Source organism: Chiloscyllium punctatum, chromosome 14, assembly GCF_047496795.1.
Source record: "Chiloscyllium punctatum isolate Juve2018m chromosome 14, sChiPun1.3, whole genome shotgun sequence".
Classification (NCBI taxonomy): Eukaryota; Metazoa; Chordata; class Chondrichthyes; order Orectolobiformes; family Hemiscylliidae; genus Chiloscyllium; species Chiloscyllium punctatum.
In genome coordinates, this window is record NC_092752.1 from 95,585,958 (window position 1) to 95,658,046 (window position 72,089).

Sequence of the window (72,089 nt, forward strand, 5' to 3'; positions counted from 1 at the left end):
ACGTGATGTCTCTGATCGTGTTTTCCGGGTCCTTAAGGGGGAGGGGGAGCAGCCTGAAGTCGTGGTCCATATTGGCACCAATGACATAGGTAGGAGGAGTGCTAAGGATGTTAGACAGGCTTTTAGGGAGCTAGGTTGGAAGCTCAGAGTTAGAACGAACAGAGTTGTTGTCTCTGGTTTGTTACCCGTGCCACGTGATAGAGAGTCGAGGAATAGGGAGAGAGAAGAGTTAAATGCGTGGCTACAGGGATGGTGCAGGAGGGAGGGATTTCGGTACTTGGATAACTGGGGTTCTTTCTGGGGAAGGTGGGACCTCTATAAACAGGATGGTCTGCACCTGAACCTGAGGGGCACCAGTATCCTTGGGGGGAGGTTTGCTAGTGCTCTTGGGGGGGGGGGGTTAAACTAACTCTGCAGGGGCATGGGAACCCAGACTGTAGCTTTAGGGTGCAGGACCTGGAGTGTAGGGAGGTTAGGAATATGGCATCAATCTTAAAGGAGGGTGCCTGTAAACAGAAGAGTGGCTTGAAGTGTGTGTACTTTAATGCCAGAAGTATACGAAATAAGGTAGGTGAACTCGCAGCGTGGGTTGGTACCTGGGACTTCGATGTTGTGGCTATTACGGAGACATGGCTAGATCAGGGACAGGATTGGCTGTTGCAGGTTCCAGGGTTTAAATGTTTTAGTAGGGTCAGAGGTGGGGGCAAAAGAGGGGGGTGTGTGGCTTTGCTTGTCAAAGATAGTATTACAGCGGTGGAAAGGAAGATGGACGAAGATTTGCCATCTGAGGTAGTTTGGGTTGAGGTTAGGAATAGGAGAGGTGAGGTCACCCTGTTAGGAGTCTTTTACAGGTCTCCGAATAGTCCTAGAATCGTTGAAGAAAGGATTGCGAAGATGATTCAGGAGAAGAGTGACAGTAATAGGGTGATTGTTATGGGAGACTTTAACTTTCCTGATATTGATTGGGAAAGCTATAGCTCAAGTTCGTTAGATGGGTCAGTGTTTGTGCAATGTGTGCAGGAGAGTTTCCTGACACAATATGTAGATAAGCCAACAAGAGGTGAGGCCATACTGGATTTGGTTCTGGGTAACGAACCAGGCCAGGTATTAGAACTAGAGGTAGGTGAGCACTTTGGGGACAGTGACCACAATTCGGTGATTTTTACTTTAGTGATGGAGAGGGATAAGTGTGTACTACAGGGCAAGAGTTATAGCTGGGGGCAGGGAAATTATGATGCGTTGAGGCATGACTTAGGATGTGTGGATTGGAAAAGTAGATTCCAAGGCAAGAGCGTAATTGATATGTGGAACTTTTTCAAGGAGCAACTATTGAGTGTCCTTGATAAGTACGTACCTATCAGGCAGGAAGGAAAGGGTCGTGTGAGGGAGCCGTGGTTTAATAAGGAGTTGGAATCCCTTGTTAAATGGAAGAGGGCGGCCTTTGTAAAGATGAGGCGTGAAGGTTCAATAGGGGCAATTGAGAGTTATAAGGTAGCCCGGAAGGACCTGAAGAGAGAGCTAAGAGCAGCAAGGAGGGGACATGAAAGGTCCTTCGTTGGTAGGATTAGGGAAAACCCTAACGCTTTCTATAGGTATGTTAGGAATAAAAGAATGACGAGGGAAGGAATAGGTCCAATCAAGGATAGTAATGGGAAGTTGCGTGTGGAGGCTGAAGAGATTGGGGAGGCGCTGAATGAATACTTTTCGTCAGTATTCACTCAGGAACAGGACATTGTTGTCGATATAAATACTGAGGCACGAATAAGTAAAATGGATGGCTTTGAGATATGTAGAGAAGAGGTGTTGGAAATTCTGGCAAGGGTGAAAATAGATAAGTCCCCTGGGCCTGATGGCATTTATCCTAGGATTCTCTGGGAAGCAAGGGAGGAGATTGCAGAGCCATTGGCCTTGATTTTTGTGTCCTCTTTGTCGACAGGAGTAGTGCCAGAGGACTGGAGGCTAGCAAACGTGGTTCCCTTGTTCAAGAAGGGGAGTAGGGATAATCCTAGTAACTATAGGCCAGTGAGTCTCACTTCTGTTGTGGGCAAAGTCTTAGAGAGAATTGTAAGGGATAGGATTTATGCACGTCTGGATAAGAATGATGTGATCAAGGATAGTCAGCATGGTTTTGTGAAGGGCAGGTCGTGCCTCACAAACCTTATTGAATTCTTTGAGAAGGTGACTAAGGAGGTAGATGAGGGGAAAGCGGTAGATGTGGTATATATGGATTTTAGTAAGGCGTTTGATAAGGTCCCCCATGGTAGGCTACTGCAGAAAATACAGAGATATGGCATTGAGGGTGAGTTGGAGGTTTGGATTAGGAATTGGCTCTCTGGAAGAAGACAGAGGGTAGTAGTTGATGGCAAAGGTTCATCTTGGAGTGCCGTCACTAGCGGTGTTCCGCAAGGATCTGTTTTGGGACCATTGCTGTTTGTCATTTTTATAAATGACCTGGAGGAGGGGCTTGAAGGTTGTGTGAGCAAGTTTGCGTATGATACGAAAGTCGGAGGAGTTGTAGACAGTGAGGAAGGATATGGCAGGTTACAGCGGGATATAGAGAAGCTGCAGAGCTGGGCAGAAAGGTGGCAAATGGAGTTCAATGTAGCTAAGTGTGAAGTGATTCACTTTGGTAAGAGTAATAAAAAGATGGATTACTGGGCTAATGGTAGACTACTTGGTAGTGTGGAAGAGCAGAGGGATCTTGGTGTCCATGTACACAGATCTCTGAAAGTTGCCACCCAGGTAAGTAGTGCAGTGTCGAACGCATATGGCGTACTGGCTTTTATTGGTAGAGGAATTGAGTTCCAGAGTCCTGAGGTCATGCTGCAGTTGTATAAGACTCTGGTGCGGCCGCATCTGGAATATTGTGTGCAGTTTTGGTCGCCATACTATAGGAAGGATGTGGAGGCACTGGAACGGGTGCAGTGGAAGTTTACCAGGATGTTGCGTGGTATGGTAGGAAAATCCTATGAGGAAAGGCTGAGGCACTTGGGGTTGTTTTCATTGGAGAAAAGAAGGTTTAGGGGTGATTTGATAGAGGTGTACAAGATGATTAGGGGGTTAGATCGGGTTGACAGTGAGAACCTTTTTCCACGTATGGAGTCAGCTATTACAAGGGGGCATAGCTTTAAATTAAGGGGGGGTAGATATAGGACTGATGTTAGGGGTAGGTTCTTCACTCAGCGAGTCGTAAGTTCATGGAATGCCCTGTCAGTAGCAGTAGTGGACTCTCCCTCTTTATGGGTATTTAAGCGGGCATTGGATAGGTATATGGAGGATAGTGGGTTAATGTAGGTTAGGTGGGCTTTGATCGGCGCAACATCGAGGGCTGAAGGGCCTGTACTGCGCTGTATTCTTCTATGTTCTATGTTCTATGTTCTCCTTTATTCTATTTGCTAAAGACTGCTCGTGTCCTCTCTATTCTCTTCTTAACTCTCTCTTTAGTTACTTGGGTCATCTCTACTGCCCTTCTTGAACAAGTGAACAAGTAATTAAAGACCAGTGAGCCTTACTTCTGTTGTAGGAAAGGTTGTGGAAAGGATTATATATTATTATCTAGCAAGCAACAATGTACCTATCCCTTTCCATCGCTAAACTAAACATAACTGAATTATGGTCACTCTGTCCAAAGTGTTCAACTACAACTAAATCAAACACTTGGCCTGGCTCATTACCAAGAACCAGATCCATTGTGGCCTCTTCTCTTGTCGGCCCTTCGACATACTGTGTCAGGAAACTCTCCTGTACACATTGGACAATAACTGATCCATCCGATGTATGAGAGTTATAGCATTTCCAGTCAATGTTAGGAAAGTTAAAGTCCCCCATATTGACCGCCCTGTTTCTTTCACTCATTCCCAGAATAATTTTGCTGATCCTCTCTTCCACCTCCCTGGAACTCTGCGGAGGCTATTAAAAAAAAACTCCAAGCAGTGTGACCTCTCCTCTCCTGTTTCTAACCTCAGTAGACCTGCCCTCAGCAAATGTTCTCAGATTCAGCGTTATACTATCCTTGGCTAAAAAGACCACACCTCCTCCTCTTTTACCGCCTTGCCTGTTCTTATTGAAAGATCGTGAACATCTTTCACCCAAGTCCCTATAATAGCTATGATGTCCCAATCCCATGTTCTGAAATATGCGCTGAGTAGATTAGTCTTCCCTGTAAATCCCATTGCGCTGAAGTAAATGCATTTTAGTTCTTCAGAATTACTATATACTCTGATTCTCTCATCTTTCTTTTCCAACTGGCATGTTCTCATCATATTCAGTGATTTCTCCATCCATCCTACAATTTACACTGCTACTTAGAGTACCTCCACTTGCCTGGTCTGTCAATATAAGGTCTGGCCTTTATCGGGTGAGCACATCTCCCTGCTAAAATATCGATGGCTTTCCCGTTTAGATTAGATCAATCCTTTTGTAACGGGCCTTTTATATTCCAAAAGACATCCCAATCTCCCAAAAATCTGAATCCGTCAATAACACAGCAGCTCTTCATGCCATTGATTTTTCTCCTTTAACATTTTTTTCCCTTCCCTGCTTGAATTTGTCATTGGGAGAAAACCAGAACTTGCTATTTTCAGGTTTTCTTTTTAATCCTCTACATCACCTCTTTAATTCCCTCCGGACTGTTTTAATCTTTTGCCTAAAAATGTCATTCATACCAATATATACAATAATTTCTGGCTTCTAAATCACACCTTTAACAATCTGCTTGAGACTTCTGGAGACGTTCTTAATCCTATTACCAGGAAACCAATAAACTATCCTAAATTTTCGCTCACTGCCACAGAATCTCCTGGTTATGCCCTTGAAAGGAGAGATCCCTGTCCCAATAATGATACAAAATCTCCTCAATCGCTGCCTAACATAAGAATTTTTCCAACAGTCCAATAACCGATGGCTCGTCCATTTTCCTCAGAGAAACTAACCCCTTCATCAGTTCCAAAAGCTGGTCATCTGTTTGAGAGAGGTATAGCCACTGGAGATTGTTGAACTACCTTCTTACCTGTCCTGACAGTCACCCATCTATCTGACTGATTTTGCTGCATAACAACTTCCAGCTATCTCCCTCTCTAACTTATATATCTGGCCTTAATATTATTATGCCTATAAACAGAATTTTTCATGACATTAAAATAGAAAATACGTCCGTATACTTATCAAACATATAAAAAATAAATAATATCAACCATTTGGAAAACTAATTCAACAAAAATATTCCTCTTCAATAAATTTCTTGAAGAGAAAGTCTTCTCCAGAGCTGAACGTGTGTCGGACTCTCCAGAATAAAGGCACATCTTCCTATTTAAAAATAGTTCTTGAAACAAAAAAATACGTTTGCATTTAAAACTAAGAAGAAGACTTTTGAAACATATATAGAATTTTCTAGTTTGTTTTGTAGATTCCCCCCCCCCCCTTTGAAAAGCTCGTTAAAACAATGTTCGTTCGAGAAAAAGATTATTTTGCTTGTTTTTTTTGGTTTGGTTTTGAATTTTAATAAAACAAAATGGAAAAATAATCTTATATTAATAAACTATATGATCTACATTAAATTGAATAAAAAGCTATAATTAATCTTTAACTATGCTTGCAATCACACGAGCGGCTGTAAGATCCATACTGCTCTAAGAACACGTATTAAAGCTTTTTTTTAACAATTTAAAGAAGAGTTGGCATATGTTCTAATAATTTGTTTCAAATGCAAGGTCGACTTGGCGATACGATTTGATCTCCTACCGTGTGTATATGTGCAGCATTTAATTGAATCTTTATCCTCATCTCTCCAGCTCTTTCAAGCAATCATATGAGCCTGTGCCCATCCTGCAGATGGAAAATTCCTTCAGCTCTGAGTATTGCAGGGAATATTACAAAGAACATTATCCAGGTCCACGTAAAATACAAATGTTGCAGACGAAGTAAGCCCGACCTGGTCCAATATTAAACATATGCAAGCATTATGAATGAAACATACAGAGAAGAATAGGATAAAAGGAGAATTCAGCTGCATGTCCAAAACAAATCTGTGGCTCTCTCATAAAAAGGCCTCAACTGCATCACGCTATAAATTCACCAAAAATACGAAGAACAAGAGACTGTAATTCTTAATTCTTCTCGTTTGAACAACATCTGAAGAACAGGAGAAATAAGACAAGTCTTATCTGTGAGCTTCATAAGTGATGATGATGAGAATGTGAGGGATGGATTTTGGGGGGAATGATAAATAATGTTATGGATGACACAAAGGTTAGGTGGGTCGGTCACAGTGAGGAGGAACATGCTAGTTTAAAGATGATATAAATGGTTTGTTCAGGTGGCTTGTTCAATGGCTGATGAGATTTGACTGATAAATGTGAGGTGATACATCTCAGAAGTAACAAGACAAGAGCGAATACTCAAACTATGATGAGGGGTTAGATGTTTTTGATGCAGAGGAGTTTGAGAGGGGTTCCTGATTGAGGCATTTAAGAGCATGAGGTTTATGGACAGTTTGAACAGAGAGCAGCTCTTCCCCTTACTCGAGTGCTCAATACAAAGGAGACAAAATTTTGAAGTGAAAGTGATCTCACCATTAATCTGTAAAGCTTAATTGCAGATTGATGTTGAATTTAGATTCCAGCATTTGCAATGGTGGCATTTGAATCTCAGTTCCTAGAATATGATCTTGATCGCTGAATCAGCAGTTGGCGAAAATACCACTAGGACATCACTTTCATCTTATAATAGTCTTCTTTGTTAAGGTATGAATGACGTTTTATCTTTTTTTACAATTCCTCTTCCACTCAGGAATAAACTTCGATTGATGTGTTTGTACTATCTTACTAAGTATTTTCTATTGTTCTTCAAATGTTCTTTTCTCGATGTTATTTTTTCAAGCCCACTCAGGCCAATCCTTCCACATAATTATCACTGCCCGATACTAAAACCCTTTTATCTTTGAATCTGAATGTGATACTCCCGCATGTTACGATCACTCTTTCTCGAGGATCCTCCACTATAAGATGATTTATCACTCCTTCCTCATTATTCACACTAAATCTAACAGCCAGTTTTCTGGTTTGTTGTTCTAAGAAATAATCCCTCATACATTCTGCGCATCGTTATTTGAGGCTATCCTTGCCAAATTGATTAATTAAGCCAATATGCATATACAGATTGCTCACTCTTGTGCCCTTTTCACAAGCCATTGGTATTCCCTGGTTTTTGAAAGTATGTTTGGAGGATGGGAGTATTGTGGCATGAAATTACTCCTAGAAGCAGGTTTGCTTCCATGTGCTTTATTTGGATCCAAACTGATTTGTCATTTTGGTCCCTCGCGCTAATGTCATTTCAATGCAGCCTTGATATCATTCTTAATCAATGCAGCAACTCAACCTGCTGTACGTTCTTGTCTGAGTAATGAGTACCCTTGGACATTTCACTTCCCAACACTGACCTTCCTGTAACTACCTTTCCGTAAGCCCCACCAACTCTGTTTATGCTGTCATTGTTTCCAAATATTCCATGTATTTAGGTACAAGGTAAGTTCTATTGGATTGGTTTATCTCCTTTAGTACTTTTGGCGCACTCCACACATTCCATTCTTATTTTTTGATCTCCGATAATACTGAACCTATCATTTCCACTCACATTTTTAAAATTGCTATGATTATTTTCCTCAGTATAGTCATTAGACTGGCCCTGCCTGTCTATTCTATTAAATTCTAATTTCAGCTCGCTTGTTGTCCTGCTTCTCTGGTTTTCAGTCTCCTGCAATATTCATTTAACTCCACCCAAGATGCATCATCAAACCTCCCTGCCAGGATGTTGGTGTCCCTCCAGTTAAAATGAACCCTGCCCTTTTTTACAGGTCCCACCTGCCCTGGACAAAATCCCAACGAGCCATAAATCTGAAATCCTCTTCCTGAATCAGTTCTTCAACCACATTTTAAAGTTTTCTCTCTTCATCTTCCTTATCCCACTTCCACCGAGCACGAGGAGTAACCCAAGATTACAACCCTGGATATCCTGCGTTTCCACTCAGGCCAATCTCCCTGCACTCTCCTTGCATGATCTTGTCACATTTCCTGCCAATGTTATTGATACCAATGTGTACCACTGGCTGTAAACCCTCCCCTTCAGTATGCCCTGAGCATTGTCGGAGACATCCCTGATCCTCGCACCAAAGACACTTTTTATGAAGAATGCATTGAATCGTTGAATCCCTATATTGTGGAAATAGGCCATTTGGGCCAATATGCCCACACTGACCCTCCAAAGAGTAACCTACCCAGACCCATTAGCCTATTCTCATACTCTACATTTACCCTGACTAATACACCTAACCTACACATCCCTGAACACTATGAGCGTAGTAACCTGGCCAGAGCCAGTCGACTACCATATATTGATTCTGCTTTCACACCATAGATACTGTCAGTACTTCTGAGCATTCCCAGCAACTTCTGGTTTTGACACCAATGATGATCACATACTGATCAAAACGTATCCAACTCAGATCTGAAAAAAAAACTTAATTTATTTTCTCATTAAAAATCCAAATATTTAGTAATTCAAGAATCACAGCAAATATCCATTAAATTATTTTTGTTTGCTCCATGATTATCATTTGTTCACTTTGCCAATCCATGAATAAAAGACATGTTTGCATGTTTTGTACATTATATTTTGGGAGGAGTTAGAGAGAGGTGGGGGGGGGGGGGGGTACGGGCTGGGACCAGGGGGTTGCTGGGAAGGTTAATTTCCCAGTAAAAACGGACTTACCTGGAGCATCAGGCCTCCATTTGCTGCAGCGGTGAGAGCGAGGAGCGGAGTGGGAGAGGACGAATTGTGCGCTGGGAGGGTAAGTGATCTGACATATTTTGCCAGCGATTGAACGTGAGATACTACATGTGTAATGTCTCCCACCCCGATCTCCTCATCTAACCAAAGCAAAAGAACTCTGTACTGTGTTGATGAGGTGCTTCTCTTCTTTTTTTTAATCCTGTGATTGGTTAAAGAAAACCCTTTCCTTTTCCGTATATCTAATTTAAGACCAAGTTAAGCTTTAGAGTAAAAGTGACAGGAGATCTCAGAGCCATGTTATGCTCCACTTGCTCAATGTGGGAGCTCAGGGACACAGCTGCTGTCCCTGTTCTCGTGCAGGACGTGTGTCCATATCCCTGCACTCTCCTTGCAGGATTTTGTCACGTTTCCTGCCAATGTCATTGGTACCAATGTGTACCACAGCCACTGGCTGTTCAGCCTCCCCTTCAGTATGCCCTGAGCATGCTCGGAGACATCCCTGATCCTCGCACCAAAGACACTTCTTATGAAGAACGCATTGACGGGATGATGGCTCTGGAGCAGCGGATGGACTAATCTTGGAGCACACACAATGCGGAGGAGGTTTTAGATAGCACATTCAGTGAACTGATCACATCACAGATTAGGATTGCTGAAGGAGAAAGGGAATTGGTGACCAAAAGCAGAGAAAGAGCAGGAAGGCACTGCAGGTGTCCCCTGTGGTCACCTCTCTCCTTAGCAGGTATACTGCTTTGGATACTGTTTGGAGAGATGGCTCACCAGGAGAAGACAGCAGTAGCCCCGTTAAATGCACCGTGGTTGGACCTGCTGTTCAGAAGGGCGGGAAAAATACTGGAAGGGCTAAGTCATAGGGGATTCAATTGTAAAAGGAGTAGATAAGCATTTTTCTGTTCGAAGTCAAGACTCCAGAATGGTATGTTGCCTTCCAGGTGCAAGGGACAGTAATGCCTTGGATCGACTGCAGAACATTCTGAAGGGAAAGAGTGAATATCCAGTTTTCATGGTGCGTGTAGGCACCAATGATATAGGTTTGAAAAATCAGGATGAGCTCCTACAAACAGAATTTAGGGAGTTGGGAGTCAGGTTAAGAAGTAGGACCTCAGAGGTTGTAAGCTCAGGATTGCTACTAATGCCACGTGCTACTCAGAATAGGAATGAGAGATGGTGCAGGAGGGAGGAGTTCTAATTTTTGGGAGATTGGGACTGGTTATCTGGGAGGTGGGACTATTACAAATTGGACAGCCTGCACCTGAGCTGGAATGGAAATAATGTCGTTCAGGGTACTTTTACTAATGCTGCTTCGGAGGGTTCAAACTAATGTTGTAGAGGGATGGGAACCAAATGAGGAGCTTAGTCGATATTAAGGAAATAACAACTGCAGCCTGTAAAGAAATAGATAATGAAGTCAGTGTAAGGGGAAGTGTTGGCAGGGAGGAGATGATGAACACAAAGGGACTTGCATTAGTACCTTGGAGATGATATTATTGCTATAAATGATACTTAGTTGAGGGAAGGGCATAATTGGCAAGTAAATATCCAGGATATCAATGCTTCAGGTGGGATAAACAGGGGGGTAAAAGGGGAATAGGAGTTGCATTACTGTTCAAAGAAGCTACCACAGCTGTGCTGACGGTGGGCACTATGGAGTACTCAAACAGTAAGGCAATAAGGGTAGAGCTCAGAAATAGGAAGGGTGCAGGAACAATGTTGGGGCCTCCCAACAGTGAGCGTCAGATGAAAGTACAAATATGTAAACAGATCATGGAAAGATGTGGGAGCAACATGGTGGTGGTGAAAGGCGATTTTATTTTCGCAACATTGACTGGGGTTCACTTAATATTAGAGGACTGGATGTAGCAGAATTTGTAAGGAGCAGCCAGGAGGTTTTTTTGAGCAGTATGTAAACAGTCCAACTCAGGAAAGAGCCATTTTTGTCCTGACGCTGGGGAATGAGCCTGGCCAGGTGGTTGAAGTTTCAGTTGGGGATAACTTTGGGACTATTGATCACAATTCCATACGTTATAGTATACGCAAGGACAAAGACAAGAGTTGTCCTAAAGGAAGAGTGCTAAATTGGGGGAAGGCCAACTATACCAAAATTCAGCAGAAGTTGAGGAATATAGATTGGGAGCAGTTGTTTGAAGGTAAATCCACATTTGATACGTGGGAAGCTTTTAAAGAGAGGTTGATTAGAGTTGAGGTCAGATATGCTTCTGTGGAAATGAGGGGTAGGAATGGCAAGATTAGGGAACCATGGATGACAGGTGAAACTGTGAGACTAGCTTAGTGTAAAAAGGAAGTGTACATAAGTTCTAGACGACTGAAGACAGACAAAGCTTGGGAAGAAAATCGGGAATGTAGGACCAATGTGAAACAAGGAATTAAGAGGACTAAAAGGGGTCATGAGATATATTTAGCAAACATCATTATGGAAAATCCCAAAGACTTTAATTCATATATAAGGAGCAAGAGGGTAACGGGAGGAAAGGTTGGACCACTCAAGGACAAAGGAGGAAAGTTATGCGTGGAGTCAGAGGAAATGGGTGAGATTATTAATGAGCGCTTTGTATTAGTATTCACCAAGAAGAAATGTTGAGGTTAGGTATGGATGCTTGATTCCTCTAGGTCAAGTTGAAATAAGGAAGTGTTGGTTATTCTAAAAGGCATTAAGGTTCCAAAAGGTTCCCAGGTCCGGATGGGATCTTGGATGAGGGAGGAAACAGATGAGACCATAGCAGATATCCTTGCAGCATCTTTGAACACGGGTGAAATCCCGTAGTACTGGGAAATTGCTAATGGTGTTCCCTTGTTTAAGAATGGCGACCCTGACGTTAGTGGCATGGAAGTTGATGGAGAAATACTGAGGGATAGGATGTATTCCCAGTTGGAAGAAAATGAGCTCATCAGTGATAGGCAACATAGTTTTGAGCAGGGAATGTCATGTCTTGCCAACGTAACAGAATTCTTTGAGGAAGTAACAAAGTTTCTTGTTGAGTGCCGGTCATTAGCTGTCATATACATGGACTTTAGTAAGATGTTTGATAGGGTTCCCCATGGTAAGTTGATTGAGAAAGTGAAGTCGCATACGGTCCAGGCTGCACTAGTTAGATGGATAGTCTAGTCGCCTATTCCCTTTCTTCTTCTTGGCTGTCTTTTCTGCAGCATGATCTGCTCTCTGTGTGAGCTATTCACCTAACTCTCAGCATCACAGATGTCCCACAGAGTCTCTAGTTACTATCTGAGCTCCAAGACCCAGTGTTCATCTAGGACACGAGCAGGGGCTATGACTTCCCAACGTAACAGAACATATTTTCCATCTAACAAACATGTCTTGTCATGTCTTAAAATGCAACATGTCTAGAGTAAAATAATTAATTACTTAGAATTAGATTAACATCAGGGAAAAAATAACAATATGGTTAACTCCCTTATCCAACTGTGGCTTACTGAGGGTAATATATATATTGGCTTAAAATTTCACTTCTCCCTCTTATTTCTGAGTTCAACCCTTATTTCAGAAGTTGAAAAAATAAATTTGCTAACTTCTATCAATTTACTGACAGTCGCTACTAACGGTGTATTATCTGCCAATGAATTTACAGCCTTTTCTGTGAAGGCTCTTGTACTTCTTCCAAACTCAGTGCAGGCAGGTCCCAGCAGCAGAAAGTTATCTGTGTGACTCCCAGGTACGGGTAATCCTCCAGCTCCCACTCCAATCTGCTCCATCACAGGGTCACCATCTCTGTGACTCCCAGGGACGTGTAATCCTCCCGCTCCCACTCCACTCTGCTTCCTCACAGGGTCACCGTCTCTGTGACTCCCAGGCACGATTAGGCCATGATCTTCAGTGCTGATTTATATCCTCCCACTTTGCTGCCTCTGTAACTCCCAGGTGTGAGTGAGGCTCATGCTCCTGCTCCAAGTTGCTCCGTCACATGGTCACTCCCTCTGTGACTCCGTGCTGATTTCGAGCCTCCTGCTCTGCTGCTTCTCCAACTCCAAGTCCTAGTCGACCTCGATCCTCGCTACTGATTAATGTTCTCCCGCTCTGTGCTGCTCTCTCTCAGGTTCTCTCCCTTTGTGACTCCCAGGTAATGATAGGCCTCAATTCTCAGCTAAGATTTACAACATCCCATTCCACACTGCTGCCTTACAGAATCGCTGTTGTGCCTGGAAGACAGTGGGAAAGATGAGGATTAGACAGAGCAGAGGGTGTTACAGTGATTGAGCGAGCTATATGGGATGGAACAGGTTATCTGGGGAGCTAGGCAGACCTGCAGTGTCGAAAGCAGGTTATTGGAAGATACAGTGAGAGTTGCAGACACTGAAGAAGGCGAAGGAAATACATGACAGAGCTATGTAGAGTCAAAAGTGCTTTTTCTGTGCTGCTTCCAGAGATGTGTAGACTTCAACAATTACAAATTGAGAGCCAACAAGTGTTGTATGGTAGTGGAGACTGTTGGATATTACAAAGTTAGAAGACTTGCAGTAACTGAGGGGAATATAAACTTTTGGAGCACTGGTGGTATTCAAGGACCCTCAGGACATGAGGAGATGCAGAGAATGGGAGCATTCCAAATAGTGGGATTGTGGGGGTTGGAAGTCCTGAGATGGATAAGGAGGATGGAAAGTTCCAATTTACCACACGCAACCATTGTAATTATAGAGATTTAAGGAAGGGAATCTGTGCTGTCATTGATTACAGTTATATGGAGAGTTACAGAAACTGAAGGGGTTACAAATTTAAAAAGGGAGAGATTTTAGGTGATCAGAAATTTAAACAAGAATGAAGAAATTTTTGAGATCTCTAACACAGATGGGAATGGAAGAGGTGAGATAGTGTGAGGAACTATAAGAGTTATAAGTCGGGGAGGATGTCAGATATAAAAGGGAGAGCTGCATTGTCTGTGTGCAGTTAGAGACATGAGGAATGTTGTAGCGCCTGCTGGAGGGGATACAGATAACAACAGTTCCAACAGCTGGTGCAGTGGCTCAGGAAGGCAGCTCACGACCACCTTCTCAGGGACAACTCCAAATCAATAATAAATGCTGGCTCAGCCAACAAAGCTCATGTTCACCAATGAATGAAGGAATAAAACATCTACAAGTAACACTGAGATCACTCGGGCAGACCCTTTCAACAGCACTTCATAAACCCGGAACCACTATACCCTGGAAGGACTGGAGCTCCGGGTGCATGGGAACACCAGCATTTCCAAGGTGCCCTCCAATGCACGCTCCACCCTCCCAGCACTGTGTCTGTCCCTACACCCAAAGGACTGCAGTGCATCAGGAAGGCAGCTCCCCACCACCTTCTCCAGGGAATTACAGATGGGAAGGTAATGGTGAAACTCTGCTGTTTACAGCCAGACAGAAAAATAAATCCAGCAGTGGGTGTGAAATGAAATTTCCGTTTCAGAACAACATTCTGAGCATGGATAGAGAATTTTTCTGATTGGCACAAGGCAGAGAGTGTGAAGAAAGGGGTGTTTTTCACGATGGGAACTGGTGATGGGGGGAGCACCGCAGGGGTCAGTGTTGGGACTACACTCTACACGTTATACATTCAGAGTCTGGACAAAGGATGTGAATGGGTACAAAAAATAGGTTTCCAAGAAAGATCCCAGGGATGAAATTCGTGTCATATGAGGAGCAGGTGAAGTCTCTGGGTCTGACTTGATGAGATTTCAGAGTCAGTGGCTGAATCTCATTCAAATTACAGAATACTGAGTGGCCTGGATGGAGTGGACGGGGGCAAGATATTTCCACGAGCAAGAGAGACGAGGGGCCAATGGCACAGCTTCACAGTGAAGGGACGGCCCTTCTGAATAGAGATGTGGAGGAATTTATTCAGCAAGAGGGTGATGGATATTTTTAACTCACTGCATCATGGGGCTGTGGATGCTAAGTAATTCAATGTATCGAACTCAGAGATAGCTTGGTTCTTGATGAATAAGGAGATCAAGGGTTACCTAGTGTAAGTGAGACACTGGGGTTGAGAAACAATTCAGCCATAATCAAATAGTGGAATAGACCCGATGGACCGAATGGCCTAATTCTGCTCCTATACATGATGGTCTGATGGACTGCCCTTTTTCCATAGGTTTCTAAGTGTGCAGTTATCATTTCTGGCATATTGTTTACCATACATTCCAGCACTTTCCTGATTATTGCTGTCACCTCTTGGTTTCAGATATACTGCAGAAAGCTACATCACAGAGTAACTTGAGAATCATTGTGTATAAATCTCAGAAAGGTGGCATACAGGGCCAGCAGGACATAGAGAAGGCAAATGGAATACTGGCATTGATTCCAAAGGGAATGGAGAATAAAAATAGGGAAGGCTTGTAACAACTATAGAGGACTCCAATCAACTCACACTGAGAATACTGTGAACAGGTTTGGACCCCTATCTGGAGGGAAAATGTCCTTGCATTGGAGGCAGCCAGGCTGTTCTTCAAAATGGCGGGATATTGATGAGAAGAAGTGGAGAAGGTTAAACTTGCAGTTGTTAAAATTTAGAAAATGAGGCAAATTTATTGATACACCGAAGATTATAGTGTTCTTACAGATTCGGTACTGAGACATTGTTCCCCTGAGCAAGGATCTGTAACTGGAGATAAAGGGGTATACAGACACCAGAGAAGCTAACAGAGAAAAGCTGGGTTGTAGAGACTGGAGGATGTTAAAAGTTCGGGCGGTTTGAGATCACTGTTGGTGGTTAGAAATCAGGTAGGTTGTCGGGCTGAAAGATGTCAAGGAGATTTACAGGGTTATCAGTCCTGAAGGATTACAGCGATAGTAAGGAATATAGCGACTAGAGATTACACAGATAGGGGTGGCTGTTGGAGCTTCAGGAGATAACGAGACTGGGAGTGTTCTCGGGACTGGAGATTACACAGATATTGGTGGTAGTTGGAGCTTTAGGAGAAAGGGAGGATTGTAGGCACTGATTGTAGACAGTTGGGGTGCGAGTTGGAGCTGGAGGAGTTTATAGAGCCCGGGAAGATTGTTGGTGCGGCCAGTTACATTGACATAGACAAAAGTTGGAGCTGCAGGAGAGATAGAGAAGGTTGAAGGGTCTGAATCAGTTCACACAGCCAGAGAGAAGTGTAGGGATTGGAGGAACCGGAGATACTGAGTGTTGTAGGTCTGTAGGAGGTCAGAGAGCTGCTGAGGACTGTGAAGGCAGGTTTGCAGCGTTCCCATCAGTTACAAAGAGATGTGGAGTGCTGTTCTGGAGGCGGTTACAGAAATCATTAGGATTGCAAATTATGGAGGAGGTTGCAGGGACAGGATTCATTGAGGAGTTGGATGCTGCTACATCCAACTGGTGTTAAACATGCTGCAAGGGATCATATTCCTTACATCGATCAGGGGGATTGGAAGGTCTGGAGATGAAGAATGAGAAATGCAGTAACTGAAGAATATCACAGAGATGAGGAGGAACGGTTGAGGGGCATTAATCACTCGGATGTGAAAGCAGAAGGTATCATTAGTAGGTTTGCAAAAGAAGTGAAAGGTGAGGGTGTTGTCCAAGGTGAGGGGGATGGCCCCAGGCTGCAGACTGAAGATTGAGGCTGGAACAGAATTTCAGCAGAGTAATTTCAATTGATAACCAGGTAAGAGCACAGCAGGCAATGAGGGAAAACTGATGAATTAAGCTGCATTTATTTTGATGTAAAATGCCTGACAGGTCAGGCAGATGAACGCACGGCATAGATTGGAACATGGGACTGGGAAATCACAGGAAATACAGAAACACAGCTAAGGGACGGACAGGACTCACAGATCATTGTTCCAGAGGACAGATTCAACAGGAGGGATAGATGGGGAGACAAGAGAGTAGAGGGAGTGGAGTTTTTGATCAGTGAAAACATCACTGCAGCACTGAGACAGGATATTCCTGGGGATCGCCCAGTGAAGCTGTGTTTGTGGAACTGAGAAATAAGAATGAATAATCAGTTTGATATGACTGTACTACAGGCCCGCAGTAGTCAGCAGGAAATTGAGCAGCAAATATGTTGTAGATCTCAGATATCTGTAAGAAAGATAGGGATGTAATGGTCGGGGATTTTAACTTGCCAAACCTAGACTGGGTCTGCCAGAGTGTTCACAGCTTGGATGGGAGGAATTTGTTCAGTGTGTTCAAGAAAATTCTCTCCATCAGTATGTAACTGGCCCGACTGGAGAAAGGGATAAAACCTGACCTCCCCTTGGAAAACAAGGTAGAGAAAGGGGCTGAAGTGTTTGTGGTGGAGCACCTTTGCAAAGTCACCACAATTCTATTAGTTTCAAAATACCGATGGAAAAGATGGAAAAGGATAGGCCTGGTCCACAAGTTAAAGATCAAAACTGGCCTTGCCCCAGTCTAGAAGGTATTAGGCAAGACTGTCCAAAAGTTGATTCGTGGAGGCTATTTGGAAGTAAACGAACGTCGGGCAAGTGGGACTCTTTCAAAAGAGAGATAAATTAAGATTTCAGGGCCAGCATATTCCTGTTAGTGTGAAGAACATTGCTGACACAAATGGGAAACACTGGATGACTGGGAATATTGAGGTTCTGGTCAAGACAAAAGGGGGCATATGTCCTATATAGCCAGCTGGATTAAGTCAATGCCTTGAAGAACATTGTGGGTGTAGAGGGAAACCATGAGGGCCTAAAGGGGAACTGACAGAGCTCTGGCAGAGAAGATTCAGGAAAATCCAGAGAGATTCTACAAGTATATCAACAACAGAAGATTAACTCCAGACAGAATATGACCCCTTCAATTCATCTATTTGTGAACCCATAGGAAATGGGCGAGATCCAAAACAAACACTTCCGGTCAGAACCTAATGTGGAAAACACACTGGGGGAGCAGGGAAATAAACACTGATGTTTTCAAAAGAGTCCACACTGGAGATCTGGAGGTGCTGAAGGTTTTTGAACACGTTAAAATTAGACAACTCCCTGGGAATGACTCAAGTATATCCCAGGACATTGGGGTAAGTGAAGGGAGAAATTTACAATGATATTTCTATCACTGACAGCCACGGGTGGAGAGCTGGGAGCCTGGAGGGTGGCTAATTTTTTGCCAGATTTAGGAAAGGCTGCAGGGAAAAGCCAGGGACATAAACACCAATTAGCTTGATGTCAGTGGTGCCAACGTTGTTGAAGCAATTCTGTGGGACAAGACTTCCATGCATTTGGAAAGGCAACGATTGATTAGGGATAGTCAGCATAGCTGTGTGCATGCAAAGCCGTGTCTCTCAAACTTGATAGAGTTTGTTGAAGAGGTGACCAAGGAGATGGATGCAGGCAGAGCAATGGACGTTGTCTATCCTGACTTCAGCAAGGCCTTAGACAGGGTTTAGCGTGGTGCACTGGTTAGTAAGGTTAGATCACATGCGATCAAGGAGAGCAAGACAAACAAACACAAAATGGGCTTGATAGTAGGAGACAGAGGGTAGTGGGAGAAGGTTGTTGTGCAGACTGGGGGTCTTTGACCAGCGGTGTGCCATAAGGATCAGTGCAGGGTCCACACATGTGCATTATTGACATAAACGAGAATATATGAATTATTGTTAGCATGTTTGTGGACAGTAAAATACGTGTTATAGTGGGCAGTGAATATAGTTATCAAAGGTGATCTTAACCAACTGAGCCAATGGGTCAAGAAATGAAAGATGGAGCTGATTTCAGGTATTGGATTTTGTTAAGAAAAACCAGGGACGACTAACACAATTAATGGCAGAGCTCTGGACAGTGTTGTCGAACGGAGAGAGACCAAGGGATTCAGTAACAGCTTACAGGGATAGACAGGACTGTCGGGGCTTACAGAGTTGAAGGAATTTACTATCTACTGGATAAATTTAGGGATTAGGGTGTTAGTGATTGGAGAACCTGACAGAGACAGAGAGCATTGTGTGGACTGGAGGAGCTTCCAAACAGAGGAAGGATTATCGGGACTGGAGGACATTACAGAAATCACTAATACAGCATGGGCCAGGAGTGATGAGTCTGAGTTGGCACGATGACTTTGAGGGTTTGACTGGGAGGCAGCCAGGTTGGCGGGGCGGACTGTGTGTGATTGGGTTTGTGTGACAGAGTGAATGTGTGGGGTCAAGGTGACAGTGACGAAGTGAGTGTGAGGTAATCAAGAATACAGTGATGGAGTGAATGTGAAATTGTCGGGTGACAGTGAGGGATGAAGTGTGAAGGGGTCAGGATGAGGGGAATGGAGTGAGTGTTCGGTGTCAGGGTGACGGAGGGAGTCTGATGGGGACAGGCTGAGTGTGACAGACTGAGTGTAAGGAGGTCAGGATGAAACTGATAGAGTGCACGTGAGTGGGTCAGGTTGGCAGTTACAGAATGTGTGTTCGTCTGACGGGGTCAGGGTGATGGAGACAGAGTGAGAGTCAGCGAGTGAGGGTGAAAGTGACTGAGTAAGTGTAATCTGTTTAGATGACGATGACAGAGTGAGAGAGAGGCGTTCGGGGTAATGGTAACAGAGTGAGACTGAGGGGTTCAGGGTGACAGTGATGGAGTGTGACTGAGGTCGTCAGCGTCATGGTGATGGAGTGAGTGTGTTGGCGTGAGGGCAATGGTGATGGAGTGAGTGTGAGGTGGTCAGGGTGATGGTGATGGAGAGATTGAGGGTGCCAATTTTACTGTGATGGAATGAGACTGAAGGGTTCAAAGTGACCGTGATGGACTGAGTGTGAGGGACTCGGGATGATGGTTACAGAGTGAGTGTAAGGGGGTCAGGGTGACAGTGATGGAGTGAGAACGAGGGGGTCAGTTTGATAGTAATAGAGTGAGTGTGAGTGGCTCAGGTTACACTGATGGAGTGAGTATAAGGAGAAATTTGTGCTGGAACGGACTCAGTGTGATTGGGTCAGGGTGACAGTGACAGAGAGGGTATCAGTGTGTGCGTGCACCAGTGAAAGACAGAGTGTAAGGCGGTAAGTATGACGGGGGTGGAGTGATAGTTAGTGGGTCAAGGCAACGGAGTGAGTGTGAGGGGGTCAGGGTTGCAGTGATGTGAATGTGATCAGATCAGGGTGAGGGCCGTGGAGTGAGAGTGAGGCAGATAAGAGTGATAGTGACAGAGTGTGTATGAGGGGGTCAGGGTGATGTTGACAGGGTAAGTGTGAGAGGGTCAGACTGACAACAACAGAGAAAGTGGGAGGTGGTCACGATGACAGAGTGTGAGGGGGTCAGGGTGACAGAGAGAATGTGATGGGTGATAGTGACGGTTATGGAGTGAGTATGTGAACATTAGGGTGAAAAATTGAATATCAGGGTTTCGGGGTGATGGTGAAAGAGTGAATGTTGGTGAGTCAGGGAGACAAAGGTCGAGTGAGTGCGAGAGAGTCAGTGTCTCAGTGACGCAATAAGTGTGAGGGTCAGTCTGATGGTGATGGAGTGGGTGTGTGGAAATTAGGGTGACAGAGAAGGAGTTATTGTTACAAGGTCTAGGTGACTATGATGGTTTTAGTGTGAGTGTGTCAGGGTGACAGAGTGAGTGTGAGGGGGTCATGGTGAAGGTGACGGAGTAGATTGAAGGTGTCAGGGTGACAGTGATGGATTGAGTGTGAGAGGGTCTTGGAGACAGTGATGGAGTGAGTGGAAGGGATCCCAGTGATGAAGGCGGAGTGGTTATGAGGAAATCGTGTTGATGCAGTGAATATGATGTGGCAAGGATGACAAAGATGGAGTAAGTGTGATATGGCCAGGGTGACGTCAATGGAGTGAGTCTGACGGGTCAGGGTAATAGTTCCAGAGTGAGTGTGGGAGAGGGGAGTCAGGGTGACATTGACCAAGTGCCTGTGAGTGGGTCTGAGTGACAGTGACAGAGTGACCGTGAGGTGGCCAGGGTGACATTGACGGAGTGAGTGTGTGTGGTCAGGGTGATAGTTTCGGAGTGAGTTTGAGGGTGTTAGGGTGACAATGATGGAGTGAGCATGAGGTGGACTGGTTGACAGTGATGGAATGAGTGTGTCAGATTCAAGGTGACTTTGGTGGAGTAAGTGTGAAGTGGTCAGAGTTACAGAGATGGAGTGAGAGTGTGTGAGTAGCCAGAGTAACATCGACACTGTGAGTGTGAGGGTCAGGGTGGTCGTTCCAGAGTGAGTGTGATGGGTTCACGGGGATGGTGAAGGAGGGTTCTGATAAGGTCAGGTTGATAGAGATGGAGTGAATGTGAGAGATACACTGATGGCGAAGATGCGATTCTGAGGGGGTCAGGGTGACGGTGAGGAAAAGAGTGTGAGCGGGTTAGGGTGACTGTGCGAGTATGACGGTAGGCAGGGTAGGGATAATGAAGTGATCAGCGGGGGGGACAGGGTGCCAGTGAGGGCGTCAAGGTAACTGACGAAGTGTGAGGGAGCCAGGGTAGAAGTGATGGAGTATATGTGATCATGTCAGGGTGAGGGTGACGGAGTGCGTGTGAGGTGGGTCAGTGTGATGGTGAGCTAGTGACTGTGAGGTAGTCACCGTGACAGCGACAGAATCAATGTAAATGGTCAGGGTTACAGTAACAGTGTAGTGTGGAAGGGGATCAGGGTGACAGTGATGGAGGGAGTGTGAGCGGTTCAGGGTAACGGTGACTCATTGGGAGGAAGTGGGTCAAGGCTACATAGAACATAGAACATAGAACAATACAGCACAGAACAGGCCCTTCGGCCCACGATGTTGTGCCGAACTTCTATCCTAGATTAAGCACCCATCCATGTACCTATCCAAATGCCGCTTAAAGGTCACCAATGAATCTGACTCTACCACTCCCACGGGCAGCGCATTCCATGCCCCCACCACTCTCTGGGTAAAGAACCCACCCCTGACATCTCCCCTATACCTTCCACCCTTCAGCTTAAATTTATGCCCCCTTGTAACACTCTGTTGTACCCGGGGAAAAAGTTTCTGACTGTCTACTCTATCTATTCCTCTGATCATCTTATAAACCTCTATCAAGTCACCCCTCATCCTTCGCCGTTCCAACGAGAAAAGGCCGAGAACTCTCAACCTATCCTCGTACGACCTACTCTCCATTCCAGGCAACATCCTGGTAAATCTTCTCTGCACCCTCTCCAAAGCTTCCACATCTTTCCTAAAGTGAGGCGACCAGAACTACACACAGTACTCCAACTGTGGCCTAACCAAAGTCCTGTACAGCTGCAACATCACCTCACGACTCTTGAATTCAATCCCTTTGCTAATGAATGATAATACTCCATAGGCCTTCTTACAAACTCTATCCACCTGAGTGGCAACCTTCAAAGATCTATGTACATAGACCCCAAGATCCCTCTGTTCCTCCACCTGACCAAGAACCCTACCATTAACCCTGTATTCCGCATTCTTATTTGTCCTTCCAAAATGGACAACCTCACACTTGGCAGGGTTGAACTCCATCTGCCACTCCTCAGCCCAGCTCTGCATCATATCTAAGTCCCTCTGCAGCCAATAACAGCCCTCCTCACTGTCCACAACTCCACCTATCTTTGTATCATCTGCAAATTTACTGACCCACCCTTCGACTCCCTCATCTAAGTCATTAATAAAAATTACAAACAGCAGAGGACCCAGAACTGATCCCTGCGGAACTCCACTTGTAACTGGACTCCATGCTGAATATTTACCATCTACCACCACTCTCTGACTTCGACCGGTTAGCCAGTTTTCTATCCAATTGGCCAAATTTCCCTCTATCCCATGCCTCCTGACTTTCCGCATAAGCCTACCATGGGGAACCTTATCAAATGCCTTACTAAAATCCATGTACACTACATCCACTGCTCTACCCTCATCCACATGCTTGGTCACCTCCTCGAAGAATTCAATAAGACTTGTAAGGCAAGACCTACCCTTCACAAATCCGTGCTGGCTGTCCCTAATCAAGCAGTGTCTTTCCAGATACTCGTAAATCCTATCCCTCAGTACCCTTTCCATTACTTTGCCTACCACAGAAGTAAGACTAACTGGCCTGTAATTCCCGGGGTTATCCCTATTCCCTTTTTTGAACAGGGGCACAACATTCGCTACTCTCCAGTCCCCTGGTACCACCCCAGTTGCCAGTGAAGACGAGAAGATCATTGCCAACGGTACTGCAATTTCCTCTCTTGCTTCCCACATAATCCTAAGATATATCCTGTCAGGCCCGGGGGACTTGTCTATCCTCAAGTTGTTCAAAATGTCCAACACATCTTCCTTTCTAACAGGTATCTCTTCTGTGACCTGTGACAAATTGAGTGTGAGGGGGTCGGGGTGACAATGGCGGACTGAGTCTAATGGAGTTAGTGTGACTTGACAAGGTGAGCGTCAGGGAGTTGAGGGTGACAGTGACTGAGTGAGTGTGAAGGTATAGTGTGATGGACATTGTGTTAGTGCGAGGGGTCAGGGTGACAGTGAGGGAATGAGTGTGATGGGGACACAGTGACAGTGACTGAGTGTTTATGAGGGGGTCAGGTTGCCTGTGACTGCGTGAGTTTGAGGGGATCATAGTGACAGTGACTGTGAGTGTGAGGGGGCCTGAGTGACAGTGACAGGGTGTTTATGAGGATGGTCAGTGTGATGGAGTGAGTGAGAGGGCTGCGGGTGACAGTGACAGAGGAAGTGTGAGGCATTTGGGGGATCCTTGGGGATTGAGTGTGAGGGAGTCAGCGTGACACCGACGGAATGATTTTGAGGGTTCAGGGTGATATGGAGGGTGCATCTGTGTGACTGAGTCAGAATGACGGTGTGAGAGTGAACGATTCAGATTGTTGGTGATGGAGTGAGTGTGATGGGTTCAAGATGACTGTGATTGCGGGAGTCTGATGGGGTCACGGTGACGGGGACAAAGTGAGAGTCAGCAAGTGAGCGTGAGAGTAAGAGAGTAAATCTGACGGTGACCAACGAGAAATGGGCGTTCACGGTGACGGTAACTGAGTTAATGTAAGGGGGTCAGGAAGTCGGTGATGGAGTGAGGGTGCGGGTGTCAGGCTGATGGTGAAGAAGTGAGTGCGAGGGTGTCAGAATGACGATGACAGATTGAGTGTGAGGGTGTTAGTGTGACAGTGACAGAGTGAGTGTAAGGGGATCAGTGTGTCAGTGATGGAGTATGTGTGTAAGGTGTTAGTGTGACAGTGACGGAGCCAGTTTGAGGGTACCAACGTTACTGTGATGAAGTGAGATTGACGGCGTCAGTATGAAACTGATGGAATGAGAGTGAGGGCTTCAGTGTGATGGTGAGAAAATGTGCGTTAGAGGGTAAGGGTGATAACAGCGGAGTGAATGTAAGGGGTTTCAGGGTGATGGAGGGAGTGTGAATTCATGAGGGTGACGGAAAGAATGTGAGGGGGTACGGGTGACAATGACAGAGTGAGTGTGAGGGGGTCAGGGTAACAGAATGAGTGTGAGGGGGTCAGGGTGATGGTGTCAGAGTGTGTGTGAGGGGGTCAGGATGACAGTGGTATAGTGAGTGTGAGGGGGTCAGGGTGACAGAATGTAATGGCTGTGAGGCTGCGAAGCGGAACAATTACAGAGAGAGTGAGAGATGTTCAGGGTGACAGTGACTGACTATGTGCGAGGGGGTAAGACGATTGCTGAAAGACTGATTGTGATGGAGTCAGGATGACGGTGATTGACTGAGTGAGGGGGGCCAGGGTGGCAGGGAGGACTGAATATGATTGGGTCTGGGTGACAAAGTGAATGTAATGAGGTCAGGCTGACAATGACGGAGTGAGTGTGCAGGGGTCATGGTGACAGAGATGGAGAAGTGTGAGGTGGCCCGCGGGGAGAGTAAGTTTGAGATGGTCAGGATGACATTGAGGATTTGAGTGTGACAGGGTCAGGGTGGCGTGTGCACTGAGTGTAATTGGGTCTGGGTGATAGTGATGGAGTGAGTGTTAGGGGGTCAGGATGAAGGAGTGAGTGCGAGGAGGTCAGGGTGACAGTGAAGGAGTGTGTATGAGGGGGTCAGGGTAACAGTGAGTGAGCAAATATGAGGGGGTGATGTTGATTGAGTCCAAGTGAGTGTGAGGTATCAGGGTGACAGTGATGGAATGAGTGTGAGGGGATCAGGGAAACGGTGACAGGGTGAATGTGAGGAGTATACGTTGATTGTGACTCAGTGACTGTGAGGGGTCAGAGTGCCTATGACTGTGACTACAGGGTTACTTTGATGGACTGAATGTGATGGGCTCAGCGTGACAGAGACAGAGTGAGTGTGAGAGTGTTAGGGTAACGGTGAGGGAGTGAGTCTGATGGGATCAGTGTGGCGGTACCAATGTTCAGTTTCGGAGTGAGGATGACAGTGACAGAGCGATGGTAGGGGGATTAGATTGAAGGTGATGGAGTTAGTGCGAGTGGGTCAGGGTGACAGTACCTGAGTGTGTGTGAGGAGGACAGGATGACAGTGATTGAGTGAGTGTGAAGTGGTCAAGGTGCCTGTGACTGAGTTTGAGAGCATCAGGGTGACCGTGACAAAGTGAATGTGAGTGTGTTCGAGGTTAAGGTGATGGAGTGAATGTGAGAAGGTAAGGATAACAGTGATGGATGAGTGTGAGGAGGTCAGGGTGAGGGGGATGGAATGAGTGTGAGAGTGTCAAGGTGACCCTGATGTAGTGTGTGTGAGATGATCAGGGTGAAAGTGTTGGAGTGAGTGTGAGGGGATCAGGGTGATAGTGATAGAGTGAGTGAGTGGGGCTCAGCATGAAGTAGTTATTGCGAGGAGGTCAAGGTGACAGCGAAGGAGTGTGTGTGAGAGGGTCAGGGTGACAGTGAATGAGTGAATGCAAGGGGGTGAGGTTGATTGTGTCCCAGTGAGTGTGACGTATCAGGGTGACAGTGATGGAATGCGTGTGAGGGTTTCAAGGAAACAGTGACAGGGTGAATGTGAGGAGTATACGCTGATTGTGACTCAGTGACTATGAGGGGTCAGAGTGCCCATGACTGTGACTACAGGGTTACTTTGAGGGACTGAATGTGATGGGCTCAGCATAACAGAGACAGAGTGAGTGTGAGAGTGTTAGGGTAACAGTGAGGGAGTGATTGTCATAGGATCAGTGTGACGGTACCAATGTGAGTTCCTGAGTGAGTGTGACAGTGAAAGAGCGAGGGTCGGGGGATTAGCTAGAAGGTGATGGAATTAGTGCGAGTGGGTCAGGGTGACAGTACCTGAGTGTGTGTGAGGAGGACAGGATGACAGTGATTGAGTGAATGTGAAGGGGTCAAGGTGCCTGTGACTGAGCTTGAGAGCATCAGGGTGACCGTGACAAAGTGAGTTTGAGTGTGTTCTAGGTTAAGGTGATGGAATGAATGTGAGAAGGTAAGGATGACAGTAACGGATGAGTGTGAGGAGGTCAGGGTGAGGGAGATGGGGTGAGTGTGAGAGTGTCACGGTGACCCTGATAGAATGTGTGTGAGATGATCACGGTGACAGTGACGGAGTGAGTGTGTGGGGCTCAGGATGAAGCAGTGATTGCGAGGAGGTCAGGGTGACAGTGAAGGAGTGTGTATGAGGGGGTCAGGGTGACAGCGAGTGAGTGAATATGAGGGGGTGAGGTTGATTGTGTTCGAGTGAGTGTGAGGTATCAGGCTGATGGTGATGGAATGAGTGTGAGGGGATCAGGGAAACGGTGACAGGGTGAATGTGAGGGGGACACGGTGATTATGACTCAGTGAGTATGAGGGGTCTGGGTGCCTATCATTGTGACAACAGGTTTATTTTGACGGACTGAGTGTCATTGGGCTCAGCGTGACAGAGACAGAGTGAGTGTGAGGGTGTCAGGGTGACAATGAGGGAGTGGGTCTGATGGAATTAGTTTGATGGTACCAATGTGAGTTTCGGAGTGAGGGTGACAGTGACAGTGTGAGGGTAGGGGGAATAGCATGATAATGATGGTGTTATTGGGAGTGGGTCAGTGAGGCATTACTGAGTGTGTGTGAGGAGGACAGGATGACAGTGACTGAGTGCGTATGAAGGGGTCAAGGTGCCTGTGACTGAGTTTGGGAGCGTCAGGGTGACAGTGAAGGAGATATTCTGAGGGTTTCAGGGTAAAACTAACGGAGTGAGTGTGAGGGTGTCATAGGTTATGGTGATTGAGTAAATGTGAGAAGGTAAGGTTGACAGTGACGGATGAGTGTGAGGGAATCAGGGTGATGGTGATGGAGTAAGTGTGAGAGGCTTAGGTAACAGTGATGTTGTGAGTTAAGGAGAAAAGCGCGATGGAACCTACTCAGTGTGACTGGGTCAGGGTGACAGTAAGAGAGTGCATGTCACGGTTTGCATGGGCCAGTGACATTCTGAGTATAAGGCGGTAATTTTGATGGCAGTTGAGTGATTATTAGACAGGGAGAAAGACAGTGTGAGGGCCTCAGGGTGACGGGGGCAGGCAGATTGTGAGGGGCACAGGGTGAACATGACAGAGTTACTGTGAGCGCCTCAGCATGGCAGGGACAGAATGTGCATTTGTGCACCAGGTAAACAGTGACAGAATGAGTGTGACGGTGTCAGCGTGACGGGGACATGGAGAATGCGAGGGGCTCAGAGTGATGGTGAGTACCTCAGCATATCAGGATCGGAGTGCATGTATGTTTGTCAGGCTGTAACTGATGCAGTGACTGCGAGGGTTTTAAGGTGATGGTGACTTAGTGATTGTAACCCTTTCCAAGGAACAGTGACGGAGTGAGCGTCAGGGGGTCATGGAAACAATGGCGGAGTGAGTGTGAGTGGGTCAGGGAAAGGGTGACTGAGTGAGCGTAAGGGTTTCAGGGAGACAATTACGGAGTGAGTATGAGGGGTTCAGGGAAACGGTGACGGAATGAGTGTGAGGGGATCCAGGTGTCAGTGACTGACTGTGGGGTATGCAGGTGTCAGTGACTGAGTGAATGTCAGCGTGTCAGGGTGACTGACAGAGTGAGTGTTGGGGTGTCAGCGTGACAGTGATGGAGTGAGTGTGAGGGAGTAAGGCTGATGGTTACAGAGTGAGTGTGAGAAGGTCATAGTGATGATGATGGAGTCAATGTCAGGGTGTGAGTGTGACAATGATGTTGTGAATGTGAATGGCTCAGGGTGACAGTGACAGAGTGACTGTGAGGAGGTCAGGGAGGGAGTGAGTGTGACGGGGTCAGTTTGATGGTATCAGGGTTATTGTGATGGAGTCAGTGTGAGCGGGTCAGTGTGATGGTGTGAGAGTGAGTGTGTGGGAGACAGTGCGACAGTGACGGATAAGTGCGAGGCAACAAGGAGATGGTGACAGAAAAAGTGTGAGGGGTGATTGGTATGGTGATGGGGGAGTGTGACGGTGACAGGACGACTGTCATTGCAGGGAGTGTGTCAGGGTCTGAGTGCAGCAGAGAGTGGCGGTTGCTGGGAGGAAGTGAAGTCAGAGCACAGAGGCTATTTGGGAAGTTGAGCGACTGTTATTTAAGTAGGTGTGTTATAAGTCCCAGGTCCTATGGTGACATGGTGGTTCGCACTGTTGCCTCCCAGCGCCAGAGACCCAGGTTCAGTTCCCGCCTTGGGCGACTGCCCATGTGGAGTTTGCACATTCTCCCCATGTTTGCGTAGGTTTCCTTGACCGCGAAGCTGGTTCAGTGGGCTGTGTGCATGATGTTGGAGGTCAAGTACTCTGGTGTATCTGGCTCGTATAACTGTGGAAAGTGTGTACACGTTCAGCTTCTGACAGAGCATATTGAAACACTGATAAAGAACTCGATTATCTCATGCTCATCCAAGCGAACGAGATCTTTCTGGACAGTACCTTCAGCGTGGTGATTACACCGAGCATACCAGAAGGGAAAAGACGGTGAGGAAGGCAGAGAGGAGACAAGTGCTAGAGGCCCTAGTTGAAGCATCTGTTAGGAACAGGTTGAATCTTTTGGAAACAGGAGAGACAGATGACACTGCCAGTCCGCGAGGCGGTCAGGTCTGCCAATCAAAAGTTGGCGTAGGAGGCAGACCCGAGGAGTCAGACATCATATAGAGCCGTGGTAATAGGGGACTCCATAGTGAGAGGAACTGAACGCGGTTTCTGTGGCAACAGGCGGGATTTCAGGATAGTGTGTTGCCTTCCTGGTGCCAGGATAAAGGATGTCGCAGACAGAGTGCTCAAGGGTAAAGGTGATGGTACATGTCGGCACAAATGATGTCAGGAAGAGGAGGAGGGACATTCTACAGCGGGAATTCGGACAACTCAGAAGAAAGCTGAAAAGCAGCACATCTCGTGTGGTTATCTCTGGTTTTCTTCCAGTTCCTCGGGTTGGAGAGGACAGGAACAGGGATATAATTGATTTGAATGTGTGGCTGGGGAACTGGTTCAGGAAGCAAGGATTTAAATTCTTGGATCACTGGGGTATGTTTTGCGGTAAGGATAAATTATACAAGAGAGACGGCTTACGGCTTAATAGATGGGAGACCAGCATTCTGGCAGGCAGGTTTGTCACTGCAATACAGTTGTGTTTAAACTAAATAGCGTGGGCGGGGGAACAAACTGAAAGTTTAAGAAGGAAATTGAAGGGAAAGTTAGAACAAGAGAAGTCAAGAAAGACAACGGAATCAATGGAGCAGAAAACTCACAAAGGGATCATGCCATATGGTTAGGTGAAATAGGGATTGATAGGAAGGGTGAGGGCAGTAACAAATTAAAAACATTATATTTGAATGCACAAACCATTAGAAATAAGATAGATGAGCTTGCGGCTCATTTGGAAATTGGCAATTACGATGTGTTGGGGATAATGGAGTGGACAGGGCCTGGGAAATGAATATTCAAGGCTATACGTGCTATCGTAAGGACAGACTGACGGGCAGAGGAGGTGGGGTGGCCCTGTTGGTCAGGAATGGTATTCAGTCCCTTGCGAAGGAGGACATGGAAGCAGAGGATGTGGAGTCAGTATGGAGAAAGCTGAGAAATTCTTAGGGTAGAAAGACCCTCGTGGGAGTTATCTACAGGTCCCCAAACAGTAGTCTGGATGTAGAGTGTAAGTTGAAGAAGGAGCTGAAATTGGCCTGTCGGAAAGATATTACTACAAAAATATGTCGCAAAGATATGGTGGATTTCAACATGCAGGTATACTGGGAGAATCAGGATGGGTCTGGAACACAAGAAATGGAGCTTGAGGAGTGCCTCAGAGATGGATTCTTAGGACAGTTGGTGCTGCAGCCTAACAGGGAGAAGGCAATTCTGGATCTGGTGTTGTGCAACGAACCAGATTGGATCAGGGACGTCGAAGTGAAGGAGCCATTAGGAGGTAGTGACCATTCAAAGTTTGGGAGAAGATTTGTAGCTCGGGTGCTCGTTGTTGTGGTTCTGTTTGCCGAGCTGGGAATTTGTCTTGCAAACATTTCGTCCTCTGTCTAGGTGACATCCTCAGTGCTTGGGAGCCTCCTGTGAAGTGCTTCTGTGATGTTTCCTCCAGCATTTATAGTGGCCTGTCTCTGCCACTTCCGGTTGTCAGTTCCAGCTGTCCGCTGTAGTGGCCGGTATATTGGGTCCAGGTCGATGTGTTTGTTGATAGAGTCTGTGGATGAGTGCCATGCCTCTAGGAATTCCCTGGCTGTTCTCTGTTTGGCTTTCCCTATAATGTAGTGTTGTCCCAGTCGAATTCATGTTGCTTGTCATCTGTGTGTGTGGCTACTAAGGATAGCTGGTCGTGTCGTTTCGTGGCTAGTTGGTGTTCTTGGATACAGATCGTTAGCTGTCTTCCTGTTTGTCCTATGTAGTGTTTTGTGCAGTCCTTGCATGGGATTTTGTACACGACATTGGTTTTGCTCATGTTGGGTATCGGGTCGTTCGTTCTGGTGAGTTGTGAATGTGGAACCTGAAAGAGTTCAGAAGAAATGACCAAAGATGTTGCCAGGGTTGGAGGGTTTGTGCTTCAGGGAAAAGCCAGAATAGGCTGGGGCTGTTTTCACTTGAACATGGGAGGCTGAGGAGTGAACCGATAAAAGGTGTTTAAAATCATGATGGGCATCGACAGGGTCAATAGACAAGGTCATTTCCCCAGGCGAGGGAAACTTTTCAAAGGGGTCTAAAGGACAACTGACTCCCGCAGAGTGGATGGAATAAGCTGCCAGAGCAAATAGTGGAGGCTGATAGAAATACACTTAAAAGGCATGTGGATGGGTGTATGAACAGCCAGGGTTCAGAGGGATACTGGTAAAATTGTGGCAAATGTGACTAGATACGTCATGCAGGAGTTGGTCCGAAGGGCCTGTTTCTGTGCTGAACATCTCTATGACTCAATGTCTTGAAATGAGTCCACATTATAGAAAAGGAGGTGCTGGAGGTTTTAAAACACAAAGGTAGATAAATCCCCAGGACCTGATCAAATGGATCTCAGGACATTGTGGGAAGCTGGTGAAGAAATTGTAGGGCCCCTAGGAGAGATATTTGTACCATAGAGAGCTATGTGTGATAGGCTGTTAGACTGGAGGGTGGCATTGTGGACAGTGAAGAAGGTTTTCTGAGATTACAAAGGGATCCTGATAAAATGTGTGAATGGCTGAAAATCTGTAGATGGAGTTCAATCTGAATAAATGCGAGGTAATGCATTTGGAACAACAAACACGGGCAGGGCTTATACAATTAATGGCAAGACCTTCGGTACTGTTGTAGAACAGGGGGACCTCAGGGTTCAGCTACATAATTCTTTGAAGTTTGCAACACGGAGAGACAGGATAGTTTAAAAAAAGGTGCTGGCCTCACTTGCTTTCATTGCTCAGTCCTTTGGATATAGGAGTTGGGAAGTCGCATTGAGATTATACAGGCCATTGGTGAGTCCTCTTCTGGAATACTGTGTCCAGTTCTGGTCGCCCAGTTATCGGAAGGATATTATTCAGCTGGAAAGGGTTGGGAGGAGATTTACTGGGATGTGGCTGGGTACGAAAGGCTTCAGTATAAAGAAAGGCTGAATAGGTTGGTATTTTTCACTGAAACCTGAATGTTGACAGATGACCTCATAGAAGTTTATAAAATCATGAGGGGGATCGATAGAGTTAATGGGAGTTGTCTTTTCCCATGGACAGGGGAGTTTCAAGACAAGGCACTACATTTTTAAGTTTAGAGGAGAGACATATATAAAATAAAAGAGACATGAGGGGCACATTGTTAGACAGAGGGTGGGTTTGTGTGTGAAATGAACTTCCCAAGGAAGGGGTGAACATGGGGACAATTACAATGTTCAAAAGACATTCGGATTCGTACAGGAATAGGAAAGGTTTGAAGGGATATGATCCAGGAACAGGCAGGTGGGATGAGATCCGTTTTAGAGTATGGTTAGGTTTAACCAAACACTGCGGTCTGACTCTCTGACTATGATTATAATGTTGTGTCATTAATTAAGAAAGGCTACAAGAGAAAGCCAGGGAACGACAGACTGATGAGCGAGACATCAGGGTGGGTCAGTTGTTGGAGGTCATTCTGAGAGGTAGGCCGTCCATGCATTTGGAAAGATAAGGCCTGATTATGGACAGCCAGCATGGCTTTGTGCATGGGATAACATGTCCCACAAACTTGACTGGAGTTTGCTCAAGATGTGACCAAAAAGATAGACGAAGGCAGAGCAACAGACGTTGTTTCTGGCTTCCGCAAACCCTTGTTCAGTATGTAGCATGATACATTGGTTAGTAAGGGTAGATCACAAGGGATCAGGGAGAGCTAGCCAACTGGATACAAAATGGGATGACAGTGGGAGACAGAGGGTGGGGGGAGAGAGTTGTTGTTCAGACTGGAGGCCTCTGACCAGCAGTGTGCTGTAAGGATTGGTGCTGGGACCACTGTTGTGCGCCATTTACATAAACAATATGAGTGCAAAGATAGCAGTCCCTGTTAGTATGTTTATGGATACCAAGATGAGTGGAGGAGTGGGCAGGGAATATAGTTATCGAAGGGGATGTTAATCAACTGGGCCAGTGGGCCAAGGAATGAAAGATGGAATTTAATTCAGGTGTTGGATTTAGTTCAAACAAACCAGGGAGGACTAACACAGTTAATGGTTGGGCCCTGGGCAGTGTTGTAGAAAAGGGAGAGACCAAGGGGTGCAGCTACATTGTTCCTTGGACTGGCATCACAGGGTGACAGGGTGTTGAAAGCGGCAATTGGCACACTTGTCTTCATTGGTCAGAGCATTGAGTACACGAGTTGGAGATATTGGTAACATTGTCGTCAATATTTCTCCTGGGCAGAGGAGGCCACGGGGTGACCTTATAAAGGTTTATGAAACCATATAGGACCTAGGTAAGGTGAATAGCCAAGGGTAGGTGAGTCCATAGCAGGAGGCATAAACATGAGGTGTGAGAGCAAGGATTTAAAGAGGGAGCTGGGGGGCAACATTATCCACAGAGGATGGTGCATAGACGGAATGGACTGCCAGAGGAAATGGTGAAAACAAGTACAATTACAACATAGAAAAGACACTTCGGCAGGTACATGGAGAGGAGAAGGTTTGAAGGGATATGAGCCAAACACAGGCAAACGCAAATCATTCCATTTAGGAAACCTCGGCCGAATGGTCATGCCACACAGAAACAGACCCGATGTCTCCAGTTATTGGAGGAGGAGACTGTCGAGACAAGGCATGTTGTAGAGACTGAAGCAAGTTACAGCGATACGGATGGTCATCTGGACTGGAGGTTTCAAATATGTGAAATAATTGGTGAACGGGGAGGAGATAACAGAGATAGGAACTGTTATAGGAGTTAGAATGATTGAAGACGCTGGTCCTCAATACAAGCCATAGATACAGTGTTGGAGAGGGAATAGGGAACAGAAAGATCCCAGGCAACATTACCACACTCTCAGGGGAGGCCTGCTTTCCCCTCAGTTGTTCTGATGCTCCCTAAGAAAGCACAGGCCTGGACTGATAACTGGGAACTCCCGATGCTGTCTCATTACAACAAAACTTGCAGCAGGCGTGGTGATTGAGCCTGGGTTGTGTCTGTACTGTGCTCCCCCTCCAGCATTTTCTCTATGTCATGCCTTGTTAGCTGATGTTTGGATCCCCCTTATTACTTTCTGCTCTGTGCACTGGAAATATCTTACCTGGCAGCAGGATTTATTGAAGACTCCCGACCTCCCTGACTTTGTCTTTCTGGCTGACCAACCATCGTCCCAATCAGCAGTTGGCAAGTCTATTGAGTCAGGAACTCCATGAGTACCTGTAGAGGACACAGAAATAGGCAGAATGGGAAATTAGACTAATGCTTTGAGGGTTACACATATAGAAGGGCACTGAGCCCCACAGAGATCTGGAAAATCCCAGTCTCCATTCCTGACCTGTGCTGCCTCATCTCTCTGGAGTGGAGAATTCTGTTGGCTCATGATCTGGAGTAGCTTCAAAGTGAGAGACGCTGACAGAGGCAGCAATTAGACCTACACAGTGAGGGATACCACATGGAGAGGTACTGAGTCACATTACCAGAGTGTCGGGTCAAACAATTGTGCAGGAAGAAAGGGTTTTGATTCACGTTGCACTGGGATATACAAACTGTGAGCAGGCGAAGTGATGGCCCAGTGGCATTAATATGTGACAATTTACGCAGAAACTCAGCAAGTGTTCTCTGGACACAAATTCAAATCCCACCATTGCAAATGATTGAATGTGAAGTAAATGCTTCAAAAACGATGTAATTAAAAACCTGTAAGTGAGTATTAAACAATTGCTGATGTTAAGAAAAATCCATAGGGTGCATTCCTGTCTTTAGTGAAATACTCTAAGATGGGACTGGGATATCACAGGTATTACAGAACAACAGCTGAGGGAGGGACAGGACAGGCAGCTCAATGTTCCAGGGGACAGATGCTGCAGGAAGGACAGAAGGGGAGCTGAGAGAGGAGGAGAGCTGCTGGTTCTGATTGGGTGAAACATCCCAGCAGGACTGAGAGAGGATATTCCTGCAGGACCGCCCAGTGAAGCTGTGTCCGTGGAATTAATCAATAACAATGGGGCTTCCCTTTCCTCTGATTGTTCTACAGACTCCGAGAGCCCCGCCCTCCTGCACCTTGACCTTCTCAAGATGGCGGCCGTCCCGCCCGCGCTCCCTCTTCCCTCAAACAAATGGCGGCCGTGACTCTGGGCCCCTTCCCTGATCAGAGACCGCCGCCTCCTGACCAGGGCCTGGTGGGTCTTTTTCAGGTTTTTTTTAACCTGTATCCAGGACTTGTGAATTCTCTCCGCTCCTTTCTCCCAGCGAGGCTCCCACACACCGGTTCTGAGCACCGCTTTCTGAAGTCGATCGCAGCCGCTGCCGCAGAAAGCAGCTCCATGTCTCTCTCTCTCTCTCTCTGTCCTGACCAATGTGATACTGCGCATGCTCTGCATAGAAACCAAACCGCGCGTGCGCCAAAGGTTATCAGTGCGTTCATAGAGAATATTCATATCTGCACAGACTGATGGGTAAAATATTAGTCATTAACATTTGCTTTGTCGAGTTACAGTCATAGAGATGTCTAGCATCCAAATAGATTGTCCGGTCCAAATCATCCATAATGGCCAGGTATGTAAATTACTCATCGTTCTGGGAGTTTGGAAAGAAGTTTCTTACTCGAGTTATGCAAATCGATTTGAAATATGTACGTTATCAGATTTACATTTCAACTACAGGATTTCTTAAAATCTCAAATTGATTTATGAGAGAGGTTTAATGCTCCACTATGTAGTGAGAATGATCAATCCTGCAAAATTGTTTGCTCTCTGACCAATCTTGAAACGTTCACTCCCCGAGAATACTTTGGCCCCGCTCCTCAGTCACTGTGGTTGGAGGACCAGCCACTACTCAGTCCTCCTGTTCCGCCCCTTCCTCCCAATTGCAGAGTTGATTGAGGCGAGACTTCGCAGGTAAGGGACAAAGGAAGTTGGAGTCGATGTTTTGTGACGCGGTGAAAATATCCCGAATCTTGGACCGAGAGGCTTGGGTTCAATTCACAGCTTGTGCAGGTGTGTGTAACAACAACTTTTAGCAGGTTATTTAGGAAAAACAAGGGAAGTCGGGTACAGAGAGAAAACAATAGAAAATGCATGCAATGCGGTGGGGCTCTCAATGCTCAGATGATTTGATTCTTTACCAAGCGTTTCAGGGTCCCAGTACAAACTGTTGCACTCCTCTTAGTGCACAGCCAGATACCACAATTGTGGGGCAAAATGTTGTGGTGGGATATAGAGGTGCTTTTCTGGAAGGCTGTCGGTTTTTGTGGTGAAAACAGTTGAGAAGGAGTGGGGTTTTGTATGGAGCTACCTGTCCCCTCCTGTTGCAGCATCTTATTATTGCCCTGACTCTACCTCGTACATGGAGAAAGTGAGGACTGCAGATGCTGGAGATCAGAGCTGAAAAATGTGTTGCTGGAAAAGCACAGCAGGTCAGGCAGCATTCACTACCTCGTACATGTTTGGTTGAGATCAGTGACACTTCGTAAGCTCACAATACAAGATCCATCACTCTGTTTAAGACAGTAAAAATCTCTTGTAGCACAATAGCCAGAGAACAACACAGCGCAGAACAGGCCCTTCAATCCTTGATGTTGCGCCAACCTGTGAACTATTCTCAGCTCATCCCCCTACACTATCCTGAAATCACTCATGTGCATATCTAAAGGACTGTTCAAATCTCACTAACGTGGCTGAGTTAACTACATTAGTAGGTAGTGGATTCCACGCCCTAACCAGTCTCTGAGTAAAGAACCTGCCTCTGACATCTGTCTTAAATCTATCACCTCTCAATTTGTAGTTATGCCCCCTCATACACACTGATGTCATCATCCTAGGAAAAAGATTTTCACTGTCTACCCTATTTAAGCCTCTGATCATCTTGTATGTCTCTATCAAATCCTTTCTTAGCCGCCTTCTTGCCAATGAGAACACGTTCAAATTGCTCAACCTTTCCTCATAAGACCTTCCCTCCAGACCACACAACATCCTGGTAAATCTCCCCTGCACCTCTTCCAATGCTTCCACATCCTTCCCGAAATATGGGCACCAGAACTGCACACAATATTCCAAATATGGCCGCACCAGTGTTTTGTATAGTTGCAGGATGATATTGTGGTTCCAGAACTCAATCCATCTACGAATGAAACCTAACACACTGTATGCCACCTTAACAGTACTGTACACCTGGGTGGCAACTTTCAGGCATCTATGTACGAGGACTCCAACATCCCTCTGCACATCTACATTGCCAAGAATGTTTCCATTGACCCAGTACTCTGCCTTCCTGTTATTCTTCACAAAGTGCATCGTCTCACATTTAGCTGCATTGAACTCCATTTGCTACCCTTCAGCCCAATTCTGCAGTTTATCCAAGTCCCCCTGCAACCTGTAATATTCTTCCACACTGTCCACTACTCCACTGACTTTCGTGTCATCTGCAAATTTACCAATCCATCCTCCTATGCCTGCATCTAAGACTTTTATAACAAATTACAAACAGCAGTGGTCCCAAAACAGATCCTTGTGGCACACCACTAATAACCGCACTGGAGGCTGATTATTTTCCATCATCCACCACTCGCTGCCTTCTTTCAGAAAGCCAGTTTCTAATCCAAACTGCTAAATCACACTCAATTCCATGTCGCTGCATTTTATCTAAGAGCCTACCATTTGGAACCTTATCAAAGGCTTTCCTGAAGTCCATGTATACCACGTCAACTGCCCTACCCTCATCTATATGCTTGGTCACCATCTCAAAAGTACTCAATGAAGTTTGTGAGACACGACCTGCCCTTGACGAAACCATATTGACGATCTGAAATCATATTGTTTGCCAGATGATTACAAATAGTGTCTCTTATAATCCTTTCCAAAACCTTTCCGACAACAGAAGTAAGGCTCACTGGTATGTAATTACCTGGGTCATCTCTACTGCCCCTCTGGATCAAGGGCATAACATTTGCAATCATCCAGTCCCCTGGTACTGAACTTGTAGGCAATGACGACTCAATATCAAAGCCAAAATATTTGCTATCTTCTCCCTAGCTTCCCAGAAAATCCACGGATAAATCCCATCCAGCCCAGGGGAATTGTCTACTTTCAATCCTTCTAAAATTGATAACACCTGTTCATAACTAACCTCGATCCTTTCTAGTCTAACATCTTCTACCTCATTATTGTCTGCAATATTCTCATTTTCCTGATTGAAAACCAATGAGAAATATTCGTTTAGCACCTCTCCAATTTCCACAGTGTCCACACTCAACTTCCCACTTCTGTCTTTGATTGGCCCTATTCCTACCCTATCCTTTATTCCTCACATACCTATAGAAAGCTTTAGGGTACTCCTTTATTCTATTCGCTAAAGACTGCTCGTGTCCTCTCTTTGCTCTTCTTAACTCTCTTTAAATCCTTCCTAGCTGATCTGTAAGTCTCCATCGCCTCATCTGTACCATTTGCCTCATCAACACATAAGCCTCCTACTTCTTCTTAAGAAGAGATGCAATTTCTGTGGTAAACCACAGTTCCCTTACCTTATCACTTCCTCCCTGCCTGACAGGGACATACCTATCAAGGACACACAATATCTGTTCCTTAAACCAGCTCCACATTTCCATTGTCCGCATCCACTGCATTTCACTACTCCATCCTATGCATCTTAATTCTTGCAGACTCGCATTATAATTGCCACTGCCCCATCGATAATTCTTCACCTGTGGCATGTACCTATCACTTTCCATCGCTAAACTAAACATAACTGAATTGTAATCATTCTCTCCAAAGTGCTCACCTACGACTAAATCAAACACCTAGTCCGGTTCATGACCAAGTGCCAGATCCAATGTGGCCTCCCCTCATGTCGGCCCTTCGACATACTGTGTCAGGAAACCCTCCTGTACACGTTGGATAAAAACTGATCCATCCGATATACTAGAGTTATAGCATTTTCAGTCAATGTTTGGGAAGTTAAAGTCCCCCATAATGACCACCATGTTACTTTCACTCCTACCCAGAGTAATTTTTCTAATCCTCTCTTCCCCCTCCCTGGAACTCTGCAGCAGCCTATTAAAAAATCCAAGCAGTGTGACCTCCCCTCTCCTGTTTCTAACCTCAGCCCACACTACTTCAGTAGACAAGTCCTCATCAAATGTTCTCTCAGCCACCGTTATACTATCCTTGACTAATATGACATGCATGGGCCCATTGCGGTGCTTCAAATTCCATGAAGCAGCCATACTCTGTATGACAGACAGGCTCAGTCCAGAACCTCCTCTGTCCTTAAGACCTTATGCACTGCCTGCACTCCTCGTTTTTCCCTTTGCACGTTCCCTTTCCAACCCACCCCACCTGCATCACTCCACGATTGGAGCTGCCAAGGACAGAAATCTGTGGAATACCCTCCCTAACCTTCTCTATCCTCCGTTAAGATATATTTTAAAATCATTCTCTTGAATCAATGTTTTGATCATCCATGAAGCACCTCAGGAAATTTGCTATTGTGAAAGATTCCATACAATGCAAGCAGTTGTTTTTATTGCCATACATTAGGAGAAACAGGAATGATGCTTTCAAAATGTTAACAAGAAAGTCACTGATAGGCGCAGTGTGTCGGCCAAATAATAACATCATGTTGGGATGGGCAATAAACAAAGAAATAACTGAAGCCTGTAAAAATGGCATGTCTATTACCATGGATGATTTGAATCTACATGTAGATTGGTCAAACCAGCTCAGTCAGGGTAGGCGTGAGGAGTTCATTAACTGTATCCATGATAGTTTTTTTGAACAGTATGAAATGGAACTGACAAGTACATTTCAATGAGACAGGAATAATTAATGACCTCAGAGTTAGGGATCCTCTTGGAAGAAATGATCACTGTAAGGTTGAAGTTAGAACACATATGGAGAGTGTAAAGATAAAATCTAATACCTTGGTCCTGTGCTTGAACATGGGGAACTAAAATAGAATGAGGGAGAACCTGATAAAGTAGACTGGAAACAAAGATTTTATGGTGGGACAGTTGATGAGCAGTGAAAGATTTTCAAAGACATTTTAGGAAGTGCTCAGCAAAGGCATATTCCAATGAAAAGGAAGGACTGTAAGAAAAGGCGGTGGACAAAAGATAGGGAATTCTAGACCAGTTAGTTTATTCTCTGTAGTTGGAAAGATGCTTTGGTCTATTATCAAGGAAGAAGTAGCAGGGAATCTCGATAGAAATTGTCCCATTGGGCAGACAGAGCATGGATTCATGAAGGACAGGTCATGCTTGACAAATCGTTTGGAATTCTAAGAAGATATTTCGAGCAATGTGGACAACGGGGACCCTGTGGATGCGGCGTGTCTGGATTTCCAAAAGGCCTTCAACAAGGTGCCACGCAATTGGCTGTTGCATTACATAAGGGTGCATGGGATAGAGTGTTAGCATGGATAGAAGATTGGTTGACCAACAGGAAGCAAAGAGTGGGGATAAATAAGCCTTATTCTGGCTGGCAATCAGTAACTAGTAGCATGCCTCTAGGATCAGTGTTGGGACTACAATTATTTAGAATTGATACAGATGATTTGGAGTTGGGGACCACATGTAGGGTGTCAAAGTTTACATATGAGACTAAGATGAGTAGCAGAACAGAGTGTGTGGAGGACTGGGAAACTTTGCAGAGGAACAAAGATACATTGAGTGAGTGGGCAATGGTTTGGCAAGTGGAATATTATGTTCATAAATGTAAAGTCATACTCTTTGGTTGGAGTAATATTAGTAAAAAGATTATTACTTGAATTTTCAAAAAAATGCATTATTTGCTCTGCAAAGGCACCTGAACATCCTTCTGTAGGAGGGTTGGTCACCAGGTACAACAATCAATTCAGAAGGCAAATGGAATATTGTCCTTCATTGCTGAAGGGATTGTGTTTAAAAGCAGAGGTGGGCTATAGAGGGTGCTGGTGATCCCACACCTGGAGTACTGCATGTAGTTTTTATCTCCGTTCTTGCTCAAGGATGTACTGGCACTAGAGGGGGTGCAGAGGAGGTTAACTATGTTGACTCCGGAGGTGTGGGGTTTGGTTTAACAGAGACTGAGTAGATTGGGATTATATTCATTGGAATTCAGAAGAACGGAAAGATATAAAATAATGAATGGAATAAATAAAATACAAGTAGAGAGGATGTTTCCACTGGCAGACGAAGCTAGGACAAGAGGGCATCACCTCAAGATTAGAGGCAGCAAATTTAGGACTGAATTGAGAAGGAACTTCTTGACCTCTATGGAATTCATTGCCCAGGGAAGTAGTTGATGCTAGTTCAGTAAACGTTTTTAAAGCTAAGTTAGTTTTAAAAAAAATAATTAATTAAGGAATACGGTAAGAACATGGGTAAATGGTCCTGCAGCCACTAAATGATCAGCCATGATCTTATTGAATGGTAGAGCAGGCTCGAAGGGCAGGACGGCCTTCTCCTTTTCCTCGATCTTTTGTTCTTATATTATGCATGCCTCCATCACTCGTGACTTGAAGGTGCTGGTGTTGGATTAGGATGGACAAAATTAAAATTCACAGAACACCAGGTTATAGTCCAACAGGTTTATTTGGAAGCACTACTTTGCTGGTCCTCCATCAGGTGGTTGTGTGATTTTTAACTTTGTCCCTCACCTTGTAACTGAGAAACAGCAACAAAAGCCACGAAGCAGTGCGCAAGCTGCAGCCAACAGTTGGTATTGTGGACAATGAAGAAGGTTATCTCAGAATACAATGGGATATTGATCAGATGGGCCAATGGGCTGAGGACAGGCAGATAGGATTTAATTTCGATAGATTAGGTTAGAATATCTGATTATCATCGACAGGTTGGACCGAAGAAGTGATTGATGTCAGCGGCGGACCAATGGAAAGGCAGGGGAGGAGCTGGAGGACCTGGCGGGGCAGTTGGTCCTCCGGCCAATCAGTGAATGAGGGCGGGACTAGACTATACCACGTGTTCATCCTCGCGGTGGGCGCGGATGTTCAGAGTGTTTGTGCGCGGAGTGCTGTCGGTAAGGAAAGAAATAAACAGCAGGAAGCGGTAGGGAAATGGTGTTGGTATGGTCTGAGAGGTTTTACAATCATTTGGTACACATCAGAAAATACAAATTTGAAACTTTTGCAGCAAACGGGAATGTGCCTCGTTGAGTAATCGGCCCGAGTGAGCGCCGCCATCTTTATTCGGGGCAATGATTCACTGGACACGTGAGCGGCCGCCAGCTTTGTAGGGGGCAAAGTTCAGAGGGATGTATGTACAGCCTTCCCTGGTAAAAAGAGTCATAGGGCAGGATTTACACAGAGCACATTCAAACCTAGAGAAATGGATTTTTTTTTCTGGATTTGTTTCGTCATTCATTTAAATGATTTGGATATGAATAGAGGCCGTATAGTTAGTAAGTTTGCAGGTGACACCAAAATTGGAGGTATTGTGGACAATGAAAGAGGTTATCTCAGAGTACAGTGGGATATTGATCAGATGGGCCAATGGGCTAAGAAGTGGCAGATAGGAGTTAATTTAGATAGATTAAGCTAGGATATCTGGTTGGCATAGGTTGGACCGAAAAAGCCTGTTTCTGTGCTCGACATCTTTGACTGTGGGATCATAAAAGTGAACTCTGCTCTGGTTCACCTCTGGGTTCTCTGATGTCCACTTGTTCATTATCTAGCTTCCTCAGTCTCTCATGGGTATATTTTTGCTCTGTATAGTATTTTACTATTATTTTCACAGCTGTTTTGTAAATGAATTGAAAAATGTAGAGCTGGAAAAATACAGCAGGCCAGGCAGCATCCGAGTAGCAGGAGAATCGACGTTTTGGGCATAAACCCTTCTTCAGGAATGTAAATGAATTGTCCACTGCTGCCCGGCTCCTGACCATATGCTGTTCCATTATCAGGTTATTTTTTCCACAATATCTTTGACAGTCAAGAATTCTTTTGTCCAATAAGCGAGTGCATTTTCCTTCAATTTCTGACAGTCAAATTCTGCACCATTTTCATTCCCTGTAATTCATATTGCACTCCCTGAAACATCAGCTGTGTATTTCTCCTTCCACAGAAACCAGTGATCAATGCCAAAGCCTTGTTGCCTGTGGAGAGGGTGATGTTTGACTTCCTTGTACTGCTGCAGTTTGCATGGTGAAGGTGGTTGGGTAAAAAACACTACAGATTATTCACTCAGCGATATTGAAGAGTAGAAGATATCCGTACAAATCATCATGGTTTTAATTTCATAAAAATATTATTGAGAACTTTTGACATAAGGCCACAGATGGAGAATATTGTGTCCAGTGACCACAACCATTGCCAAATAAGCAGTTTTTCAAGAATGCCTTAAAGGAAGAAAGTAGATCTTAGAGGGTTAGAGTGGGGATTCCAGACCATGTTCCCTTGGAGTCTATAGAAACAGTAACACAGGTGAACGCAAAAATAAACACATGATTGAGAGTCTGAACTAAAATGAGTTATTGAGATATGAAAGGGTGTGTGGTGCAGGGAGATAGGAATGATTACAGACAGGAATTAATTGAAAGGTGCAAAAGTAAATTGTTGTTGCTTATAAATGGGAGTCTTTTGATTGATCAGCAAGTTTTGGTACAAGTGAGCACTTCGGCAGTCGTGTTTTCAATATTCTTGAGATTATCGGGAGGGTGAATGTGGGATGCTGGCCAGGAGTGGGTTTAGATAATGAAATCTAGAGTCAACAAAAGGAATGAATGAGAGTTTCAGCAAATGAGCTGAGACTGTGGTGAGGTCAGGTGATATCACTGAAGTCGAAATGGTGGAGTTGGAGAGGGTCTGGCCTGTCATCCTCACCTCATTCAGCTGCTTGTCAGTTTGTGAATCAAGTCTGTAACAAGCTCAGGAACTGAGTGGCCCAGGCAGAACCCGAACTGGGCATCGCTGAGCAGGTTATTGCTGAGCAGGTGCTTGACAGCACTGTTGATGACACCTTCCATCACTTCACTGCTGAGCGAGTATGGACTGATGGAGGGGAATTGGCTGAGTTGGATCTGCCCTGTGTTTTTGTGTTGGAACATCCCTGAGCAATGTTCCACAAAGCTGGTAGGTGCCAGTGCTGGAACAGTACTTGCCTTGAGGGCCAGCAAGTTCTGAAGCACAGCCATTAGTACTGTTGCCAGAATATTGGCAGGGCCCATCGTCTTTACACTACTTTATCCATTTCTTGATCTGATTTGAAATTAGTTTTAAACCAAGTCAATTCATCTGTGATGTCAGGGACCAATGGAGAAGACTCATCCACTTGGCACTGTTGGCTGAAAATTGCTGCAAATGCTGCCTTATCTGTTGCGTGGATGTGTGAGACCCCTCCATCAGTAAGGGTGGGATATCTGTGATGGTGTAATTGTCCATCACCATTCCTGACTCGGTGTGACAGAACTGCAGAACTCCGATCTAATCCATTGTTTATGGGATCACTTAGTTCTATTTGGGTGTTGCTTGTGCTGCTTGTAGCTGCACCAGGTTGGCACCTCATTTTTAAGTATGCCTGGTACTGCTGGCATGCCCTCCTGCATTCACTATTGAACCAGGGTTGATTCCCTTGGCTTAATGTTAGTGGTTGAGTGGGGGATATATCAGGCCATGTGATTTCAGATTGGGCTGGAGTACAGTTCTGCTGCTGTCGTTGGTCCACAGTGAGGCAGAAGTTGCAGGGTTAAGAGGGCTGATTCTGTGGTTGTATTTGCTAGTGCATTGATATATGTAATGTGGTCCATCCAGTGTCATTCCTTTTAGATTAGATTACTTAGTGTGGAAACAGGCATTTCAGCCCAAGAAGTCCACACCGACCCGCTGAAGCACAACCCACCCAGACCCATTCCCCTACATTTACCCCTTCATCTAACAGTACAGGCAATTTAGTATGGCCAGTTCACCTAACCTGCACATTTTTGGACTGTGGGAGGAAACTGGAGCACCCGGAGGAAACCCACGCAGACACGGGGAGAATGAACCCGGGTCTCTGGCACTATGAGGCAGCAGTGCTAGTCACTGTGCGGTCCTTTGTTGAGACTATGCAGTGATTAATACAATGAGTGATTTGATGGGCCTCTATCGGGTTTCTTTCCCTCAAGGACATTGTCAGTGGCAGAAAAAACATCCCCAATGGTTCCGTGGCAAACAGTAGATTCTTCATTCCAGTTTCTTTTACTTTTCTTGAATTCAGAGCAACCCTCGACCAATTTGGGATTCAAACCTGAACTTCAGTTGTATATTTTAATATTCGTGATAAATACGACAAGTTTGTTCACTCATTTTTAGAATCACCTATCACAGGTTTTGTTTTTTTTTATTTCGAAAACAATGTCTATTATCCTGTCTCCTCCATCCTCCCCTCCAACGACAAGAGTGAGGAGCACATGGAGTTTCTCTGTCAATAACATTGAGACAATCCAATCAGCTGCCTCTGCTTCTTCCCTCCCTCTCCACTAGCCCACTGAGCCACACTGCCTCACAAGGGTGCTCCTCATTTTAGTCCTAAACTTGCATTTCCTAGAGTCTCTTGTCAAGCCTTATTCGAGATTTTCTTGACCATTTACCCTAGAGTAGCTAAATATGGACATTCCAAATCTCTGTCTCATTCTCCTGCTTGTTACCGCCCTCCAACTCCCCCAACCCCCTCCTCCTTGCAATTCACAGATATTGTTCCATGATCTGTCTGTCTTTTCTGGTTATGTCCGTCTCTCCCATTCTGCTAAAACCTCATATTTGACCTCACCATCATTGGAAAATCCTGCTCCATCTCCACTCTCCCTTTCCTTTCTGAGTTCATTGTATTTGGTGTCCCTCCAGGGTCTATCCTTGGTCCGTCCTGTTTCTCACCTACATACTGCCAGGAGGTAACATCGCCCAAAAGCACTGTGTTAGGTTTCCCATGTACACTGACAATGTCCAGCTCTCCCTCCCCATCATCCGTCTCCATTACTCCACTATTACTCAGTTATCAAACTGCTTACCACGCTTCGATTAGCTGCAATTGACTCTAATGAAACACTGTAATTGTTAAACCCATTGCCTTCAGTTGCTATTCCAAATTCATTTCCCTTACTGCTGTGTCCTTCCCTCTCACTGGGAAGTGTCTGAGGCAGAACTACATTCTTCACAATATTGCTTTCATATCTGACCCCAAGGTGACCTTCTGATCAGACATCTACACAATCACAAACACCAGGAATTCCAATCTCTAAAACGTTGCTTATCTCCTCCTCACTCCAGCTCCATTACTACTGAATCCCTAACCTGTGTCGGTGTTGCCTTTAACGTGACAAATCTGAAACAGAACCCTTGATTCCGCGACTGACCCAGAATCTGGTTCAAGACCAACCCGTAATGGGACACATCCTCTCCATATTTACCCTGTCAAACCTCGACAGAATCCTGTATGTTTCAAAGAGATCACCTCTCATTCTTCCAAAGTCCAGTGAGTAGATTCCCAATTTATTCAGCCTTTGCTTACAGGATAATCCCTTCAAAACAGGGATCATCCCAATGGATCTTCTCTGAAATGCTCTATTTGGTTAACTAAAGGGACCAAATCTGTTCACGTTACTCCAGATGTGGTCTCACTCGCCATTTGTTTAGTTGCCCTAAGGTATACATTCCAAACTCTTATATTGCAAACTCTTTGAAATAAGGGACAGCATTCCATTCCCCTTCCTGATTCCCTGTTGTAACTGTGTGCTAGCTTTCTGTGTTTCCTGCTCATTTTCCCCCAGTCCCGTTGTGGTGCAGCTTTCTACAGTTTATCCCAAGTTATACTCTATTTGTCAACTTGTTGCCCACGTTTCCTGTGAATATCTCTCTGTAAACTGTTTATAATCCTTTTGGAACTTTCCTGTTATGCCTTTTCTCGGAGATTTCCCCCCTCATTATTCGAAACATGTACTGTGAGCACTGGGCAGTGGGAAGCATGCTCAGTTGCTATCTTTCAGGGATACTCTGTTTCATGACTGGGAGAAGCTTGCTGCCCATTGGTCAGAATAGAGACATCTTGCCCATTAAGCTGCATGAGCCTTTCACACCCCATGTCTTATTGTGGAGGCACAAGGGCAGCACTGAAGGAAAGAAAAGGAAGGAAATCCTGCTCTCCATATCTCACTGAATCTTGGGACATTCTGTCCCATGTTCAGTCACATGGAGTCCCAAGGTGGAAACTCCTAGAAACCCACATAGATTTGCCCTTGAAGTGCCTGCTAACCTCCACCAGGGGTAATGTTTACAGTCGTGCTGGGCCAGGAGGAGGGGATTGTATGAGTTTCAAACATGAACTGACAGTGACGGATTTTATAAACTTGTATTACAGGCAGATATTCAGATGGTAATCTCAGTCATTGTAACGCCAAACTCTGACAGAATTACTCCATTCATCAGGACCTGGATATTCATATTGTGTGAGAGTATTGTGTTCCAGATCAATACCATTTGCTGAATAAAAGTTCTCCTTTGAATCAAACCATCCTCTCAATGGATCTTCCCAAATCTTCAACATGTGTCCTGTAACCCTTGTATAATGAGCTGATGGGTCTAAGGTTTATTATTACAATGTGTAACTTTTGTAAACCGCTTTGTCACAGCTACCCAAATTTCCTTTGCTACCCAAATTTCCTTTCCTTAGCGAATGTTCTGCCCCTGTTCAAAAAAGGGAATAGGGATAACCCCGGGAATTACAGGCCAGTTAGTCTTACTTCTGTGGTAGGCAAAGTAATGGAAAGGGTACTGAGGGATAGGATTTACGAGTATCTGGAACGGCACTGCTTGATTAGGGACAGCCAGCACGGATTTCTGAAGGGTCGGTCTTGCCTTACAAGTCTTATTGAATTCTTCGAGGAGGTGACCAAGCATGTGGATGAGGGTAGAGCAGTGGATGTAGTGTACATGGATTTTAGTAAGGCATTTGATAAGGTTCCCCATGGTAGGCTTATGCGGAAAGTCAGGAGGCATGGGATAGAGGGAAATTTGGCCAATTGGATAGAAAACTGGCTAACCGGTCGAAGTCAGAGAGTGGTAGTAGATGGTAAATATTCAGCATGGAGTCCAGTTACAAGTGGAGTTCCGCAGGGATCAGTTCTGGGTCCTCTGCTGTTTGTAATTTTTATTAATGACTTAGATGAGGGAGTCGAAGGGTGGGTCAGTAAATTTGCAGATGATACAAAGATAGGTGGAGTTGTGGACAGTGAGGAGGGCTGTTGTCGGCTGCAGAGGGACTTAGATATGATGCAGAGCTGGGCTGAGGAGTGGCAGATGGAGTTCAACCCTGCCAAGTGTGAAGTTGTCCATTTTGGAAGAACAAATAAGAATGCGGAATACAGGGTTAATGGTAGGGTTCTTGGTCAGGTGGAGGAACAGAGGGATCTTGGGGTCTATGTACATAGATCTTTGAAGGTTGCCACTCAGGTGGATAGAGTTTGTAAGAAGGCCTATGGAGTATTATCGTTCATTAGCAGAGGGATTGAATTCAAGAGTCGTGAGGTGATGTTGCAGCTGTACAGGACTTTGGTTAGGCCACATTTGGAGTACTGTGTGCAGTTCTGGTCGCCTCACTTTAGGAAAGATGTGGAAGCTTTGGAGAGGGTGCAGAGAAGATTTACCAGGATGTTGCCTGGAATGGAGAGTAGGTCGTACGAGGATAGGTTGAGAGTTCTCGGCCTTTTCTCGTTGGAACGGCGAAGGATGAGGGGTGACTTGATAGAGGTTTATAAGATGATCAGAGGAATAGATAGAGTAGACAGTCAGAAACTTTTTCCCCGGGTACAACAGAGTGTTACAAGGGGACATAAATTTAAGGTGAAGGGTGGAAGGTATAGGGGAGATGTCAGGGGTGGGTTCTTCACCCAGAGAGTGGTGGGGGCATGGAATGCGCTGCCCGTGGGAGTGGTAGAGTCAGATTCATTGGCGACCTTTAAGCGGCATTTGGATAGGTACATGGATGGGTGCTTAATCTAGGATAGAAGTTCGGCACAACATCGTGGGCCGAAGGGCCTGTTCTGTGCTGTATTGTTCTATGTTCTATGTTCTAAGGAGAACAATCTCAGTTTTTCCAAACCGCTGACTCCCCAATGTCTGTTTGCTCTCTATAATGTACACATCAGGATTGTGTTGGAACATTCTCCACTTGCATGCATCAGTGCACCCAACAATATTAAAGAAAGTGAGCATCCTCCAGGATAAAGCACTGTACCTGAGTGGTTTCCCATCCAGCACCTTCAGTGGTATCACTGTGTAAAAGATCAAGTCACCATTGTTCGACCCGACCATAGGACTGTGCTGTCATTAGAGAGAGATGTCTGGTAGTGGTTAACGTGAATATTACCACAGCGCAGGCAAGGGAGAGGTTGAAAAGGAGAGTCCATTAATTGTGGATGGTTATTCTTGATGTGTATTAGCAACACACATGTCACGTGAACAATTAATGTTCAGAAAGCCCTACAAATTCTGCAACTAAAATCCCCCATTCCTTGAACCATTCTGGTAAATCTCCTGTGCCCCCTCTCAGGGACCCTGCCACCCTTACAATGTGTGGGCAATCTGTGGTTCGCACAGACCCACACTTGCAAGGCCAAGGCTGACTGGTCTATGGGCTCTGTGCTGGAAAATGGGATTAAAATAGTTAGCTGGGAGATTTCTTTACAGCATAAACCCAATGGACCACAAAACCGTTTTCCGTCATGTAGACCACAGACGCGTGATATAGGAATATGACAAGCCACAATAGAAACCAGGTCAGAGAAGGTGATATTAGAATAGATGATACGTGATTGATTAATGTTTTTTTGGAGGAAAATGTGACAGAGGTTAAGCGGGACATTGTGGAGCTCTGGCTGCAGGAATCTGAAATAAAAATGGGTTATCTTGAAGGCTGGAATTAAAGAAAGGCACATCACAGAGATTTGTGAGGGTGGACAAGATTAAAGATAGAGAGGGTGTTGAGACTGGAGGATGTTGCAGAGATTGAGATGTTTTTGATGCAGAGATAGTGACAGTTCTGAGACTCGAGAGGAATTATAGAAATAAGGATAAGTTGTTAGGCTTCCCAACGCTACCTGTTTACTTATACTGATTGTTTCTCTGTCCTCATCTGCCATTGCCTCCATAGGCCTGCGACAATGAGACTACACAGACAGTATGTTCCTGTTAAGGCCAAGGCTGGGAGGTGTCGAGAATGCTGCATGACCTGCGAAATTGAGGCTCTGGTCAAGAAAATGAAGGAAGGATATGGCAGGTACAGACCACTGTGTTTGTGTGAATCCCTAGAGGACTGTAAGGGCAGTAGGAGTATACTCGTGGGAAACTGGGAAGCAGAAAAGGGGACATGTGATAGCTTTGGGAAATAGATTTAAGGAGAATCCAAAGAGATTCTACAAATACAGTAAAGACAAAAGAATAACTAGGCAGAGAATAGCAACCCTCAATGATCAACAAGACTGTCTATGGAACTGCAGGAGGTGGGAGAGATTCTGTAAATATTTCATGTCAGTTTTTACTGAAAGGGGATATGGAAGTTAGAGATGTTGGAGAAATAAATAGTGATAACTTGGCAAGTGTACATATTACAGAGGAGGAGGTACTGGATGTCTTAAATTGCATAAAGGTGGATAAATCCCTGGAATCTGATCAGGTGTATCCCAGAATTTTGTGGGTAATTAGGGAAGCTTTTGCTGGGCCTCTCGCTGCGATATTTGTATCATCGATCGCCACAGGTGAGGTGCTGGAAGATGGGTGCCATTCTTTGAGAAAGGTGGTAAGGAAAAGCCAGGGAACTATAGACCGGTGAGCCTGAAGTCAGTGGCAGAGAAGTTGTTGGAAGGGATTCTCCGGGACAGGATTTAGATGTCATTGGAAAAGCAAGTAATTATTAGAGAGAGTCAGCATGGCTTTGTGCATTGAAATCATTAACTTGGACTTGAGAAAGACACAAGGTTTCACATAACACACTGGTTAGCAGGTTCAACACCATAGAATTCTGGTGGAACTAGCTGTTTGGATACGGAATTGGCTGGAAGGTCAAAGAGTCATAGATGGACAGCACAGAAACAGAGACCCGTCAGTCCAACCAGTACATGCTGATCAGATATCCCAATGCAATCTAGTCCTACCTGTCAGCACACGGCCCATATCCTTCCTATTCATATACACATGAAGATGCCTTTTAAATGTTGCAATCGTAATGGCCTCCACCACTTCCTCTGGCAGCTCATTCCATACACGTACCACCCTCTGTGTGAAAACGTTGCCTCTCAAGTATCGTTAAAGTCTTTCCTCTCGTACCATAAACCTATGCCCTCTATTGCTGGGATCCCCCACGCCAGGGAAAAGACTTTGTCTATTTATCCTATCCATGCACCTCATGTTTTTATATACATAGACAAGATCACCTCTCAGCCTCCGACGCTGCAGGGAAAACAGCCCCAGTCTACTCAACCTCTATTCAACCCCCAGCCTAGCTCAAATCCTCCAACCCTGGCAACGTTCTTGTAAATCTTTTCTGAACCCTTTCAAGTTTCACAACATCCTTCCAATAGGAGGGTGACCAGATTTGAACACAACGTTCCAAAAGTGGCCTAACCAATGTCCTGTACAGCTGCAACATGATCTCATAACTCCTGTACTCAATACATTGTCCAATAAAGGCAAGCATACCAAATGCCGCCTTCGCTATCCAATCTACCTGCACTCCAAGGCCTCTTTGTTCAGTAACACTCCTCAGGACCTTACCATTAAGTGTATAAGTCCTGCTAAGATTTGCTTTCCCAAAATACCACTCCTCAGCCATTCACCCATCTGATCAAGATCCCATTGTACTCTGAGGTAATCTTTTACACTGTCCACTACACCTCCAGTTTTGGTGTCATCTCACTAACTATACCTCCTATGTTCACATCTCAGTCATTGATATAAATGACGAAAGGTAGTGGATCCAGCAGTGATCCTTGTAACACTCCACTAGTCACAGGCCTCCAGTCTGAAAAGCAACCCTCCATCACCACCCTCTGTCTTCTGCCTTTGATCCAGTTCTGTATCCAAATGGTTAGATCTCCCTGTATTCCATGAGCTCTAACCTTGCTGAGCAGTCAGTGTCATAGTGCAGGATGCTTTTTGGACTGGAAGCCTGTGATGAGCAATCTGCTGTCAGGCTGGGTACTGGGTCCACTGCTTTTTGCCATTTATATAAATGATTTCTATGTGAATACAGGAGCTATGGTTAGTAGGTTTACAATAGACACCAAAATTGGAGGTGCAATGGATAGCAAAGTTACCTGAAAGTACAATGAGACTCCGATCAAATGGGCTGAGGAGTGGCAGATGAAGTTTAATTTAGATATATGTGAGGTTCTGCATTTTGGAAAAGGAAATCAAGGCAGGACTTCTACACTTAATGGGAAGGTCCTGGGGAGTGTTGCTGAACAAAGAGATCTTGGAGTGCAAGTTCATAATTCCTTGAAAGTGGAATCATAGATAGGCAGGGTAGTGAAGAAAGTGTTTGGTGTACTTGCCTTTATTGGTCAGTGCATTGAGTACAGGAGTTGTGACGTCATTTTGCGGCTGTACAGGACATTCATTCAGCCACTTCTGGAATTCTGCTTTCAGTCCTGGTCTCCCCGCTATTGGAATGATATTGTGAATCTTGAAAGGATTCAGAAAAGATGCAAAGATGTTGCCAGGGTTGAGGGATTGAGCTATAGGGAGAGGCTGAATAGACTGAGGCTGTTTTCACTGGAGAATCGGATGCTGAGAAGTGACCATAGAGGTTGATAAAATTGTGAGGGGCATGGATAGGGTCAACAGCCAGGGTCTTATTCCTGTTTAGGTGAGTCCAAAACTAGAAAGCACAGGCACGAGGGAAAAGATTGAAAAGGGATATTAGGGGCAAAGTTTCAAGCTGAACGTCGTATGTGTATGGAATGAGCTGCCAGAGAAAGTGTGGAGGCTGGTACAGTTACAACATTTAAAAGGCATCTCACTGGATATGTGATTGGGAAAGGTTTAGAAGGCTATGGGCCAAGGGCTGACATATGGGACGAGATTAATTTAGGATATCTGGTCGGCATGGACAAGTTGAACTGAAGGGTCTGTTTCTGTGCTGTACATCTCTATGGCACTAATAAATTAAAATTAAGATAGGTTTCTCTTTTATGGAGAGTTAGCAGAAGGTCAGATAATTCTCTTTGGAGCTGAGAAGGTTAAGCAGTGATTTCGACCAGGAGTTGATTTGTTTCCAGGGTATTTCATTTACAGAGAGACAGAGTGAGAAATTTTTAACGTCACAATTTTTAGTAACTATTTTCAGGTAACTGGCAAATAATGCAAAGAAAAATATGAAGATTATTTTACTCACTAAGTTCTGAGCATCTGCAACAGTTTGACCGACAGCTGGATGTAGATTCAGTAGTTATTGTCAAAACAAATTTGAAATTTAACATTTTTAAGGAAGGATTTGGAGGGCTCTTTCCAAATGGGAGGTGAGTTGGGACTGACTGGCACCATCTCCTGAGGGAGAAATAGCCTCCAGTCCCTGTGCTCTGTCATACTGACCCATTCACTGTGAATGATGAAGCTCATCACAGGGCAGAGCCGTAGAGATATACAGCATGAAAATAAACCCTTTGGTTAAACTGGTCCATGCTGACCAGATATCCCAACCTAATCTAGGCCCATTTGCCAACACTTGGCACATATCACTCTACACCCTTCCTATTCATATACCCATCCAGATGCCAATTGGTTTAATTGTACCAACATCCTCCACTTCCTGACAGAAGATTCCATACACGCACCAACCTCAGTGGGGAAAAGAAAATTGCCCCTCAGATCCATTTTAAATTCTTCCCCTCTCATCTTAAACCTATGCCCTCTCATTCTGGACTCCCCGACCCCAGGGAAATGACCTTGTCTATTTATCCTCCCCAGGCCCCTCATGGTTTTATAAACCTCTATGAGGTCACCCCTCAGCCTCTGATGCACCTGGGAGGATCCCACCACTCAGGTCACAATGGGGCCTGGCTGATTGACACAGCTTCAGACCAATAGGAGAGTTGGCATGATCCTCCAGCCAATGGGAGTGAATGAGGGGTGGGTCCAGCAGGCCAACACATGACCATCAGCTTTGCAGGCGCAGTGTCACTGTGAGGGGGGACTGAATGTGAAGGAGTGGGAGAGACAGCAGATACTGGGAGAGAGATGGAGTTAGTGTGGACTGGGAAGGTTGATAAATGCTGTTTCAGTCTGTTGGACTTGAATTAGATACTCCGGGTAAATTAGAACTAAAAGAACTGCGGATGCTGTAAATCACACACAACAACCAGAAGGTACTGGAAAAGCTCAGCAGATCTGGCAGCATCTGTGAAAAGAAATCAGTTCGCATTTTCGATCCAGTGACGCTTCCTCAGGAACTGATGTCACTGAGAAAAAAAAGTCTGTTTTTATGCAGAAGGTAGGGGTTAAGGAATAAATGATAAGGGGGGGTAGAGTCCAAAGAGAGAGATAAGAGCAGTTGGACAAAGGAGTGAATAACGATCGGACGGGGGGAGGGTGAATAGCTGTTTATGGGGACTGTTAGTGGCTAACCATAGGTAGTGTGTAATGGCAGGCTACGTAATAACAAGGCCTGGTATGTGAGGTAGGGGGCAAAGACACTAGGACAAAAAATTATTGAATTTGATGTTGAAGCCAGAGGATTGCAGGGTCCCCGAGTGGGAGATGAGGTGTTGTTCTTCCAGTTTGTGTTAAAGTGTGATGCTGGAAAAGCACAGCAGGTCAGGCAGCATCCAAGGAGCAGGTGAAGTGACGTATTGGGCATGTCAGCACTTCATCAGAAATGTGGGTGCTGGAATACGGCTGAGAGATAAATAGGGAGGGGTGTTTGGGGTTGGGGGGAAGGGAGCTAGGGAGGCAATAGGTGGTTGTAGATGGAGGGTCGTGGTGAGAGGATGGAATGGACAATTGGGAAGGAAGATGGGCAGGTGGGACTGTTCAAGAGGCCAGTGCCGAGTTGGAGGGTTGAATCTGAGATAAGTTGGGGGAGGGGAGATGAGGAAACCTTGATGCTGTGTGGTTGAAAGGTCCCAAGGTGGAAGATGAGGTGTTCTTCCTCCAGGTGTCGGGTGGCTCGGATTTGGGATGGAGGGCTTGCATGTCCTTGGCAGCGTGGTGGCGGAGGGGGTGGGGGGCAGCCAAAGTGGTCGGCCACAGGGCGGTGGGGTTGGTTGGTTGGTGCATGTGTCCCAGAAATGTTCCCTGAAATATTCCACAATTTGGCGTCCTGAGAGCAAGGGACACAATAGGTGAGGTGTTTGGGTGGGCAGGGAAATCTCTGCTGGATGTGGGAGGATCCAGTGGTGCCTTGGATGGAGGTGAGGGGAAGGTGTGGGCACAGGTTTTCCACCTCTTACAGTGGCAAGCGAAGGTGCTTGGAGTGGAGGGTGGGTTGGTGGGGACCGTGGATCTAACGTGGAAGTCACAGAAGGTCTGATCTCTGTGGAATGCTGAAAGGGGTGGGGAGGTAAATATGTCTCAGGTGGTTGGATCTGATGGTGGAAAGAGCAGAGGATGATGCGTTGTATCTGGGTGGAAGGTGAGGATGGTGGGATTCCACCTTTGTTGCATTTGGCGGGTGGGGTTCAAGGGCAGTGGTGTGGGAAGTGGAGGAGATACACTGGAAGGCATTGTTGACCACATGTGAGTGGAAATTGCAGTCCTTGAAATAGGAAGTCATTTGGGTATGTTCTGAAGTGTTCTTCCAGCTTGCATCAAGCTTCACTGGAACACTGCAGTAAGCATGAGACAGAGATGTTGGACAGGGAACAGTCTTGTGTGTTAAAGAGCAGGCAACTGGAAGCTCAGGGTCTTTTTTGCAGGCACAATGTAGATCATCAGCCACCATTTCCACAACCGCCACTGAGATTCTAGAAGGTTCCTGTCTCCTCCATTAAGAGCGTTCCACCTTCCCACTCCTTTATCTTTCCAAATGTTCCTGTGTCCGTTTGGGCTCTGTCCCCACCTATTATTTACTCTTTAACCCTTATCTCCTATAGTCCAAGATCTGTAGGTTCGGTGAATTGGCCCAGCTAAGGTTCCCGTAGGGTTCAGGGATGTGCATTAGGTCGGGGGAAATGGAGAGTAATAGAATAGGAGAATGGGTCTGGGTGGGATGAACTTCGGAGGGTGGGTGTGGAATTGTTGGGCCAAAGGGCCTGTTTCCTGAAGGGATTCTAATTTTCCCAGCTGTCATCGGTTCTGATGTGGGGTCACTGGACCCGCGATAACCCATGGTGTGTGCAGGAGGCGGAAAGGGGAGAGTGGCAGCAGAAACCCGATGAAATGTATCAGTGTAGACTGGGAGGGTTTAGGTACACTCTGGGCAGGTAGTTAGTCTGAATTAGAAACTCTTGGTCCCACGTTTGCAACAAAGGGGAAGGTGGCTTGGGCCTCAGGCAGTGAGAGGACCTGGGTTATGGCCACCATCTTTATTTGGGGCAAAGTACAGTAAGGAGCATGCACTTGTCCTCTTCCTGGGTGGGGGCGGGGTGATTTGAAGAGGAGCATTTACACATCAAACACATACCGAGAGAAGTGTTTGTCTTCACTATTCATCTTGCACTGACTGTGAGCTTTGTTTTGTGAATTCAGTTTATAGGATATTAATTGAGGATAATTGAGACTGGGGTCTCAATAAACAAGTTTCTACAGTCAGCGGAGTCATCAGGATCTGAATATCATTGGGATTTAACTGTGGAACGAGAAAGGTTTGTCTGTTCTGTCTGTAGGAAAATATCTTCAATATTTTTATCAAGCCAAAAGCAGAATGATGTTCAAGTCCATGGTTGGATCCCCCTTGGGGTATGTGTTCAATTCTTGGCCCTGCAGCTGTGGAAGGAGGTATTGCCCTGAGAGGGAGCACAGATTTATCCAAATTACACCTCGTCTTTTTGCAGGAACTGTCAGATTTAGTCTCAATCATCCACTTTATAATGTTAATCTGTAAACTCCCTACTTCCAATTCTCCGCAAATTTCTCGTGGATTCAAATTCCAGCACCGTTTCAGGTGGAACGTTCCAGATTCTGACAACTGTCTGTTCATTCAGAAACTGCTGAAGTCCATTTTGACTCTGGGGTTACAAAGGGCTGAATTGAAAGATGCAATGCTGGTCCTGAGCTCCCATTGAGGTGCATTGGAACAGTACAGTGTAGGTGTGAGCAGACAATGTAAATGACAGGGCTGCACTGTGAGGGCTGCTTGGCTCAATGAGAATCTTTTGGAGTTGGGTGTAAATAGTGAGGTGAGACAGGGAGAAGGTGAAGCTGAAACTCCGTTTTAGTTCAGGCCTTTCAGAAATTCACAGTCCCAATGGGAATAGCCAATTTGTCAGTGATACCTGTGGAGTATTTAAGTTTTTAAAGTATGACATATCAGCTTAAGTAAAGATTTTTTTTTGTTATTATAATGGACATGTTTGAAGTGAAGGAAGGTTACTCACTCATTTAAATTCTCTTAATGGGAGTAACTAGATGAATGTAGAGAGACGTTGTGACAGGAGCCCTCAGACCCGTGGTGTGCTCCTCTTGCACAATGTGGGAAATAAGGGCCGCTTCCAGTGTCCCTGACGGCTATTTGTGCAGCAAGTGTTCCCATCTGCAGCTACTGGGAAACTGCCTTTCAGAGCTGGAGCTGAGAGTGGACTCACTGTGGAGCATCTGCAATACTGAGAATGTTATGGACAGCACGTTTAGTGAGTTAGTCACACTGCAGGTGAGGGTTACACTGGCAGAAAGGGAATGGGTGACCATCAGATCTAGTAAAAGGCTCAGGAAGCGAGTACAGGAGTCCCCCGTTGTTATCCCCTTCTCATACCGATACTGTCTACCACTTGGGATTCTGTAAGGGCGGGAATGGGTGGGGTGGCTTCTCGGGAAATCAGCCTCAGCCAGGTTCATGACACCACAGAGAGCTCTGCTGATCAGAACAAGAGGAATGATAGTGGCAGGGCTATAGTGACAGGGGATTCAATAATCAGGGGTACAGCCTGGCACTTCTGTGCCCACAGACATGAATCCAGGATGGCATGTAATCTCCGCTGGTGCCAAGATCCATGATATCATGGAGTGGCTGCAGGACGTTCTGGAGCTGGAGGGTAAACAGGCCGTGATCGTGCAACGCACAGATACCAAGGACATCGCTAAACAGAGGGATGAGGGCCTGAAAGCTGGACTTAGGGAGAGCAGAGATGCATTAAAATGTAGCTCCTGAAATGTAATAATGTCAGACTTACTCCCAGTGCCATGTGCTCATGAGAGCAGGAATGAGAAGGCAGATCAGCTGTATGTGTGGCTGGGGAAATGGTGTACCAGAGATGGGTTTTGATTCTTCAGGCACTGGGACTGTTTCTGGGTTAGGTGGGACCTATACCAGCCTGACGGGTTACTCCGGGCAGAGCTGAGACAAATCTGGTGGGGGCTTTTGCCAGTTCTGTTGGTGAGTTTGTAACTAGTCTGGCAGGGGGATGGGAACTAAAGTGTAGGCTTAGAGGGTCAGATTCAGGACTGGGAATGGGAGGTAGAATATTAGTGATGTAGTTAGCGGCTCAGAAAGCCAAAGGAAAGGATGATTAAACAAAGATTGAGTCCCTCTTCAGCCATCAGTCCTGACGTCCCAGGAATGTGAGTCAACAAAAAATATGGAGCTGTTTACATGTCTATGACTCTGTGCTTCTCGAAAAACTCCATGAGGTTTGTGAGACACGACCTGCCCTTGACGAAAGCATATTGACGATCTGAAATCATATTGTTGTTTGCCAGATGATTACAAATAGTGTCTCTAAAAATCCTTTCCAAAACCATTCCTACAATAGACGTAAGGCTCACTGGTATATAATTACTTGGGTCATCTCTTCTGCCCTTCTTGATCAGGTTATAACATTTGCAATCATCTAGTCCTCTGGTACTGAACCTGTAGGCAATGACAACTCAATATCAAAGCCGAAGTCTTTGCTAACTTCTCCCTAGCTTCCCAGACAATCTACGGATAAATCCCATCTAGCCCAGGGGACTTGTCTACTTTAATCCTTCTAGAATTGATAACACCTGTTCGTAACTAACCTCGGTCCTTTCTGGTCTAACATCTTCTACCTCATTTTTATCTACAATATTCTAATTTTCCTGAGTGAAAACTAATGAGAAATGTTTGTTTAGCACCTCTCAGATTTCCACAGTGTCCACACTCCACTTCCCACTTCTGTCTTTCATTGGCCTTATTCCTACCCTATCCTTTATTCCTCACATACCTATAGAAAGCTTTAGGGTACTCCTTTATTCTATTTGCTAAAGACTGCTCGTGTCCTCTCTTTGCTCTTCTTAACTCTCTTGAAAACTTCCTAGCTGATCTGTAAGTCTCCATCGCCTCATCTGTATCAGTTGTCTCATCAACATAAGTCTCCTACTTCTTCTTAACGAGAGATGCAATTTCTGTGCTATATCACGGTTCCCTTACCTTATCATTTCCTCCCTGCCTGACAGGTACATACTTATCAAGGACACACAATATCTGTTCCTTAAACCAGCTCCACATTTCCATTGTCTGCATCCACTGCATTTCGCTACTCCATCCTTGCACGTTCCCTTTTCAACCCACCCCACCCCACCTGCATCACTCCACAATTGGAGCTGTCAAGGGCAGAAGTCTGAGGAAAACCCTTCCTAACCTTCTCTATCTTCTTTTAAGATGTATTTTAAAATCATTCTCCTTAATCAATGTTTTGATCATCCATGAAACACCTTGGGTGATTTGCCATTATGAAAGATTCCATATAAAGCAAGTAGTTGTTGTTATTGCTGTACATTAGGGGAAACAGAAATGATGCTTTCAAAATTCTAACAAGAAAGTCACTGATACGCGCAGTGTGTAGGCCAAATAATAACATCACATTGGGATGGACAATAAACAAAGAAGTAACTGATGCCTGTAAAAATGGCATGTCTATTCCCATGGGTGATTTTAATCTCCATGTAGATTGGTCGAACCAGCTCAGTCAGGGTAGCCTTGAGGAGTTCATTAAGTGTATACATGATGGTCTTTTTGAACAGTATGAAATGTAAATGACAAGGAGCAAGCAATCCAAGATCTGGCCCCTGTGCAATGAGACAGGAATAATTAATGACCTCAGAATTAGGGATCCTCTTGGAAGAAGTGACCACTGTATGGTTGAAGTTAGAATACATATGGAGAGGTGTGAAGATAAATTATCTGCCCTCGATCTCTTCATAGCCAACTGCCGCTGCGACATTAACCGCCTCAACTTCTCCACCCCTCTCACCCTCGAGACGTGCATCCCTCCACTCCATCCGTTCCAACCCCAAACTCACTATCAAACTGGCAGACAAGGGAAGCCCGGTAGTAGTTTGGCGCACCGACATTTACATCGCTGAGGCTAAACGCCAGCTTGTGGACACCTCCTCCTACTGCCCCCTTGACCATGACCCCACCTCCCACCACCAAACCATCATCTCCCAGACCATCCATAACCTCATCACCCCATCCACCGCCTCCAACCTCATAGTCCCACAACCCCACCGCCAGTTTCTACCTCCTGCTCAAAATCCACAAACGTGACTGCCCCGGCCGATTCATTGTCTCAGCCTGATCCTGCCCCACCGAACCCATCTCTGCTTACCTCGACACGGTCCTGTCCCCCTTAGTCCAAGACCTCCCCACCTATGTTCGGGACACCACCCACGCCCTCCACCTCCTCCATGATTTTCGTTTCTCCGGCCCCCAACGCCTTATCTTCACCAGTCCCTATACACCTCCATTCCCCATCACGAAGAACTCAAAGCCCTCCGCTTCTTCCTTTCCCACTGTACCAACCAGTATCCTTCCACTGACACCCTCCTTCGACTGACTGAACCGGTCCTCACCCTGAACAACTTCTTCTCTTTCCAATCCTCCCACTTCCTCCAAACCAAAGGAGTAGCCATGGGCACCCACATGGGCTCCAGCTATGCCTGCCTCTTTGTAGGATATGTGGAACAGTCCATCTTCCGCAGTTACACTGGCACCACCCCCCACCTTTTCCTCCGCTACATCAATGACTGGATCGGCGCTGCCTCATGCTCCCATGAGGAGGTTGAACAGTTCATCCACTTTACCAACACCTTCCACCCCGACCTCAAATTCACCTGGACCATTTCAGACTCCTCCATCCCCCTCCTAGACCTTTCCATTTCTATCTCGGGCGACCGATTCAACACGGACATTTACTATAAACCGACCGGCACCCACAGCTCCCTCGACTGCACCTCCTCCCACCCTGCCCCCTGTAAAAAAAAAACACCATCCCATATTCCAAATTCCTTCGTCTCTGCTGCATCTGCTCCCAGGAGGACCAGTTCCAATACGTACAACCCAGATGCCCTCCTTCTTCAAAGACCGCAATTTCCCCCCAGACGTGGCCGACGATGCCCTCCACCGCATCTCCTCCACTTCCCGCTCCTCCGCCCTTGAGCCCCGCCCCTCCAACCGCCACAAGGACAGAACCCCACTGGTCCTCACCTACCACCCCACCAAACACCATATACAGCGTATCATCCGTCGTCATTTCAGCCACCTCCAAATTGACCCCACCACCAGGGATATATTTCCGTCTCCTCCCCTATCAGCATTCTCATCCGTGTCTCCCTTGTCAGGTCCACACCCCCCACCAACCCAACCTCCACTCCCGGCACCTTCCCCTGCAACTGCAAGAAATGCAAAACTTGCGCCCACACCTCCCTCCTTACTTCTCTCCAAGGCCCCAAGGGATACTTCCATATCCACCACAAATTCACCTGCACCTCCACACACGTCATTTATTGCATCCGCTGCACCCGATGTGGCCTCCTCTATATTGGGGAGACAGGCCACCTACTTGCGGAACGTTTCAGAGAACACCTCTGGGACACCTGGACCAACCAACCCAACCACCCCGTGGCTCAATACTTCAACTCACCCTCCCACTCCACCAAAGACATGCAGGTCCTTGGACTCCTCCATCGTCAGACCATAGCAACACGAAAGTTGGAGGAAGAGCGCCCCATCTTCCGCCTAGGAACCCTCCAACCACAAGGGATGAATTCACATTTATCCAGTTTCCTCATTTCCTCTCCCCCCACCTTGTCTCAGTGAAATCACTCGAACTCAGCTCTGCCTTCCTAATCTGCAATCTTCTTCCTGACCTCTCTGCCCCAGCCCCACTCCGGCCTATCACCCTCACTTTGAGCTCCTTCCACCTATCACATTTCCAACGCCCCTCCCCCAAGGCCCTCCTCTCTACCTTTTATCTTAGCCTGCTGGACACACTCTCCTCATTCCTGAAGAAGGGCTCATGCCCGAAACGTCGATTCTCCTGTTCCTTGGATGCTGCCTGACCTGCTGCGCTTTTCCAGAAACACATTTTCAGCTCTGGTCTCCAGCATCTGCAGTCCTCACTTTCTCCTCCAGTGCGAAGATAAAATCTAATCCCTTGGTCCTGTGCTTCAACACGGGGAACTAAAATAGAATGAGGGAGAACCTGGATAAAGTAGACTGGAAACAAACATTTTATGGTCGAACAGTTGATGAGCAGTTAAAGATTTTCAAAGACAAAAGATAGGGAATTCTACACCAGTTAGTTTATTCTCTGTAGTTGGAAAGATGTTTGGGTCTATTATCAAGGAAGAAATAGCAGGGAATCCCGATACAAATTGTCCCCTTGGGCAGACAGAGCATGGATTCATGAAGGGCAGGTCATGCTTGACAAATCGTTTGGAATTCTATGAAGACATTTCGAACAAGGTGAACAACAGGGACCCAGTGGATGCGGTGTACCTGGATTTCCAAAAGGCCTTCAACAAGGTGCCACGCAAGTGGCTGTTGCATTATATAAGGGTGTATGGGATAGAGTATTAGCTTTGATAGAAGATTGGTTGACTAACAGGAAGCAAAGAGTGGGGATAAATAAGCCTTATTCTGGCTGCCAATCAGTAACTAGTAGCGTGCCTCTAGGATCAGTGTTGGGACTGCAATTATTTAGAATTGATATAGATGATTTGGAGTTGGGGGCCACATGTAGGGTGTCAAAGTTTGCATATTAGACTAAGATGAGTAGCAGGGCAAAGTGTGCAGAGGACTGGGAAACTTTGCAGGGGAACATAGATACATTGAGTGAGTGGACAATGGTTTAGCAAGTGAAATATTATGTTCATAAACGTAAAGTCATACTGTTTGGTTGGAGTAACATTAATAAAAAGGCTATTACTTGCATTTTAAAAAAGTTACATTATTTGCTATGCAGATGCACCTGAACATCCTTCTGCAGGAGGGTTAGTCACCAGGTATAACAATCAATTCAGAAGGTAAATGGAATTTTGTCCTTCATTGCTGAAGGGATTGTGTTTAAAAGCAGAGGTTATGTTCTCGCTACAGTGGGTGCTGGTGTGGCCATACCTGGAGTACTGCATGCAGTTTTTATCTCCTTACGTGCTCAAGGATGTACTGGCCCTGGAGGGGGTGCAGAGGAGGTTAACTATGTTGATTCTGGAGGTGAGGGGTTTGGCTTAACAGAGACTGAGTAGATTGGGATTATATTCATTGGAATTCAGAAGAATGGATAGATATAAAATAATGAATGGAATAAATAAAATACAAGAAGAGAGGATGTTTCCACTGGCAGGTGAAGGTAGGACAAGAGGGCATCACCACAAGGTTAGAAGCAGCAAATTTAGGATTGAATTGAGAAGGAATGTCTTGACCTCGATGGAGTGCATTGCTCAGGGAAGTATTTGATGCTAGTTCAATGAATGTTTTTAAAGCTAAGTTAGTTTTTTTTTAAAAGAAATAATTAATTAAGGAGTACGGTGAGAACGTGGGTAAATGGTTCTGCATCCACGAAATGGTCAGCCATGATCTTATTGAATGGTAGAGCAGGCTCGAAGGGCAGGACGGCCTTCTCCTTTTCCTCGATCTTTTGTTCTTATGTTTTGCATTTCTCCCTCACTCGTGACTTGGAGGTGCTGGTGTTGGATTAGGATGGACAAAATTAAAATTCACAGAACACCAGGTTATAGTCCAACAGGTTTATTTGGAAGCAATACTTTCCTGGTCCTTCATCAGGTGGTTGTGTGATTTTTAACTTTGTCCCTCACTCTTGTAACTGAGAAACAGCAACAAAAGCCACGAAGCAGTGCGCATGCTCCAGGCAACAGTTGGTATTGTGGACAATGAAGAAGGTTATCTCAGAATACAATGGGATATTGATCAGATGGGCCAATGGGCTGAGGACAGGCAGATAGGATTTAATTTAGAGAGATCAGGTTAGAATATCTGGTTATCATAGACAGGTTGGACCGAAGAAGTGATTGATGTCAGCGGCGGACCAATGGAAAGGCAGGGGCGGAGCTGGAGGACCTGGCGGGGCAGTTGGTCCTCCGGCCAATCAGTGAATGAGGGCGGGACTAGACTATACCACGTGATCATCCTCGCGGTGGGCGCGGATTTTAGGGACAGATGTGTGGAGTGCTGTTGGTAAGCAAAGAAATAAACAGCAGGAAGCGGGAGGAAAATGGTGTTGTTATGGTCTGAGAGGTTTTACAATCATTTGGTACACATCGGAAAATACAAATTTGAAACTTACAGTCCCGTTTTTGCAGCAAACGGGAATGTGCCTCGTTGATTAATCGGCCCGAGTGAGCGCCGCCATCTTTATTCGGGGCAATGATTCACTGGACACGTGCGCGGCCGCCAGCTTTGTAGGGGGCAAAGTTCAGAGGGATGTATGTGCAGCCTTCCCTGGTAAAAGGAGTGAGAGGGCAGGATTTACACAGAGCACATTCAAAGCCAGAGAAATTGATTTTTTTTTTCTGGATTTGTTTCGTCATTCATTTAAATGATTTGGATGTGAATAGATGACATTTAGTTAGTAAGTTTGCAGGTGACACCAAAATTGGAGGTATTGTGGACAATGAAAGAGGTTATCTCACAGTACAGTGGGATATTGATCAGATGGGCCAATGGGCTGAGGAGTGGCAGATAGGATTTAATTTAGATAGATTAGGTTAGGATATCTGGTTGGCATAGGTTGGACCGAAAAAGCCTGTTTCTGTGCTAGCTATCTTTGTGGGATCATAAAAGTGAACTCTGTTCTGGTTCACCTCTGGGTTCTCTGATGTCCACTTGTTCATTATCTAGCTTCCTCAGTCTCTCATGGGTGTAGTTTTGGTCTGTATAGTATTTTACTATTACTTTCAGAGCTGTTTTGTAAATGAATTGAAAAATGTAGAGCTGGAAAAATACAGCATGCCAGGCAGCATCCGAGGAGCAGGAGAATGAATGTTTTGGGCATAAACCCTTCTTCAGGAATGTAAATGAATTGTCCACTGCTGCCTGGCTCCTGACCATATGCTGTTCCATTATCAGGTTATTTTTTCCACAATATCTTTGACAGTCAAGAATTCTTTTGTCCAATAAGCGAGTGCATTTTCCTTCAATTTCTGACAGTCAAATTCTGCACCATTTTCATTCCCTGTAATTCATATTGCACTCCCTGAAACATCAACTGTGTATTTCTCCTTCCACAGAAACCCGTGATCAATGCCAAAGCCTTGTTGCCTGTGGAGAGGGTGATGTTTGACTTCCTTGTACTGCTGCAGTTTGTCTGGTGAAGGTGGTTGGGTAAGCGACATTACAGATTTATTCACTCAGTGATATTGAAGAGTTGAAGATATCTGTACAAATCATCATGGTTTTAATTTCACAAAAATATTATTGAGAACTTTTGACATAAGGTTACAGATGGAGAATATTGTGTCCAGTGGCCACAACCATTACTAAATAAGCAGTTTTTCAAGAATGCCTTAAAGGAAGAAAGTAGATCTTAGAGGGTTAGAGTGGGGATTCCAGACCATGTTCCCTTGGAGTCTATAGAAACAGTCACACAGGTGAACTCAAAAATAAACACATGATTGAGAGTCTGAACTAAAATGCGTTATTGAGATATGAAAGGGTGTGTGGTGCAGGGAGATAGGAATGATTACAGCCAGGAATTAATTGAAAGGTGCGAAAGTAAGTTGTTGTTGCTTATTGATCTTTTGATTGATCAGCAAGTTTTGGTACAAGTGAGCACTTCGGCAGTCGTGTTTTCAATATTCTTGAGATTATCGGGAGGGTGAATGTGGGATGCTGGCCAGGAGTGGGTTTAAATAATGAAATCTAGAGTCAACAAAAGGAATGAATGAGAGTTTCAGCAAATGAGCTGAGACTGTTGTGAGGTCAGGTGATATCATTGAAGTCGGAATAGTGGACTTGGAGGGGGTCTGGCCTGTCATCCTCACCTCATTCAGCTGTTTGTCAATTTGTGAATCAAGTCTATAACAAGCTCAGGAACTGAGTGGCCCTGGCAGAACCCAAACTGGGCATCGCTGAGCAGGTTATTGCTGAGCAGGTGCATCGGCCTTCTTTCACTTCACTGCTGAGTGAGTGTGGACTGATGGAGGGGAATTGGCTGAGTTGGATCTGCCCTGTGTTTTTGTGTTGGAACATTCCTGAGCAATGTTCCACAAAGTCGGTAGGTGCCAGTGCTGGAACAGTACTTGCCTTGGTGGGCAGCAGGTTCTGGAGCACAGCCAACAGTATTATTGCCAGAATATTGGCAGGGCCCATAACCTTTACACTACTTATCCATTTCTTGATCTGATTTGACATGAGTTTTAAACCATTTCGATTCATATCTGTGATGTCAGGGATCAATGGAGAAGGCTCATCCACTTGGCACTGCTGTCTGAAAATTGCTGCAAATGCTGTCATTTTATCTGTGGAATGGGTGTGTGAGACCCCTCCATCAGTAAGGGTGGGATATCTGTGATGCTGTAATTGTCCATCACCATTCCTGAGTAGGTGTGGCAGAACTGCAGAACTCAGATCTAATCCATTGTTAATGGGATCACTTAGTTCCATTTGGTGTTGTTTGTGCTGCTTGTAGCTGCACCAGGATGGCACCTCCTTTTTGGTACTGCTGGCATGCCCTCCTGTATTCACTATTGAACCAGGGTTGATTCCCTTGGCTTGATGTTAATGGTTGAGTGGGGGATATCAGGCCATGAGATTTCAGATTGGGCTGGAGTACAGTTCTACTGCTCTTGTTGGCCCAGAGTGAGGCAGAAGTTGCAGGGACAAGAGGGCTGATTTTGTGGTTGTATTTGATGGTGCATTGGTAGATATAATGTGGTCCATCCAGTTTCATTCCTTTTAGATTAGATTAGATTACTTAGTGTGGAAATAGGCCCTTCAGCCCAACAAGTCCACACCGACCCGCCGAAGCGCAACCCATCCAGACCCATTCCCCTACATTTACCCCTTCACCTAACACTGCGGACAATTTAGCATGGCCAGTTCACCTAACCTGCACATTTTGGACTGTGGGAGGAAACTGGAGCACCCGGAAGAAACCCACGCAGACACGGGGAGAATGTGCAAACTCCACACAGTCAGTCGCCTGAGGCAAGAATTGAACCCGGGTCTCTGGCACTATGAGGCAGCAGTGCTCACTACTGTGCCACTATGCCGTCCTTTGTTGAGACTGTGCAATGATTAATACAATGAGTGATTTGATGGGCCACTGTCGGGTTTCTTTCCCTCAAGGACATTGTCAATGGCAGAAAAAACATCCCCAATGGTTCCATGGCAAACAGTAGATACTTCATTCCAGTTTCTTTATTTTTCTTGACTTCAGAGCAACCCTCTACCAATTTGGGATTCAAACCTGAACTTCAGTTGTCTATTTTAATATTCTTGATAAATGATAAATACGACAGGTTTGTTCAATTATTTTTAGAATCACTATCACAAGTTTTGTATTTTATTATATCGAAAACAATATCCATTATCCTGTCTCCTCCATCCTCCCCTCCAGCAACAAGAGTGAGGAGCACATGGAGTTTCTCTGTCAATAACATTGTGATAATCCGATCAGCTGCCTCGGTTTCTTCCCTCCCTCTCCACTAGCCCACCGAGCCATTCTGCCTCACAAGGGTGCTCCTCATTTTAGTCCTAAAATTCATTTCCTAGAGTCTCTCGTGAAGCCTTATTAGAGGTCATCTTGACCATTTACCCTAGTGAAGCTAAATGATAGACATTCCAAATCTCTCTCTCATCCTCCTGCTTGTCACTACAACCCCCCCCTCCCCTTGCAATTCACAGATATTGTTCCATGATCTGTCTGTCTTTTCTGGTTATGTCCTTCTCTCCCATTCTGCTAAAAACTTATATTTGACCTCACCGTCATTGGAAAATCCTGCTCCATCTCCACTCGCCCTTTCCTTTCTGAATTCCTTGTATTTGGTTTCCCTCAAGGATCTATCCTTGGCCCGTCCTGTTTCTCACCTCCATACTGCCAGGAGGTAACGTCGCCCAAAAGCACTGTGTTAGGTTTCACATGTACACTGACAATGTCCAGCTCTCCCTCCCCTTCATCCGTCTCCATTACTCCACTGTTACTCAGTTATCAAACTGCTTACCACGCTTCGATTAGCTGCAATTCATTCCAATGAAACACTGCAATTGTTAAACCCATTGCCCCCCCAGTTGTTATTCCAAATACATTTTCCTTACTGCTGTGTCCTTCGCTCTCACTGGGTAGTGTCTGAGGCAGAACTACATTCTTCGCAATATTGCTCTCATATCTGACCCCAAGGTGACCTTCTGATCAGACATCTACACAATCACAAACACCAGGAATTCCAATCTCTAAAACGTTGCTTATCTCCTTCTCACCCCAGCTTCATTGCTACTGAAACCCGAACCTATGTCGGTGTTGCCTTTAACTTGACAAATCTGAAACAGAGCCCTTGATTATATCGGGGTATGATGGTTACTGTACAGTGGGAGGTATGTGGGGCCGTGATAGTTACTGTACAGTGAGAGGTATGTCGCGGTGTGATAGTTACTCGACAGTGGCGGCTATGTCTGGCCATGATGGTTCCTGTACAGTGGGAGGTATATCGGGCCGTGATGGTTACTGTACAGTGAGAGGTATTTCGGGCAGTGATGGTTACTGTTCAATGGGAGGTATGAAGGGTTATGATGGTTATTGTTCAGTGGGAGGTATGTCGGGCTGTGATGGTTACTGTACAATGGGAGGTATGTCGGGCCGTGATGGTTACTATACAGTGGGAGGTATGACGGGCCGTGATGGTTACTGTACAGTGGGGGGGGGGGGGTATGTCGGGGTGTGATGGTTACTGTACAATGGAGGGTATGTCGGGCCGTGATGGTTACTATACAGTGGGAGGTATGACGGGCCGTGAGGATTACTGTACAGTGGGAGGTATGTCGGTCCTTGATGCTTACTGTTCAGCGGGAGTTATGTTGCGCCGTGATGGTTACTGCACAGTGGGAGGTATGTCGGGGTGTGATGGTTACTGTACTGTGGGAGGTATGTCGGTCCTTGATGGTTACTGTACAGTGGGAGGTATGTCGGGCTGTGATGGTTACTGTACAGCGGGAGGTATGTCGGGGTATGATGGTTATTGTTCAGTGGGAGGTATGACGGGCCGTAATGGTTACTGTGAAGTGGGAGTTATGTCGGGCTGTGATGGTTACTGTACTGTGGGAGGTATGTCGGTCCTTGATGGTTACTGTACAGTGGGAGGTATGTCGGGCTGTGATGGTTACTGTACAGCGGGAGGTATGTCGGGGTATGATGGTTATTGTTCAGTGGGAGGTATGACGGGCCGTAATGGTTACTGTGAAGTGGGAGTTATGTCGGGCTGTGATGGTTACTGTACAGTGGGAGCTATGTGGGGCCGTGATGGTTACTGTACAGTGGGAGGTATGTCGCGGTGTGATGGTTATTGTACATTGAGAGGTATTTCGGGCAGTGATGGTTACCGTACAATGGGAGGTATGAAAGGTTGTGATGGTTTTTGTTCAGTGGGAGGTATGTCGGGGTGTGATGGTTACTGTACAGCGGGAGGTATGTCGGGCCTTGATTGTTCCTATATCGTGGGAAGTATGTCGGGGTGTGATGGTTACTGTACAGTGCGAGGTATATAGGGCCATGATGGTTACTGTATAGTGGGAGGTATGTCGGGGTGTTATGGTAACTGTACAGTGGGAGGTATGTGGGGCCGTGATGGGTACTGTTCAATGGGAGGTATGAAGGGTTGTGATGGTTACTGTACAGTGGGAGGTATGTAGGGCCATGATGGTTACTGTACAGTGGGAGGTATGTGGGGCCGTGATGGTTACTGTACAGTGGGAGGTATGTGGGGCCGTGATGGTTACTGTTCAATGGGAGGTATGTAGGGCCACCACAATTACTGTCCAGTGGGAGGTATATCGGGCCGTGATGGTTACTGTACAGTGAGAGGTATTTCGGGCAGTGATGGTTACTGTACAATGGGAGGGATGTCGGGCCGTGATGGTTGCTGTACAGTCGGAGGTATATCGGGCCGTGATGGTTACTGTACAGTGAGAGGTATTTCGGGCAGTGATGGTTACTATATAGTGGGAGGTATGTCGGGGTGTGATGGTTACTGTACAGTGGGAGGTGTGTCGGGCCTTGATGGTGACTGCATATTGAGAGTTATGTCAGGCCGTGACAGTTACTGTACAGTGGGAGGTATGTGGGTCAGTGATGGTTACTGTACAGTGGGAGGTATATCGGGGCGTGATGGTTACTGTCCAGTGGGAGGTATATCGGGCCGTGATGGTTACTGTACAGTGAGAGGTATTTCGGGCAGTGATGGTTACTGTACAATGGGAGGGATGTCGGGCCGTGACGGTTGCTGTACAGTGGGAGGTATATCGGACCGTGATGGTTATTGTACAGTGAGAGGTATTTCGGGCAGTGATGGTTACTGTACAATGGGAGGTATGAAGGGTTGTGATGGTTATTGTTCAGTGGGAGGTATGTCGGGGTGTGAAGGTTACTGTACAGTGGGAGCTATGTCGGGCTTTGATGGTTACTGCACAAAGAGAGGTATGTCAGGCCGTGATGGTTAATGTACAGTGGGAGGTATGTGGTGCCGTGATGGTTACTGTACACTGGGAGGTATATCGGGGTATGATGGTTACTGTACAGTGGGAGGTATGACGGGCCGTAATGGTTGCTGTGAAGTGGGAGTTATGTCGGGCTGTGATGGTTACTGTACTGTGGGAGGTATATCGTGGTGTGATGGTTACTGTCCAGTGGGAGGTATGTGGGGCCATGAAGGTTACTGTACAGCGGGAGGTATGTCGGGGTGTGATGGTTCCTGTTCAGTGGGAGGTATGTCGTGCCTTGATGGTTACTGCATATTGAGTGGTATGTCAGGCCGTGATGGTTGCTGTACAGTGGGAGGTATGACGGGCCGTGATGGTTACTGTACAGTGGGAGGTATGTGGGGCCGTGATGTTTACTGAACACTGGGAGGTATATCGGGGTATGATGGTTACTGTACAGTGGGAGGTATGTGGGGCCGTGATGGGTACTGTACAGTGGGAGGTATGACGGGCCGTAATGGTTACTGTGAAGTGGGAGTTATGTCGGGGTGTGATAGTTACTCTACAGTGGCGGCTATGTCAGGCCATGATGGTTCCTGCACAGTGGGAGGTATATCGGGCCATGATGGTTACTGTACATTGAGAGGTATTTCGGGCCGTGATGGTTACTGTACAATGGGAGGTATGTCGGGCCGTGATGGTTCCTATACAGTGGGAGGTATGACGGGCCGTGATGGTTACTGTACAATGGGGGGTATGTCGGGCCGTGATGGTTCCTATACAGTGGGAGGTATGACGGGCCGTGATGGTTACTGTACAGTGGGAGGTATGTAGGGCCATGATGGTTACTGTATAGTGGGAGGTATGTCGGGGTGTTATGGTAACTGTACAGTGGGAGGTATGTGGGGCCGTGATGGTTACTGTTCAATGGGAGGTATGAAGGGTTGTGATGGTTACTGTACAGTGGGAGGTATGTCGCAGTGTGATAGTTACTCGACAGTGGCGGCTATGTCTGGCCATGATGGTTCCTGTACAGTGGGAGGTATATCGGGACGTGATGGTTACTGTACAGTGAGAGGTATTTCGAGCAGTGATGGTTACTGTTCAATGGGACGTATGAAGGGTTGTGATGGTTATTGTTCAGTGGGAGGTATGTCGGGCTGTGATGGTTACTGTACAATGGGGGGTATGTCGGGCCGTGATGGTTATTATACAGTGGGAGGTATGACGGGCCGTGAGGATTACTGTACAGTGGGAGGTATGTCGGTCCTTGATGCTTACTGTTCAGCGGGAGTTATGTTGCGCCGTGATGGTTACTGCACAGTGGGAGGTATGTCGGGGTGTGATGGTTACTGTACTGTGGGAGGTCTGTCGGTCCTT

The 72,089-nt window shown here is 45.8% G+C and overlaps 1 long non-coding RNA gene across 2 annotated transcripts; it reads right to left on the minus strand.

Annotated features, from left to right (window-relative positions):
• Positions 1-22,728: 22,728 nt before the first annotated feature.
• On the minus strand, positions 22,729-35,062 carry LOC140485787 (uncharacterized). 2 transcript variants are annotated; one of them, XR_011962454.1, is made up of 3 exons: positions 34,980-35,062; positions 33,816-33,931; positions 22,729-30,594 (listed from the first exon to the last, which is right to left on the minus strand). It is a non-coding gene; the product is annotated as an uncharacterized lncRNA (long non-coding RNA). The 2 variants fall into 2 exon arrangements; XR_011962453.1 differs by having other exon boundaries at positions 34,921-35,060.
• Positions 35,063-72,089: the final 37,027 nt, after the last annotated feature.